The sequence below is a fragment of the Medicago sativa genome, chromosome 6 (genome assembly GCF_051527215.1).
Source record: "Medicago sativa cultivar Bolivia chromosome 6, Bolivia_mono, whole genome shotgun sequence".
NCBI lineage: Eukaryota > Viridiplantae > Streptophyta > Magnoliopsida > Fabales > Fabaceae > Medicago > Medicago sativa.
The window spans coordinates 16,764,559-16,836,647 of NC_140754.1; the positions used below are offsets into that span (position 1 = coordinate 16,764,559).

The 72,089-nt window shown below is 35.6% G+C and overlaps 2 protein-coding genes and 2 pseudogenes across 2 annotated transcripts; 2 read left to right on the plus strand and 2 right to left on the minus strand.

Annotated features, from left to right (window-relative positions):
• Positions 1–17,668: 17,668 nt before the first annotated feature.
• On the plus strand, positions 17,669–18,924 carry LOC146913265 (putative F-box/LRR-repeat protein At4g00320; annotated as a pseudogene).
• A 17,283-nt stretch (positions 18,925–36,207) lies between these two features.
• LOC146913266 (FBD-associated F-box protein At5g60610-like) lies at positions 36,208–37,117 on the minus strand. Its single transcript, XM_085720902.1, has 2 exons — positions 37,040–37,117; positions 36,208–36,933 (listed from the first exon to the last, which is right to left on the minus strand). Exons 1-2 carry the CDS (start codon positions 37,115–37,117, stop codon positions 36,208–36,210), a joined length of 804 nt encoding a protein of 267 aa, XP_085577028.1.
• Positions 37,118–41,390: 4,273 nt separating this feature from the next.
• Positions 41,391–42,914, minus strand: LOC146913267 (putative FBD-associated F-box protein At5g56820; annotated as a pseudogene).
• Positions 42,915–54,462: 11,548 nt separating this feature from the next.
• On the plus strand, positions 54,463–56,106 carry LOC146913268 (uncharacterized). Its single transcript, XM_085720903.1, has one exon. The coding sequence runs from the start codon at positions 54,463–54,465 to the stop codon at positions 56,104–56,106; it is 1,644 nt and encodes a 547-aa protein (XP_085577029.1).
• The last annotated feature ends 15,983 nt before the right edge of the window (positions 56,107–72,089 follow it).

Below are 72,089 nucleotides of genomic sequence, written 5' to 3' on the forward strand. Positions count from 1 at the left end.
AAGACATAGTTTCTCACTAGGATGATATCTTGTTTCAACATCACTTAAAACTCTACTAAGATAATAAATGGCTCTTTCTATACCATTTTCATCCTCTTGTGCTAACATACTCCCTATAGTTCTTTCAGATGATGCTATATATAACTTCATCTTTTTGTTTTTCAACAAAGGTGAAAGAATAGGAGGATTAGATAAATATGACTTTATGTCTTCAAATGCCTTTTGATGTTCAGGCTCCCATCTAAAAGTTTCCTCTTTCTTTAATCGAAGTAATGACGAGAATGCTTGCGCTCTGCCACTGAGATTAGAGATAAATCTTCTGAGGAAATTTATTTTGCCTAATAAAGACTGCAACTCTTTTTTGGTAGAGGGTGCTTTAGCCTCCATTATAGCTTTAGTCTTATTTTGATTGATTTCGATGCCCTTTTTATGGACAACAAATCCTAAAAAATCACCTGCACAAACACCAAACGCACATTTTAATGGATTCATTTTTAATCCATATTGTCTCATCCTTTCGAATGATAACCGTAAATGTTCTAAGTGTTTGTTTTCAGAAGATGATTTCACAACAATATCATCAATGTAAATTTGCATAAAATCTTCAATAAAATCATGAAACATTGAATTCATTGCTCTTTGATATATAGCACCAGCATTTTTAAGACCAAATGGCATTACTATCCACTCATAACATCCTAATGCCCCTGGGCATCGAAATGCTGTTTTAGAAACATCTTCTTCAGCAATAAATATTTGATTATAACCTGAATAACCATCAAGCATACTCAAATATTCGAAACCTGCTGCAGAATCTACCAACATTTCTGCTACTGGCATAGGATATTCATCTTTGGGAGTAGCGAGATTTAAATCTCTAAAATCAATACAAACTCTTATACTACCATTTTTCTTTTTAACAGGAACTACATTAGCTAACCAATCAACATACCTTGCAGGTCTGATGAAGCCACATTTGAGGAGTCTTTCGATTTCTTCTTTTATTTTTGGTAGAATCTCTGGTGCAAACCTTCTTGGAATTTGCTTCACTGGTTTCTTGTCTGTCCTGATTGGCAATTGCAACTCTACTACCTTTCTACTCAAACCAGGCATCTCATGATAATCCCAAGCAAAGCAATCCTTGTAATTTTTCAAAAGCGCCACAATTCGATCTTTGAAGCTCTTAGGAATCTTTGAACTTATGTATGTTGGTCTTTTTACAGAACCATCTCCTATATCCACTTCTTCAAGAGGATCTTGGGCCTTCATTTTTATTGTAGATCCCATTGGATCTTCTTCAAAACCCAAAGGTTCATCATCATAAATACAATCTAATTTTTTATCATCAATGAGGTCATCAAAATTATTTTCCACTGAAGCATCGAAGACCTCTTCTTCTTTGGCTGTTTCAGCCAAATCGAAGTTTTTCTCGGCTACATAAGCCGTAATCTTTTCCCATATGCTGGGCTCAACCATTGATCACTTATTGATATCCCACCTAGTTGGTGAGATTCCATTTGCTGAACATCCTTGGTCATCAGTGACCCTCTTGTACGAAGTACTTCTTGTCTTCAGCAAATCTTTTTCCTTTACAGGTATCTTCTCATGGCAATCTTCGTTGTTCACCACTACGAAGTCATCGTCGAATGCAGTTTTCCAACGAAAACCCCATTCTGGTGCAAGTTTTACAAAGAATTTTTCTTCTTTAGTCATAGAACTTGATGCATCATTTTCCATGAATGGTGCAATAAATTGAAGCTGTTTGTCAAAGTTCTTTTTGTTGATATCTTGATTATCAACTTCAGCTTTAAAATAATAACTCTGATCAGCCTCAATATTCTCTACCAAACCATCTTTCCTCCAAATCACAATCCTTTGATGCATTGTAGAAGGAACTGCACCTACAGCATGGATCCATTCCCTTCCTAATAATGCATTGAAATTGGCTTTAGAAGGAACTACCAAAAACACAGTTGCTCTGGTTATGCTTCCTACTACCAATTCTAGTTCGATAGCACCAAGAGATTGTCCAGTAGATCCCTCATAATTAGTGAGCACTACATTATGTGGTTTCAAATCACATTCAGAAATACCAAGTTTCCTTAGAAAAGATTGTGGTAAGAGATTAACAGTAGCACCACCATCTACCAACACTTTGTTAATTCCAACACCATTTAATTTAGCTTGAATAAACAAAGGCTTTAAATGAAGCTTCATGCTATCATCAGGTTTCTCGAACACTGCATGTTGATCTTCGATGCAGCCATTATTCATAACATAATAACATAGAGGTCTATGACGAGCCATTTCCTCAGTGAAATCACATTCATCATCATGATTGGCCTTCGAAGATACATCATGTGCATATTCAATTGGTAGTACAGAAACCACACATATAATATCAAGACTTGGTTCAGAATTTGAAAAAGTAGAAGTTAGAATATCATCATCCCCTTTAGGGATGTTTAAAGCAGAAGATAATGGAGGGAAAATTCTTTCAGTAGCTGGTTTTTTAACCATTTCGAAAACTATTGGTTGTTTTCCCTTACTTTTGTCACCATTAGTGACATCTTTTAAAACTCCTTCCTTTTTCTGGCGTTGAAAACGGCGCCATTGAGTTCTAGTCATAGGATTCTTACCTTTATAGTTATTTTTGTAAGCATACTTGTTAGGATTAGAACTCTCTGGTTGGTCTGGAACTTTGACAGCTCTTTTTACCCATTTTGTTGGTAGTGCTGGAGGCGCAGAATGACCAGTTTTCTTGCCTCCAGAGAAAACCCAAGTATCAATAGGAGACTTCGATGAAGGAACGAACGTCTTCTTATGGTTCTTCACTTGATACTTCTCTGAAGTTTTCATCTTGTAAGGAACACCTCTTTTGTTAAAGCCAAACTTAGAACGGTTCTCGAACCACCCTCCTTTACGTTTTGTTTGAGGTTGATATCCTTCAACTGATTTCGCAGCTTCTTTATCGAACACTGCACTACATCGAGGACAAAGCATAGCATGGGTGTTAGATATTTTACATCGGTTTAAAAAATCAACCAAATCTTCTTCAGCCTTTGGATATGCTTTCTCCATTTCCTTGGCCAATTGATCTTCAGTAACCACTGGCTCTTCAATTCGATGGTCCTCAGTAACCATTTCTACATCAATATTATCTGAAATTTCCACCATATTGATAGAAATACCAGCAAACATGGATTCTACCACATTGGTAGACACATCAGCAAACATGGACTCTGCCTTTTTCATAGGATCTCCATCCACTTGTTGTTTTGGTTTTTCTCCGAATTTTAGCCTCCCTTCATCAAGAGCTTTTTGTACAGAATCCCTGAAACGAGTACATCGAGATAGGTTATGACCTAAAAAACCATGGAATTTACAAAATCCTCTTTTCTTCCTTTGTTCCAAAGGAGGTAACTTCATATTAGGTGGCACCAATATTATGCCATCATTAACTAATAGATCAAAAATTTCTTCACTTTTAGTAATATCAAAAGTATAAGTTTTAGAAGGATATTTGTCACTCTTGGGATCTTCAGGATTTTTTCCATTGGATGGCCTCAACATTTTACAAGCATATGGAGGTCCGTCTTTTAATTCTGCCAGGTTTATATCATTGTCTTCAACGATATCTAAACCCCAATCGAATTCGGGTTCACTATCTCCTGTTTCTATATAGGCAATTTTTTCTTTTTTAGAAAATTTGTTATGAGTTCTAGTTTTTTCAGCTTTAAGTCTTTCAACTTGTCGAACTCTGTCTGCCAATTGGGCCATGTCTCTTAAGTACTGGGTATCTAATTTCTTTCGAACAGAATAATCGAGGCCACCAGCAGCCATTTCGACTAATTCATATTCTGGAACAGAAGTAAAACATCTAGCCTTAAGGAGACGAAACCTATTGAGATAATCATCGATTGACTCATGACTTTTACGTCGAACACTGGCCAATTCTTTCAAACTAATCTTAGACTGACCCATGTAAAATTGTTCATGAAAAGCTTTTTCTAATTGGTTCCAACTATAAATTGAATGAGGAGGTAAAGTTGTAAACCAAGTAAAAGCATTTTTTGTCAAAGAACTTGGGAAATATTTCATTCTCAAATTTTCATTTTCTGCAATATTTCCTGCTTCCATGAGAAACCTAGCAATGTGTTCGACAGTAGATTCATCAGTTTCTCCAGCAAATTTGGTAAACTTTGGAATTTTCCAATTTCTAGGCAATTCAGCATCTAAAACATACTCAGACAAAGGAGACGCAAAATTTGGTCGACGTAAACCCATATTAAAACCACTTTGGGCTAACAAGGCCTCGACAATACCCGCTATATTATTCTGACCATCGAAATTGTTCCGACGGGCTTGTAAAACTACTTGATCGGCATCCTGGTTTCTATTAACCAAAATGGGTTGCCTTTCAGGTTCTGCCTGAACTTGTGGTCGTACTACTTGTGGTTGGACAATATTTTCATGATTTCGAACCATTGGTTCATCAGCAATTATTTCAATTGCCCTCACATTTCGATTTTGAGGCAATTGGGTATTTTGGATTGGTGGAGCGCCAAAGAAATTGGCAATTCTTTCCATTTGATCAGACAACCGTTGATAACTAGTGTTGGTGTCTCGAATTAAAGGATTTATGACAGTACCAATTTGTTGGGTCATCATATTAATCATATCATGATTAGTTTCTTCCATAGTTTGCCTAATAGCAGCCATAGAAGCGTTGGTTAAATTTTGTTGGGGACTTCTATATGTTGTAGATATCCCAGGACCAAAAAGTTGTGGTAATGAAACATTTAAATTCTCTGAAAACATATTACCACTAGTTTGTAAGCCTTGCATTAATGATGATGGCATACCATATGGCATTGATCTATGATCCCAAACTCCTTGAATAGAAGTATTATTTGGATAATCATGTGAAGTTTGGGTAACCATCGAAGGCATGGCTTGAGAAATTACTGTGGCCATCGAAGGCATGGCCTGAGACGATGTTTGAATGACTGTATTACTAGTTGGAATAGCCTGGGATGTTCTAACATTCCCTGGGGATGAAACATCATCTTCAACCGTCACTTGATCCACATCTTCATTTGAAGATGTTGGATTTGTTTTCTTTTGGTTGTTAGCGCGTGTCATATTAAGAAGCAATTTCTTGTTTCTTAATTGCATACACAACAAAACAAACCAGAATTAAAAGAAACTCTAACAAAAACTATAAACAAAAACACAAACGGTCCCACTGGGCGTGCCAATTTGTTTACGTTGGATTTTCGTAAACAACCGCTGGTTTACAAATGGTAACTTGCAAGATCAACCAGTAAATCTTAGGACATATTGTGTTTGTTCTTGTTGTTAGAAATTCTGCGTTTTTGATGTCAAAAATATAAGAAATATGATAAAAACAATCGAATTCAATCCACTTGAACTCAATCGAACTTAATAAAGTAAAGTGCAAGAACACTTAAAGAACAAAGGGTAAATTGCATTGATTAAACAAAGGTTGGTACACAGATTCATACATTGCAACTTGTGACTCGTTTCTCGCTTCCATACGGATACTTTGAGTGTAAGTTTGTATGACGGAATTGTGACCCGTTTTTCCTATGAAAAACTACTATTTATACTAAGTCTAGAAATAACTACACTTCTTTGAAATTCAAACTACAACTGCCACAAGTCGACAGTTTTACTTATTTGAAAACAAACTTAAAATAAAAACTGACTTAAAGAATAACTGTTGATAACCACCTTCGAAAACTGCTTTATCGAAGTCTTCTAGCATCTTCGAACCCATATTTGCTTTCAACACAACACTCTGTTCGAATCTTCTTTAAATCTAGGTCAACTATACTTTGACCACATTTATTACAGCTAGTAAAATATATTGGCTAACATGACCATAGCTTTCGACTTAGACCTAATTGAATTGTTCTAATAAACATGGTTAGTCTAGGAATGGATAATCGTTTGTTAGTGATATTAGGTTAACGTTCATAAAACCTTCAAGGATTATTAGACCACCTAAGGAATTAGGGGCTGTAGTTTAAGAAGAGGGTCCTAACTCAAGGGATTGATTAGGGCTAATTTGTTAACTATCGTGAAACTAGAAAATCATTAGTAACAATAGGTGCAGTAACCAATTAGGGGAAACATAGAGGATTCGAAGACCTGATCTCATCTCTCTCCATATTTTCTTAATCTAATCTTATTCTTTTAATTGATTTCTTAAAATCAAACCAAATCTACTGCCTAGTGGCAAAACAAAATAAACTTTTATATATCCTATTTTTATAACGCAATTGAATTATTGAAGTTAAACACAGTCCTCGTGGGATCGATATTTTTACTACTTCGATAGTATTTGGTGCACTTGCCAGAGATCTATCAAGTTTTTGGCGCCGTTGCCGGGGACTGTTGAGTCATTTCAATAAGTCAATTACGTTATTATTTAGGATTTCTGTCTTTTATATTTTTGTATATATTTATAAAAAAAAAAATATTATGCTTTTTGTTTTCTTCTCATTGTACTGTGCTACTGAAAATTTTATCCAAGTTTTGCAGCTATGATAGACAGGGTACTCCTCTATGACACAGAAGAGATTGCTAAGTTGCAGTATGAAAAATATATGCTATCTTTTAAGATCAAAATTCTGGACAACAAAATCTCGAGTTGTGGTCATTATGAGGCGAATCAACCAGGTAGTGATGGTGAAGGGAAGAAAGAGGTGATCAACATCGATTACAATACTCAACTTCAGAATATTTTAAATGATTTCTTGGTGTCAAATCAAGTTTTATTTGAGAAGTTTGATGTTCAGTGTGGTGATCTTGTTGAGAAAGCACATGAGTCTCAGAGGAAGCTAGTTCAGATGGAGACTGAATGTCACAAGGTTGTTGTGGAAGAAAATCCCAAAGTAAGGAGTGTTGACATTTTCCCGAAGTCTGAACCAACGGAGGTTGAGGAAATCACTCGTGTGCAAATGGATGCACGTCCTTCTCTACGGTGGGAGAGCTTAAACTCTAAAGGTTTAACAGTGAGAGCATGGGAGCATCTACTTCTTTGCTACAAATTCATGGAATTCCTACCAAACAAGAGGAAGAAGAAGGATGATATATTCTTTCTGACATATTTACCACCCTAACAGTGGTTGAAGCGTCAAGCTCAATGACGTAAAAGAAAGCGCTGGGTGGGAGGCAACCCACTGTTTAATTTTCAGGTATTATTTTATTGCTTTCAAAAATAAAAACACAAAAATATTTTTCTTTTCTTTTTAATATGAGGCAGGAAAGTTTTCGAAAAATTGTTCTAGTACCTCCTATCAAGAAAATCATGCAAGGTACTGATGTCTTGCATGATTCTCTCTTCGAAAGTTTTTCAAAAATTCAATAAAACCCAGGCATTTTTCAAGAAAACAAGTTTTGGCATGAGAGAACTCCCTGTTTCTACAAAATCGCGCCGCGCCTGTATATGGCCGCAGCGCGATTTTTCTCCTCAGCCTATAAAAACCTCACTATTCATCATCATTTTCATTCCATTTTTCCTACTTTTCTCTACCAAAAATTTCCCTAGACTTCCCATTCATGAATTTTTCTCATCTTCATCTCAATATTCACTTCCTAACCATCATCATACCACATTCCTATCACAAATTCACCAAACCAAACCACCATCAAACCACAATCATTCCAAACCTTCCCAAACTTCACAAAACTTTCCTTTCACCATCTTCCTAAACCACAAATAGCCTCCAACCAAAGAAACACTCGCTCAAAGAAAGCCACCAACCCCAAGCCATCCACAAGCAAAGCCAAACACCCTCGTACCGCATCCGAACCACTCGAAAACGCCATCCATTTCATCAAAGACCAAGCCCAAGAGTTCCACAAAGCCATGAAAAGTTTTGAAGTTGTGGGGGAGAGGAAGTTTGAATTCACAAAGCTTGTGAATTATCCGTTCTTTGAGGCTGAGTTACGAAGGAGAGGGTGGACGAAGTTGAATGAGATGATCGATGAAGCGAACAACAAAACCGTGATCGTCGAATTCTTTGCAAATGCACGGGTTTCCGATACACCCTTTCAATCTTTTGTTTGGGGCAAGATCATTGATTTCAGCCCTGAAGTCCTTAATGCATTGCTGAATGTTCAACTGCCGGAGGAGTGTTGGGTTGGGAAACTGAGGAGGGAAATCACTGACGATTTCAATGCCACCAAGCAAGATCAAGGGGATGGCATCTTTGAAGGATTGAGGACACCGGGGACACTCGGATGATGATGTGAACATGGGCTGATCTACTGATGGATTAGCATTTTCTGCTTTGTATTTTAATTTCAGTTATTTTTCTTTTGATGTATTTTCTTTATTTTCTTTTAATGTCGAAGTCCATTGAACTTATTTCCCTATTGTAATTGCTCCTGCACTTGTTTATTATTAATGAATTTGTTTTGTTTCATGTGACCTATTCCAGTTTAGTAACAATTGTTTGATGAAACGGTATTCCAAAAGTTCTAAAGGAGGGGTGACTTGATTCAAAGGCGAAGTGTACGGCGTTGCTAGATAGTCACATACTCCCAGAAATCTCAGCCATAAGTGTAACGCCCGTCTTAATTATTCGATTATTTAAAAATATATTTATATATATGATTTACGTGATTTTCATGACTGATATGTGTGAATTTTATGATTTATGAAGTTGAATGGGTTATATGATTTATAACTGAATTATGAGGGATATTTTGTTGTGGTGAAGTTGTTATGTTGTTATGACTTATTTTATTATTAAATAAAATAAGATTTGATAAATAAAATAAAAATATTAAAAATTGGGCTGTGTTGTGAGATGAGCAATTAGTAGTGATAAGAGTAATTAGGAGAGATAAATAGACAACAAAAGTTAGAAAACATAATACGTACGTTTTTGGAGAAAAAGGGAGAAAAGTCAGAAAAGAGGAGAACCAGAGGGAGAGCTGCGATTTCATCATAACCAGGTAAGGGTGAGACTAATTTTCAATATTATTAAGGGTATAATTCTATAGGATGAATTTAGCATGATTAGGTTAAGTTTTGGTGAGAATTGAGAATTAGGTTTAGGATCAATTTTGATGAATAAATCAAGAACAGATGTTAGATTGATGCAAAATTAGTATACAGACCTTAGATATGACTTAAGATGATAATTAGATGCTATTTGGATGAAGGAATCATGAATATAGGTGAAAAGTGGTGATTTTTAGGTTTCTGGCCGTACTGACATTCATCGCTCGCACCTGCGAGCAAGAACACTCGCATCTGCGAGCTAGAACCCAGAACTCGCAACTGCGAGCAATGCAACTCGCAACTGCGAGTGACCTGTGAGCTCGCAACTGCGAGCAGAATAACTCGCCACTGCGAGTAAATACGTAGGAACCCAGAATGCACACTTTACTCGCCAGTGCGAGTGAAGTTACTCGCCACTGCGAGTTAAGCTGTTAGTTGCCCAAAATTGTCCCGATGCGATCCTTTCGCACGTGTAGTCTTGAGATGACCTTAGAAGTAAGTTAGAGAGCTGTTTAGGATGCTTTCATAAGCTCCAGAAGTCTGTTATGGTGACTGAAAATTAGAAGTGTTGCTGCATGAATGCTATAATGATGTTTTATGATATTTATATTGATGTAATTAATTCCTTATGTGAATGTTAACACATTCAAGCGTTGTTAATTGTTGTATGTTGCTGCTGTTTTCTGTTGTCGACTGTTAGTGTCTTGAGGTTGCGTGAGTCGGTCTATGTTGTTGGAATTTAAGAAGTTGTCCATGATTATGAGTCGTATGAGTTGTACACGTCGTTGTCTAAGTTGTTGGAAGTTGAGTCCATTGCATACTCATATAAGTTGGTTGAGGGCTTGATGCCCTGGAATGCTTAGTCATTCACATGATTGGTGAGGGCTTGATGCCCTGGAGCTTTTGCTCACTATGTTGGGGGCTTGATGCCCTGAAGAGCCTAATTACGCTCATATAAGTTGGTTGGGAGCTTGATGCTCTGTATTGGTACCAAATGCATTTGCATATCAAGAGGTTCATGATGTTTAAGTTGTCAAGATGTTGTCGAGTTGATAGAGTTGCATGGTCAAGGATGAGTTGTGTCGTCAAGTTGAGTGTTAAGTTGATTATGATTTGTGATGAGAATTAGTAATGGTATTGATGATTGTATTTGTTATGTAATGAAAAAAATTATGCTAATTGTTAATTGTTGATATGTTATTAATGTTTAAGTTGTTAAATGCATTTTATTGGATTATATGCTTAATGTATTGATTATGAAATCTCACCCCTTCTGCGTATATGTTGCCTCGACCGTGGGTAATGTGCAGGTAATAAAGATTAGAGGCGTTCATGAGTGGACTCTCAGTTGGTGTCTAGGTGCTCTGATACGTAACGGGATGGGGGCTTGCTTTTACTTCTATTCCTTACGTGTCTCTTTTATGAACTAATTTATGAGATTTTTCAATAAGGCCTGCGTGCCAAGACTTTTAAATGTTGAACTATTTTCCGCTGCAATAGTTTAAGATTTTTCATGATGTTGAATTTGAAGGATAATTATTATTATCCATTTTATGATTTAATTGAAGTATGTGACATTCCGTTGTGATCAAAATACTCTGATTTTAAATGAAATTTTCATGTTGTGAAAACGGGGTGTTACAATAAGGTTCATTGCCAAATTTGTTTTTCAATTTACTTATATTTAGATTAGTTTTCCATGCAACTACATTTCTAGAACTTGCATTGTTTCTCTATTATTGATTGGTCTTTGTCAATTACACACTGAGGCAAAAGTGCTTGGTCCTGTGAGCCTTTTTGAAGCCTACCCTGTTTTAATTTGTTGAATTTATCCTTTCTTAACCAATTGTGAGCCGGTAGGATTAGAACTTTTTGTTCGGTGACAAACTACATTACAAGCCTAGAGACTTTTAGGACTTGTCCCTTAATGTATTTTCTGAGTTAAGGCATTGTAGAATGTTGCTAAAGATTAAGTTTGGGGTTGCTATTGGAATTTGCAACCAACTAAGTTTGGGGTGGGGGTACTAGAGAATAAGAGAACAAAAATGAAAGAAATATGAAATTGTCATGCAAAATACACACAAAAATGGTGTATCAAAAAAAAAAAAATTGAATGATGAAAAAGGGACAAAACATTGAAAATCCGAGTAACTTCAAACTCGAGTGTTCCTAAATGTTGAAAACATTCTCTAGTACCTTTGCATTGATTGTTATTCCACAAGGTGAATGAAGGAAGGATTGAATTTTGTACTTTAACTTTCGTAGGAATGCCTAACTCAAATTTTGTGTAGCCTACTTATCCAAATATATCCCACCTTTCACCTAAGCCCCGTTATAACCCTAAAGACCTCAAAAGTGTGTAATGATATTGACTTTGATTGATATTTAGAAACTTTTCAAGCGTATGGTAATATGTAGACCTGCATGTCGACTGGTAGAACCCTATTTCATATTGATGCGTGGAGTTGTGAATTGGTGGATGCGAACAAGTCAAACTAGCTCATCTTTAGCTAGAAGGAGAATGAACTTTTGGGTACTATCGTTTTGTCAGGTAACTGTTATTTTACTGTCGTTTGTCACTGTTGCAAGCAAATTCCTTGAGGACAAGGAATGGTTTAAGTTTGGGGTTGATTGAAATGACTCAACAGTCCCCGGCAACGGCGCCAAAAACTTGATAGACTTTTAGCAAGTGTACTAAAAATGCATCGAAGTAGTAAAAATATCGATCCCACGAGGACTGTGTTAATCTCAATTCAGCAATAAGGTTAATATTTAGGATATGTAAAATATTTTGTTTGGTTTGCCACTAGGCAGTAGATTTGATTGCATAAAATTAAATAACATAAAATAAAGATTTGGTTAGAAAATAAGAGAGATGAGATCAGATCCTTCGAATCCTCTAAGTTCCCCTAATTGGTCTACTGCACCTATTTGTTATGAATCCTCTTCTAATTTACGATGATTAACAAAATAGCCCTAATCAATCCCTTGAGTTAGGACCCTCTTCTTAAACTACAGCCCCTAATTCCTTAGGTGATCTAATAATTCTTGAAGGTTTTATCGAACGTTAACCTATTATCACTAACAAACGATTATCTATTCCTAGACTAACCCTGTTTATTAGAACAATTCAATTAGGTCTAAGTCGAAAGCCATGGTCAGTGGTCATTCGTTCTCACAAAATCAGGTTATATGTGATCAAGATATAAAAAGCATTAAGAACAATTGAATTGAATAAACTAGAATTGAATTCATAAACAAAATAGAGTTTCACAGCAACATGTGTCAATTAGGGTTACAAAGATTCATCTCGGATCTAATCTCTAAGAGATTTAGCTACTCATAATTGAGTTTACAAATAGCATAATCAATAATGAAATCAAAACATACATGAATTGGTAAAAGGATGATGAAATCGCCCTCCTAGCCGTCTTCAGGTGTTAAAATCGCACTTTAGCTCTCCAAAATCGTCACCCCTTTGTTTGAGACTGACTTCAGCTTAAATAGGCAAGTTCTGATCGCCCAAAATCGTACCACGATTAGAGAAATCGTACCACGATTGCATCTTTGAACCCTATTTTACTTAAAAGCCCTTCTTGAAATCGTATCACGATTGGCTGGATCGTATTACGATCCAGCTTCTTCAAAAACATGCGTTCTGACTTCAAAAATCGTATTACGATGGTGAAAATCGTACTGCGATTACTGGATTCCAAGTCTTCCAATTTTCTTGCTTTTCTTGCTCTTCTTGCTGCTTAAACTTGCTTGTGAACTCAAAAATATCATGAAAAAGACTCTAAAAATAGTGCATGACTGACTGTCATCAAACAACAACAACTGTTCGTAGCATCTCCAGATCGTAATTGATCCAGAGAAGGTACGAATTTCATTTCTCAAAATTTGCCTCTGCCGTGTTCCTCTCCTTTCCTCATGAATAATCGTTTTTGAAAATATGTGTAAAGGATGCAAAGAAATCCTTCCTATTCGTCTCAAATCTGAACCAGTCCTTGTTCCTCTCAAGAAATTATTTTCGAAATTCAAAGTTAGATCTAGACTTTTCCGTAACTTTTTTGTGAAAAATAGCTTCGGATTTGAGACGAGGAAGGAAAAGGATGTTAGAAAACGTAGGTTTTTTTTTAAACGGAGGAGTTTGGAACTCCGACGCGGTGGCGCCACCACCGGCCACCACGCCGGAGTGAGCCACTTCGTCGGAGAAGATGAAGCTGCTTGCAGAGCTTCTCTCTCTTCCTTTCACATGTTAGAGAGAGAAAGATTGGGAGGAAGTGAGGGTTGGACCGGTTCAAACCCTTATATACCGTTAACAAACCGGTTCAACCCGCTCCATGTCCAAACCGACCCATTCCCTGCATTCTTAGGCCCAATTAACTACCTGCATGAATCTTGCTGTACGCACCCCCCTTTTCTGCATGTTCTTGGTAATTGCCTGCTAGTTGCACCCCCTGCCCTGCTTAAAACTTTGGTAAAATTCCTAAATCTTTTTCTATGTGTTCTTGATATTTTTTCTAACATTTTTGTGACATTTTTCTGTGCTAAAGCCTGAGAAAAATATATGAAGCATTTTTTTTTACTATTCTTGTTAAAATTAGTGATTTTCTTGCACTTTTCAAGCCTAAAAATCCTTTTAAAATTCCTAAAAATTTCCTATGTGTTCTTGATCATTTTCTTGATATTTTTGTGATATTGTCATATGTTAAATCTTGATTAAAAAGTATGTGGTATTTTCTTGTCAATTGTTTACTATTTTTGTTAAAAAATTGTGAAGTTCTATATGTTTTTGTGTCTAAAAATTCTTTAAAAGTTCTAAAAATTTTCATACACATTTCTTGATAATTTTGTATTGTTTTGTGATAACTTTTGCATATTAAAAATTGGTAAAAAAATAATGTGGTTAATTTTCTTGCTATTTTGTGATGTTTTGTGCTAAAAATTGATGGAAATTTGCTTGATTCCAATTCCAATTTCTTGATGAATACTTGTGACCTATACCACTTGACTTTATGAAGTTTTAGCTACTGTTTGTGTTTGATATTGCTGCATGAAATGTGGATCTTGGTTAGTTACTTGGCTTACAAGTTACTTGTGTAAATAAATAATGCAAATATGCCTAAGTTTGCTTCCAAAAATGTCAAGTTAATCATGTTGCCTTAATTCCCATTCTAAAATCTGATTCTAAACCTTTAAAAGTGTGTTGGAATGTGAGAATTATAGGTCATGTGGTTCTTACATTTTATGAGCAAATTTTAGTCATGTTTGGCACTCATTTTGCCTTTATTTTGGGTTGTTTTCTATGCTTTGTGTTATAGTGTTTTCCTTGCTTTATTTCTTTTGATATTACCATGTGTTACTAACCATTTCATTTCATGTCTCATATATTTCATAAGCATTCCCATTTCATCCCATATTCATCTCTATTTCTCTTGCAATTTAATTTTCACCAAGGTTTAGAATGTAAACATTTAGGAATTCTTGTACTTTACCTTCATGCAATTTTAAATTTCTTGCAAGACCATAGAATGTATCTAGGCCAATGATGTAATAAGGACAGTGGACTCTAATAATGTACACCGACACAAGCACCGACACATGCACACACACCACATAGATAGCTTTAGATATATAGCTAGAATATGCATGTTTAGATGTATGTTTATGATTGTATGTTTAGATGTATGACTAGGATTTACACTTAGAAAAATCATTTTCCAAAAAATATGAACAATATCACTCAAACCATTTTCTAAATAAACCTTGGGATCAAAATCCCATTGAATTTTCCTTTTCTTTTTCTTAATCAAAATCTTAATGAATCTTAATCATACTTAGACCACATTTTGCAATTGACTAATTCCACCTCACTCTTTTCATAATCTCATGCCCTTGAGGCCTCTCAATCTCCATTCTTCAAAATTCCAATTTTCAAACTTAAAATCAACCAACAAAGGCAAAAACACTTTTTGAAGAGAACTACGGTGGATTTGATCCCTTAAACGGGTACGTAGGCAAGGAACAAAATTCCTTCAATTCAAATTAAATAAAAATCCAAACACATTCTTCTCCCTCCAATTCTTCACTTAGAATACCTTTAGGCTAAATATCATTTTCCAAATAGCATTTAAAAATAAAGCGCGCGCGTAGAATGTAAAGACGGTTCCTATAGGATACTATAGTCGTTATGGGTGCCTAACACCTTCCCGTAGCGAAAACAACTCCCGGACCTCGATTCTCAAGGGTTTTGCTTACTTTTTCCCTTCCCAAGAAAAAATAAGATATCACCGGTTAGAAAGGTTCAAACGTAATCAATGTTTGACACCCGAAAACCAAGATAAAACACTCTCGATCCAACAAAGGCTCAAAATATGTGTCATAACACCTCCATGGCATCAAGGCAATGGTAAATGAGCTTGCTATCATAATTTTCGCTCTTGATGATGATGATTTGGTCATTCACACAATTAATGGCTTAGGAGATGAATACAAAGAGGTTGCAACATCAATTTGCACTAGAGAAAAGTCAGTGTCTTTTGAGGAGTTGCAAGATTTTCTCACTGGCTTTGAAAGCTATCTACATATAGGGATGAAATCACTCATGAATCATATCCTATCACTACTGAAAATAATTAACAATAGTTTGGATAATCAAAAGTCAGCCTTTTATAGCTCACTCAAAAGAGTTGTATGTCAATTTTTTCAAAAAAACTGGACACACAACAAATGTGTGTTACAAAATACATTGATATCCTCCAAAAACTAAGCATGCACCATTTGCACATGATGTTAGAAGCACCTCATCCAACATTGGTAACTCATGGATTATGGACTTGTGAGCTACTCATCACCTGAGTCATGTTCTTGAGAACTTGCATCTCACTAGTCCCTATCAAGGTCCTGGTCAAATTATTGTTGGAGATGGTAATTCAATGCCTATAACTCACAATGGAAAAACAATATTTCATACACAATCCGGTGTGAGAGAAGCAATGAAGTACCCTCGTTGGAGACACACCATATTTGCAGAGTTAGATGTACTAACTGACAATGGTACATGGACACTAGTACAACCTATAAAGGGTCAAAATGTTGTAGAATGCAAATTGCTTTTTATAATCAAAAGGAATCCAAATGGATCAATCTTTCGTTATAAGTTACGTCTAGTTTCCAAAGGATTTACTCAGTGCCAAGGTATTGTTTTTCAGAAAACTTTTGCTCCCATAGTTCGTCCTCAAACTATAAAAATTGATCTAACCCTTGCCTTGGGTCACTCGTGGACAATGCATCAACTTGATGTAAACAATGCATTCATACAAGGATCTCTCATAGAACAAATATTTATGTCTCAACCTCCAACATTTAAAAATACTCAATTTCCAAAACATGTGTGCAAGTTTTTTTTTCCTTTTTTTTTTTTTTTTGTTGACAAAATGTGTGCAAGTTGAACAAAGCAATATATGGTCTACGTCAAGCTCCACGTGCTTGGCATGATTCCTTGAAGTCCTTTATAAACTCATATGTCTTTCTTACAAGCAAAAGTGATCCATCATTGTTCATTTATACATCGGACATAATTAAAATATATTTTTGGCAAAATTACATAATTCAACCCTAACTTAATTTTAAGTAACACTTTCGTCTTTTATCCTTTTTGTCTCAATTTAGTCCTTTATGTTATAAAATGTCAATATCTTGCATTTTAATGAGATTTTTTTAAATGAAATCTGAGTTTTTAGGTTTGTATGACAAAGATTTGGATTTGTTAATAAGTTTGATGATTTTGTTTGGAGTTTTGATGTTTTTTTTTTTTGATAAAAAGGATAATTATATTGACATTTTATAAAATAAAATACTAAATCAGGACAAAAGAAAAAGATAAAATACAAACGTGTTACTTGAAATTGAGAGACAAATCATGTAATTTTACCTATATTTTTTGTTGTATGTAATGACTATGTGTTGATGATCAAATTCATTGAAGCTTTATCTTCTTAGAGGATGCAAAGTTTTTCTAGAGATGACACATCATCACAATGTTTACCTAAGGGTAGCTCATATATATACAACACTATAATGTTATCTTTAACCTTGATGAGCCTGATAACATATCAAACAATTTTTTATTCATGTAAAATTTTAAAGTCGTAACAAAGTGTGACAACTGAGAATCAATTTTATTTTACCTTTTATATGATATTTCTATACACATTGCCTTTATATATTTATCCCGACAAAGTTACAACATAGGTTTGAATCACGCTACCCACATATTGTTTTTGTGCTTACGTTGCATGTGTTGTTTTTTTTTTCCTTTGTTTTTGGTTTTTCTCTTAACTTTATATGTGTTGTTTTTCCTCAATATTGTTTTTGGTTTTTCTCTTAACTTTGCATGTGTTGTTTTTTTGTTTGATCGTTGTTTTCTATGTAATATATGCTTTTGTTAGTTTTAAACCGAGTATTATTATTTCAGAATATGAGTGAAGGTTATTTGCTTTAAATCTGACTATCATTTGTTATCTCTTTACTCTTTCCTCTCCTAATCTCGTATTTGTTTCTTTTTTCCTGTACCAACTAAGCAAGATCTTGCAAACCCTTCCTTCCACCATCTCAACGATAATGGTGGATAGGATCAGCAATTTATCAGATGAGTTGTTGTGTCACATTCTATCCTTTGTTCCAACCAAATTGGCTTTCACTACAACCGTTCTTTCAAAGCGGTGGACCCTACTATGCTATTCACTACCTGTTCTTGACTTTGAGTATGGTTGGGAGGACTCCTGCTATCAATCCACGCTAGACGCCCATCGCACCTTTGACCGCTTCTGTCGTAATGTGGATACCGTCATGCTCTCTCCTCTTTCAACCAACCAACCCCTTCAAACTTTTTACCTGAAGTGTTGTTTTCGAGACCAAGATCATATTAGTCGTATCTTCAACACATAGATAGAGGCCACAAAACGGCGTCATGTTGAGGAAATTATTCTTACTCTTAATTTTCACATCTTGAATCCCACTATTTTCATCTCTCGGACACTTGTTGTTCTCAAACTTAAAAGGATACATGTCACGATTGATACTTTGTGTGTTGATCTTCCATCGCTCCAAACCCTACATTTGAAATATGTTGATTTTAGAAATTGGAATGATTACATAAGTTTTCTTTCTTTTTGTCCTATCTTACTAGATTTACATGCAGAGTGTATCTATATACGTAGCGGGATGAATCTTGAAGAAGAGTTGAGATCCTTGACCATGTCTGCGTTGGTTAGAGCGAGTATTAGTTCAGTGGATGCTTTATTTAATGGTATTGATAATGTCGAGTTTCTACGCATAATCACAAGATTTGGGTCTACAGAGGCTTCTTTGGAAGCCATTCCAATGTTTACAAACTTAATTCATATTGAACTATTGTTTCTCTATAACTCGTTTCATTGTTGGGATGGTGTAGTAGAACTGCTCCGCAATTGTCCCAATCTTCAAATTCTTTTTATTACAAAGGTTTGTGAAGTTAAATGTTTGTTAGTTTACATGTTTTTTTTTTTTCCATATATTTTGATAAATGTTATTTTTTATCCCTTTGACAGTGGACGGATACCAGCTCATCCAAGGAATTGAAATGCCCGATTTCGGCTCTTGAATGTGTTTTGTCTCACCTCATATCATGTACTATTTTAAATTTTGAAGGCTTAGAAAATGATTTTCGATTTGCAACATGTATATTGCAAAATGCGAGTCTTTTACAATATATGAAAATTGGAGTTGGTACTAATGGAATGCATTTGGAAAAAAGTCAGATTATAGAAGAGTTGTCCTCATGTCCAAGGATATCTCTAGGATGTAAACTTTCATTTGAATTTAAGAACAGTTACTAGAATTATGAGTGTTTTGCATTAGTTTCTATTTTAATATGCAACCATTTAGTTTGATAGTTTGGACAACATTTATAGGTTTGGTCATATTGTAAAAAATGCCTTTTGTTTACTTGTCTTGGGACCAATTTGGTGCTGTCTTGGTATTGTTCTGTCTTTATTGAACTTGTACCTCACCGAATTTGATTGAATTTTTGACCGGGTTTGGATCTAAAATTTGACACGGGCTGATGTTATGGTCGGGTATGGATCAAATTAAATAACCCTTTCATTGTACACCCCTAATTGCACCCATTTTAGTTTAATTTTTTTATAAAAAAACACAATGACCTATTGAGTCCTAAAAACTAGTCTATACTAGTTCGTCTACCCGTGCTTCCGCACGGGTCATATATTGTTTAAAACATTATTACTTGAAGAAATAACACGGTCTACTTAATGTGAGTTTGATAAAAGTACGTTGATTACGCCACGGTGTTGGATAAACAACTTTTCAAGATTGCACGTTAAGGATATACAAACACTAAATACGGCACTTAATAATGGTGAGAATTTTGGCCTTTCACAATTTAGCGTAACATAATGCATTAACTATGTCATTATATAGACTTGGAATGCATGTATTGAAGGATTTTTCCTGGAAAAACATTGACATGAACCTGCTCTGATATGCACATAGTAATATTAAACAGATGCAGTTAATATTGAAGCATATCATAATAGATTAATGGTGTCATATATTAGGCTTCCAATACACTTAATTATGTAATACGTAAACCAAAAACAACTTCATGAGATCCACGACCGACGTGAAATTCTTAACAGGTGAAACATCACTTTCAACATCTGAAGCCTCTATGCACATTACATTTTCAAAGCCATGAAACAGATAGCAATTTCATATACTGTGGGATTTGTCTTGTAACAACAGTGGCATAAAAGTCCGGTCATTTAGTTTCCAATTCATCTGCAATACAACAACAACCAAAGGGAAATCCAATTAGAGGTAACGGTGTCTACAGCAACATACCTAATTAAGCACTAACATTAACATGCTTGAATATGCAATCTGCCTATTATCCTTAAAAACAACAATAAGTAATATGTCATTCAATATCTACCATTCGATTTAGCATAAGGTACCTTAGATAATTGATTCTGAATGAAACACAAACAACCAATAACTACCGCTACATACTGAACTTGACCTGGACAAACACATCAGCAACTAAAGTTATCTACTGCAGGTTTTGAGAAAAAAATTAACAATGTCAAATACATATATTAGGCTTCCAATACAGCTAATTATGTAATACGTAAACCAAAAACAACTTCATGAGATCCACGACCGACATGAAATTCTTAACAGATGAAACATACACTTTCAACATCTGAAGCCTCTATGCACATTACATTTTCAAAGCCATGAAACAGATAGCAATTACCTATTTCATTGACAAAGTAGCATAGCAGTCAGACAGCAGGACTCATTACAAATTGCAGAATACTTCTTTGTAAACGACATTTGATGTAGTATTCATAAAATTGCCATCTTCATCTGTCAATAGAATTTTCAATCCATTTCTTGAGGTAGATTAATGTCAGAGGAAATTAATACAACTTATGTGACAAAACGATGCATTTTAACTCAATGTGATTAATTGACTAAAGAACTTCATTATGAATAAGTTCAAATTGACGCAGAAATAACATACATACACAGCCATCAATGGGCATCATATACTACTCCACTTTCATTCTAATTGCATCAGTTCCAAGTAATTTGAGTGACAAATGTGTCTTGTAGCATGGGTATTGACCTAAAAAACATCATGAACAAATCACCTGCCAACATTCAAAAACATATACAGTTGAGTGGTATTAGTGTTTTTACAACAGGTGTATATATCAACTTGCAGGTAATGTTTCAATTAAAAATCTGTCGGTTTCACTTTTTTTTTTAAATCAAAATATATCAACCGGCCCCGACACAAGCAGTACCTAATAGGGCAAGGGAGCAAACCAATACAAAAGGCACGACATCACAAAACAGAAAAAGAAGGCCAAGTAACAGCCGAACAGGAGGGTGATAGAAAAAAGAAACCATGAAAAACCAATTATAATGCAATGTGGCAGAAAATGAAACAACATCAGGACACACACAGCCAAACTGGCTTTCACACCCCTTACAGGCGCTGCACCAAGCCTCAAAACAGCCCCTGCACTCACAGAAGCAGCTGCTAACAGCAGCAACAAACCCAGCCACTCCCAACCAGCCGGTTTCACATTTAAACATACCAAAAAATGTCTATAGACTTCAAAGCATAAACCAAGTGGTCCAGCAACTTTACACAACGCTTTTAGCTTATTTGTGGTCTTGTATTTCTGCACCAATTTAATCTGAACACACACCAGAGCATGGCAACCTAATGCGCACATGTAAATACACAAAAAATGAGATTGCCTGCGTAGAAAGAGTTGCCTTCTAAGCAGTTCTAAAGACTATATGTGTGTCCCTTACCAAATCAAGTAGCTAACCCAAACCAAGTAGCAAACTCATTAGACCATTAAACTGAACAAAAGTTCATTTTATGAAATAAAATAAAAACGAATTTCTAGCTAAATTGATTTTCGCAGCAGAAGACAAACCAAAGGGGAAGAAGAATCACCACAGCAGGAATGAAAAAAACAAACTGATGCGGAGAGATATATCCATTATCTACCCCTATATTTCCTATCCAAAGAGTAGTAGAACTATTACTATATTTGAACATCAATATAGTTTTACTTGCAAAAAATCATACCATAAAAGACTATAGAAATTGCGGTAGAAATAAGCATACCTAGTAAAAGTTTAAAACTATATACACTTGTTAGTTAGCTATGTTGAGTTTACTAATTTGTAGTTCCATATGAAGTCCTTTGCACAGTCACACATTGCCCTAAATGTTTATTGATTTTGCATTATTTTATAGTCATCATTCATACGGACTATTTAACTAAGAAACAAATAAAATAACTAAATTTCTTACCTGCAAAGGGCAATACATAGTTGAAAATGAATGCAAATAGTTTTGAAACTAAAACAACAAATTGACAATTGAAAATGTACTCATAATATCTATAGTTTTCTGAATATAGCGATAGAAAAATAGTAAAATACAATACCTTGGGGACTAATTTAGTTAGTATAATTGAACTTACAAAAGTAGATTAGTTAATATGATAGAATTGAATTTATAGAAAAACATTATCTTTATACTTTATATATTCATATGTCGGATTAGGCCCAATAGTCGTATATATTCACGACAATGATCCCAACAAAAGATTAGACATAAGCTTAGAATAGCAATATGAAAGTGGTGTAGATGGATTCCAATCAAAGCTTCAAATCACCCACCAATGTGAAATGGGAAAATTACATTCTCAAGAACAATGAAACAAAACAACAATTAGAATTTCAATCAAATTTTCATAATATATGATATGTCAATCAAATTAAGCTAATATTTTAAAATAACCAAATCAAATTCCAGCAAAACCTTTGAAAAGTAATTGTCATATTTAAATTCTGAACAATCAAATTTTGATGATATATTGATTTTTTCAAAAACTCAAAAGGCATAAATAGTAATAAAAAAAATTGATTCCTACCATTTTACCAAAGAAATTACCTATCGGGTCCGAGTTGCAGTCAAATATTGAAATAGTGTCAACATAGACTTGAATGAATCTCATGCACGCATAAAATTGTTGAAAAAAACCCTAGCAATCAAATACCCCTAAATAAGAAAACGCATTCTTAATCAACTTGCTGTGTTGCAGTAGCTTCAGTACAAAAAAAAAAGGATTAAATATAAATAAGAAAACTCACCGGGATAAACAAAGCTCCAACAGACCCAAAAGCTTCCTTCATAACACCAGAGAATGTCGTGGTTACACCGGCATGTGTAAAACGCATGAGAAAATCAACAGAAACTTTAGCGAGCACAGCGACGATAAGAATCAAGACGAAAGAAGGAAGCACGCCGAGAACTTTGAGAATCTCCGGAATTGACATGATTCCAGAGCTGATTATGCTGGTGGCGACATTGAATACGGCGCCGGGGATTGAACCAGGAACCGCCGTCGGATTTAATCCGTTCAAGAGAGGGATGTGAACTCCGGAAGATGGTGTCGGTGGCATCCCGGCGGTGAGATTTTTTGGAGAGTTTGAGAAAGGAAATGTTCACTCAAGGACATAGAGGAGATGGTGAAATGGGAAAAGGTTGTGGCTGATATCTGATTCGTGAGAGAGAGAGAGAGAGAGAGAGAGAGAGAGAGAGAGAGAGATAGAGGGGGGCAGAGAGAGCGTGAGGGCAGGCGGTGGTGTACAGAGGGAGAGTAAGCGTGTGGAAGAGAGAAAGCAGTGCTGGAAAAGAAGAGAGGTGAACCAAAAAGAGGCCGATGGGAAATTAGAGGAAATGAGGGAAGAGAGATGAACCAAAAGAAGTTGATAGGTTGTGGGATGCATAGGAAATAAAACATCATTAAATGTGCAAGGAAAATAGAAAGAGATTTCAAATTTGAACTTCAAATGGGGGGCGCCAATTTTATTTAGGCTTAGATATAAAGGATAGATTAATCTAACGGCTGGAATGATTTGGAGCCAAAAAAGTAGGGTTAGGGGTTGGGAATTAGGGTAAGCATGGTAGCTAGGATTAGATATAGAGGATATCTATTTATCTTGAGAAAATTATTTTTTTTTCCAATGCAACGTGATTAAGTTTAATTTACCTCTTTAATTTTTATTTTTTTTTTGGAGATTAGCCCCTTTTAAGTTAAAAAAAGTCGTTTTTCTTATTTTTTTTCTTCTTAATATTAGAATGTTTGAATAGAATCTAATGAGTTTAAAATGTCGGTATGTACGCTACTTGTTACAATTTCATGGCAGGTGCATCCCACTTTATACGTTTAAAAAATCACCTTAAAAAAAATAAACATAAACAATCTGTCAAATATGTAATCATAAAAAAATTTCAAATCTTATATGATATGATTAAAGCTCTTATTTTTTTTAAATAATAAAAAAAAATTAACAAGCAAAAATGGAATATGTTAACACCAACAAGGTGGTCTTTTTAGCACATGGTGTACAAAAACAGACCACTACATTTTACAACAAGTCAATCACAAAAAGAGGCAAAAAATGGAACTTATCTGATGCCAAACAAGTAAAAAGGGCTTGAATGCCAACAATGATAGCCAAAGACAAAATTTGTATTCTTTCCCTTTATCCACCAATAAAAATAATGTTTACTTTCTCCATAAGCTGAGGAATGAAATTCTCTGAATTATTGAATATTCTAGTGTTTCGTTCATTCCACATCACCCAAACACAAAGAAAACAAATAAGTTGTAAAAAAGAACGTTGAGCTTTCAAACTACATGTTGCAAAAATAAATTGAATAAAATGATATGGAAAGTATTGAGGGTTCGCCGTTGAAAAACTAATCCACAACCGAGCTAACGGCCAAAGAGAACCAAAAGAGCTGTAAGAGATAAATAAATGTTGAGCTTATTCAACACCTCCACAACATGTCACACAATACTGATCATTTGAAGGGATAATGTCGCAAGCCACCAAGTTTATTTTTGATGGTAATATGTCACGTAGTAGTCTCCACACAAATATAGAGACCTTCAAAGAAACCTGTCTGTGCCAAATTAGATATGCCGTTGTTTCCAAAGTCATCGAATTCTTGGAAGTTAATGGCTGATAAACTCCATAATCTGAATAACCGCTAACAAGGTCGGGCTTCCACTCCCATTGATATGTTAGATGAGTCTGCAAAACAATGTCAAGGAGTAACGTCCTACACTCCACTAACAACTCCTCCTACCACACCCACAACCGCCTACACAATTTCTACGCCTAAACCGCCTACCCCAACCTAATAAGGAAAACATTCCAGCCACCGTACTCGACTGATTCTCAGCTAAGTCAAATAAACGCCTAACCCGCACGCTCAAAGAAGACCGTCCTAACCACTGGTCATACCAAAAATAAGAATATGGCCCATTTCCCACCTTTTTCAATACACTCTTTAATTTTTTTAACAAATTAGAACAATTTCTAAAAAAATTATTCATTCGTTTAATTTTGACTCATGTTTGATTAGTTGGTCCATAACCTATGTCGGGTTAAAGCAACGATGCTTTCTCTTATACAGTAGAAAAATTTAATATTTCCCTCCACTATATCAATTTAATACTTAATGGTAAATTCCTAAAAAAAAATCAAAATTAGTAGCTAACACTTTTATACAGTGGACAAATTATTCTATTAGTTATTAAAAAAGGGCTGTTAATTTACACTCACCTAAAAACACTAAGGTGCAAGTTACCAACATACACCCACTTGATTATATACACTCATTTTTATAAATTTTATCAAATTATTTACACCCACCTCACTAATTTACACCCACTTTCATCATTCCAAATATTATTTACTTAAAAGTTTGTCTCTATTACCTGTTTTGTACCTTAAACATTTCATTGTCTTTTTTGTTTCTTTTTTTAAGGATCTTCCTTAAGATAGTTATAAAACTGCCCTTCTATTTAAATTTAATTAGAATGGAAACAAAAAGGTGTTTTAGTAAATAATATAAGTGTGTGTAGCTTGCTAATTTACTCTTTAGTGTTTTTAGATGGGTGTAAATTAGCAATCCCTTATTTAAAAGAGCAATGCTATATCTCTAGAAAAAAACATCAAGAATTCTTCAAGAATAAAAAGCAACCAATCACAATGCACTATTTGCCACAATTCAAGGAGGTGTGGCCGAAAAATAGGAAGTGGACAAATAAATCATGCAATTAAAACTTGCCACATGTATCTTGAAAAATTCTTGATGCTATTTTTCTAGATAAATAGCATTTTCCTATTAAAAATGTTAGGTAGTAAATATTCATATAGTCAACATTAATTAATATGCTAAAAATTCATAGCCAACAACGTACGAAGGAAAAATGTCATATATATAATACAATACTTGTTATGGTTTACTTAACAAACAAGCAAGCACATACATTCTGCTAATACAAACGAGCATTCTGTCTCACCCTAACTCAAGGATGGAAGTGATCTCATTTTTCCAAGGTTTTAACAACAAGATAAATGTAGAATGTGACCTTTATTTTTCTCCTTTGTCAACATATTACAAACAGAATATCCGTGCAGTGTAAACAATAATTTTCAGTAAGCTGTAACTTAATGTTTAACTTTTCTGCAAAGAAAAAATGTATGTGCTACCCAATCAACATGAATAATAAGCATTCCCTATAAAAAGGAATAAAAAGATTACCTTCAACAGAACCATGTGAAAAAATGTATACAAATCAACAGTATATGACTGCATCTAAATTTCTGTTCGGTTAACAAGGATACTAACAACGAATACATTTTATTCAAAAATAAAACAGAATGAATTAAACTCACAAGTATATGATAATGATGGAACAACGCATAAAGATTGAATGAAAATAGCAAGAACTATGCGCAGATTTGAAGAAAATTAGGGTTAGGGTTTCTAGGGTTCCTTGTTATAGAAGGAAGAGAGAGAGAGAGATAAACTTGTGAAATTTTTATTGATTGAATGAACTAACTAATATGTACAAAGGCTGTGAAGTATTTATACATCAAGCAATGTAACAAAAACTGAAACAAACTCCTAACAAACTCATTACTTCACATGCAAGTAACTTGAGATAGTTACTTCTAGTGCAAGTTTATTAACAAACTATTTAAAGGAGAAAACTAACTCTAACTAAATGAATTATTAAACCAATACACCTCCTTAATTCCTTTAGTTAGATGCTTCAGCCATTCCCAACTTTTCCTTCAGATGATCAAAGCTGCTTTGCTTCAAAGGCTCTGTGAGCAGGTTTGCAATCTGCTCTTCTGTCTTGCAGTGCTTTACTTCTAGCTTTCCTTTGTTTACCTGGTCTCTTAGGAAATGGAATTTGGTCTCAATATGCTTGCTTCTTCCATGTGCCACTAGATGTCTAGCCAGATCTATAGCAGATTTGCTATCAACTCTGAGCTCCATCTTCTCATCTTTCACCAACTGCAGTTCCATCAGTAACATGTTGATCCATTGAGCTTGACATGCTTTCATGGAGGCTGCAATGTACTCTGCTTCACAGGATGATAGAGCAACCACTGGTTCCTTCTTAGAACTCAAGAGAAAGCTGCATTTCCAATCATGAACACATATGCAGTTGTGCTCTTCTTATCATCTTTGTCTCCACTCCAATCAGAGTCTGAATAGCCAACTAGTTCACCACTCTGATTCTTAGAGTATTGAATGCCATAACTGCTTGTACCCTTCACATATCTTAGAATCCTCTTTGCTGCAACTAAGTGTGAAGTGGTAGGTTTCACCATATACCTGCTGATCAAACCTACACCATATGCAATGTCAGGCCTTGTGTGGCACAAATACCTCAATGATCCCACAATCGGCTTGAACAAAGTGGGATTCACTTCTTTCTCATCAATTTCCAGAGACAATTTCACTCCTGTGTCAACTGGAGTTGAAACTGGTTTACAATTCAGCATATTGAACCTCTTCAAAACATCTTGTGCATATTTTCTTTGATGTATTAGAATTCCTTGTGAATTCATTTCAAACTCAATTCCTAGAAAATATGTGAGATTGCCCAGATCAGACATCTCAAACTCCTTCATCATATTCTTCTTAAAAGCTTCATTTCCTCTTCATTGTTTCCAGTAACAATCATGTCATCCACATATAAGCATACAATGAGCTTATTTGTGGTGTTCCTGCAGTAGATTCCATGTTCAGTCACACATTTCAGGAAGCCTTGCTGAACAAGAAAACTATCTATCTTCTTATTCCAAGCTCTTGGAGCTTGCTTCAAACCATACAGGGCTTTGTCAAGCTTATATACATACTCCTTCTTTCCCTTTATCTCAAATCCTGGTGGTTGACTCACATATACTTCTTCTTCAAGCTCACCATTGAGAAAGGTAGATTTCACATCTAACTGGTACATTGACCAGTTGTTCTTCACTGCTATAGCAACAATCAATCTGGTTGTTTCCATCCTTGCCACTGGAGCATATACTTCATAATAATCTTGACCATACTTCTGCAGGAAACCTCTTGCAACTAGCCTGGCCTTGTACTTTGCAATCTGACCATCTGGCTTCAGTTTTGTCTTGAAAACCCACTTTACATCAATACACTTCTTACCAGTAGGTAATTGAACCAATCTCCAAGTTTCATTCTTTTCTATGGAGTCTAGTTCTTCAATCATTGCTTTCTTCCAATGACTCTGCTTAAGAGCTTCCTCAAATGATACTGGTTCAGATTCAGCAAGCATTGCTGACTGTATCATATCACCCTCATCTGTGATTGCTTGATCTGGAAACCTCTCATAATCTCTCAACCTGGCTGGTGGTTGAGTATTTCTTGTTGGCCTATTGACAACTCCTGCACCTCCTTCATCTGTATCACCAACTATTTCTTCTGTTTCTTCAGTCCCAGCATCTTCTATTTCTGAATCAAACAGATGATGCTGACTATCAATGTTATTTGATGCCTTGTCATTCCAGTTCCAGCCCTTTGATTCATCAAACTTTACATCCTTGCTGAATACAACTTTCTTACTGCTTGGATCATAAAGTTTGTAGGCACCAGTTGAGTGATATCCAACCATGATCATTGCTTGAGACTTATCATCAAGTTTCTTTCTCAGTTGATCAGGTACATGTCTGAAACACAATGAACCAAACACTCTCAGATGTTGAACACTTGGTTTTACTCCACACCATGCTTCCTCTGGTGTTTTGTCTTGCAGCTTTTTTGTGGGGCTTCTATTGATGAGATATGCTGCAGTAGCAGCTGCTTCTCCCCACAGATAATGAGGCATCTGCTTTTGCTTCAGCATGCTCCTTATCATATTCACCAATGTTCTATTCTTCCTCTCTGAGATCCCATTGTGTTGAGGTGTATAGGGTGCAGTTACTTCATGATTTATGCCATTTGATGAGCAAAAATCATTGAACTCAGTGGATGTATACTCACCTCCTCCATCTGTTCTTAATCTGCTTATTACTTCACCACTTTCATTTTGAACAAGCAGTCTGAACTTCTTAAACACACTGAGCACATCACTTTTCTTAACCAACAAGTAAATCCACAACTTTCTGGTAAATTCATCTATGAATGTCACAAAGTACCTATTTCCTCCTACTGAATTCACTTCAAAAGGTCCACAAACATCAGAGTGAATTACCTTAAGTTTTCTTGTTGCATTGAATGGTACTTCTGATTTGTAAGAGTTTCTGGCTTGCTTTCCAGTGCAACATTTCTCACAAACTTCATCAGGCAGCTTTATCTTTGGCAAACCCAGCACCAACTTCTTGTCACTTAGCATATTCAAGTCACTGAAGTTTATATGCCCATACCTTTGATGCCATAGCCAATTTTCACCTTTGATTTTTGACAGCAGACACTTATCTTCAATAACACTAATGTTAATTTTGAAAGTCCTTTGTTTTGATAGAGGAGCTTTCAAAATCAACCTGTTCTTGCTATCAAGTACCTTCATGGTTTGTGCCTCCATCTTCATAGAGTAACCTTTCTCCAATACCTGACCAATAATTATGAGATTGCTTCTCATGTTTGGTACATACAACACATCAGTGATGCAAGCTCTCTTGCCATCCTTTCTATGAATCAGTACTTTCCCAATACCAGCTGCACAAACTATGCTATTATCTGCAAATCTTATCTTCCTGTTTACTGAATCATCTAATTCAGTGAACCAAGATTTTATGCCTGTCATGTGATTTGAACACCCAGTGACCAGGTACCATTCATTACTTCTTTCTTCATCCTCTTTGACTGTTGCCATCAATAGTACTTCATCAGAATCTGAATCCTCATCCTGAGCAAACTGTGCTTCATCCTTGTTCCTTGGAACTCTCTTTGATCTGCATTCAGATGCATAATGTCCCCACTTCTGACAATTATAGCATTGAATCTCTTTCTTATCTTTCTTCTTCTTCTTCTTCTGATCAGACTTTGCATCATCCTTTTCTTGATTCTTTCTAGGACCTTCACCATCCTTATGAGCTTGATTGTTCCAGGATTTCTTCCCTTTCTTGGACTTTCCTCTCTTCTCATACTGGGCTTGCAAAGCTTGATCAGATGATACACTCTTCCGTCTTTCTTTGTTCCTTTCAATCAGCCTCAACTCATGTGCTTCAAAACTAGCTTGTAGTTCCTCTATCTTCATAGAATCTAGATCTTTAGATTCCTCCAGAGCCACTACAATGTGATCAAATCTTGATGTTAGTGTTCTGAGAACCTTCTCCACCTTCATCACATCAGTGAATGTCTCACCATTCCTTGTCATCTGATTTGTGAGATTGATCATCCTATCAAAGTATTGACTCAAAGATTCTTCTTCTTCCATTGTCAATACTTCATACTGTCTCCTCAAAGCTTGAAGCCTCACCTTCTTTAACTTGCCATCACCAGAATACAATTTCTCTAATGCATCCACTACTACAAAATACCCCCTTTAATAGCGTTCATTTTAGCGTTTAATAGCGCTTGTAAAGCGCTAAGAAAGCCCCCGCTATTATAGGTCAGAGCCCTATATTAGCGCTTTTAAAACGCTATTAAATAGCAATGTTTCAATAGCGCTTTCAAAAAAGCGCTAATAAAGCCTTATTTTTGTGTTACTTTTAAACAGATGTTTCTTAGCGTTTTCCGAAAAGTGCTATCTTAATTATCCCCCTTTAATAGCACTTTCAGAAAAGCGCTAAAAAAAGTCATGTTTTATTTTTTTTAAAAATTGCATCCACAACTAAAAGCATCATAATAAGATACTCACCAGACAAAAAATCTATACTTATCAGAAACACTAGTCATCCATTAATAGAAATAAACAATAATGTGTTAATAAGAAACTTAATTACATATGACATCTAATGTACACTTACATAAAAATGCAAAGTCTATGCACAATACGTATACATGAACGATGACAAACCTTAAGTAACTAACAAAACCTTGGCTTTTTTCTCCAATTTTCCATACAAATTGGAACCTCCCAACGAACGATGACTCCAACGTAATTAGCAAAACCTTGTATTTCTTCCCCAACTGGTTGACCTCGAGCATTCTAATGAACCTGAAGTCACTACTACAATTTCATATTGCAGGAACAATTACTCGAGAAAACTGTTAAACAGCCTCGATAACTTGACAAACTACTGCAGCTTAGTTAAAGGTGTGTTTTGAACTAGCTCAAGTAATTAACATTTATATTGTCAAAATAAACTTTTCATTTCTCTCACATCTCAAGATCTTAAATAATATGTCTAAATTATGCGTGTAAACACACATTATTTGAGTTCTTGAATAGATATGGGAGAAATTGAAAGAATAATGCATTATTTTCCAATATATAGCTCTTCATTTATTGGTTTATCAAAAGAAACTTACTAAAAGGTTACGCACTTCATGAAAGGTAACTGCCATTGCATGTTTTCATATACCTGCAGCAAACCACAAAGGCATGTATCAGACATTTTTTCCTTATCTAAATGCTCTTTGAGAACACAAATTTGATATCACTTACCATGGTGAATGTCCTTCCTGACTTCGCGTAACTAGCCCCATAACAACCATATTCGATCGTAGTAAATTCTTTAATCTAAAAAGTAAATAACAGATTGAGATCAGGGAAGAAGCAACGAATTTAGTGAGGAAAGGGTGTTAGAGAGATCATATAATTACAATGATTAAAAACTAAGGTTGATATTAAAAAAAATATGTGCAATTATGAGATGGTAAATTTCAGTATCACCCATGGAGTTATTTGAGGGATAAATAATTTTGTTAGTGGAGGACTGTGATTTAAATTTATCTATGTAACTTACAATGCAGAAGGATTTAACAAAGTTTTCAACTATAAATATACCTATAGTTTTTGCAAAATAAAAATTTGTGCTTTGAACCTTGTATACTCAATGGTCCAATTTACCTACACATTTAATACACAATAAGAAAAAATTGACTTATAGTGAGATAGTAAAGATCCTTTTCAATTGGTATACTATCAATTCAACATAACCATAATATCTTAATGGATATTAGTAAAAAATTGCACTAAGTGCATATGGATATTAGAGACCAACAACATTAGGTGACAAAGTGGACAATTATTTAGTCACTTGATCTATGTACAAAGTACAAAGTGTGAATCAAAAGAGAGTTTTTTTTTTGACAAAAAAAGAAAGAGGTTAAATAAGCAAAATACATGTTCATAAGTTCATGAGCCAATTTAGCTGACAAGAATTCTCCACTTAGCACAGAAATTATCAGAGTTATCATGTCTAATTATCTCACCTAAAACAAAAGCATTAATTGAGAAAACAACAACAGTTGCAACAACGATAAAAAACAAAAAACAACATATACACTATTATGAGCAAACTACCAAAGCATTAGAACTCCAAATCCTATGGACACTAATTTATAGTCACAAAAAAGCTCCATTAACGTTCAATGTAATATATATAGTATCTCAAAGAGGTTGTAGAAAACTGAAATAGATAGGTAACTTCCCCAAGAACTCAACCAACCCCAAAATTTGTTTATAACACGTGAAAAAGGACATGCCCATATTCAATCTTTTTTTGAACAGCATATTATATATATATGAAAAGAGCTTCCACAAAGGTAGTGGGAAGAGCTCAACAGTACACAGGAGAAAAAGAATCCCCACGCCCCAACATAACAGCACCTACCAAAACCACCCTAACAAATCCTGTTACAGGAGGGCCTAGAAATGCAAATTCTGCAGAAAAAAATTCAGCCAGCAAATACAAACAGACCGAACCTCCCTAAAAGAAAAAACACCAACAAAACATTACCGGAGCAAACACTCTAGGATTCTGACACCACTCGTAAAATAAACTAACGCTATTTTGAGTCTATTGATACTCCAATGCCAAGAGATCACTTTGATTTTTTCCACCAATTCATCTGCCCCACAAACCTTACTATTGAATTCAATCTAACTTACACTAAATGCATTTAAACTAACCTATTGAGTCAAAAAGGATATACAATCCAATCTAGGCAACAAAAAGATTTTGTATCTCTTTGGTGGGAATTTATGAACCGTGACAGTGACAACAACTTTAGATGGAGGCCACTGCCAAAACATGGACCTGCCAAAGAAAGATGTAGTTAAAGTTAGGTATCACTGTGGTGTGCACATAACTTCTAAAATTTGAGAGCATGTTTACATAACTAGGAGTTTTGAGAACAACATCAACAAAATAGAGGCCAAAATAAAATTAGTCTTCCACCAAAAGCAATATATTCTCCACTCTCCGTTGAATCCAAAGCTGAAAATTAATGAGAATCTTCTATAATGCACGAAGGGAAAGGCCAATTGATTACTGGCCATACTAAAAGAATATTTTGTCAAATACCTAGCTAGATGGGTTGGTATGCAATCAAACCACTGTTGTCGGCCACAACTTATCACGCATAAATAGCAGTACATATCCTAGATAGATATCAACGTTTGTTTCCAGAACATAAACAATAAAGCAAATATAAGTGAACAAATCAATCTTGTGCATGCCAATATGTAAACAAGATATGTGACAAAACTATGTATCATACAACATCGTTGTCAACATTGAAATTTAATGCTTTTTCAGAGACAAGCATAACAATTTATGATAAATATATTAAAATGAGCGCAATTGCATCGAAGAAACGCATACAATAGTTTCAACCATTACCGTAATGATCTGTTGAAAGAGTAAGTTCTTAGCATACCTCCTATTATGCCAGACAAAGTAATTACTAAAATTATCCTCTATCACTTTCTTTGTGTATACTCATCCTCATCTGATCTTTTCATTAATGCAGTAACAAATATGAAAGTAATACCAAAACAAAAAGTGTCATCATCAGCCTCTCAAATTGCAATTTCCTTTTCTTTTTATCAAAAGGGATAAATATTTAACCTTCGGTAATTCCAAGCGTGAAAATTCCATGCATCAGCCTTCTGAAAACCATTCAAAAGGTGCAATTCGTTATGTATGGGTAAATGTCCCTTGCTAAACACCCATTTTCTATGATGCCATGCACCCTAGGACTTGAAATTCTTCTTCAACGCACTCTCCACCCAAACAATACAAAATCAATACAAAATGACCAATCACAATTCCATATTTTGCAATCACAAAGAACATTGTTCAAATTTTACATTAAATCTACATATATACTATTCAATTCAATTCAATTACTTAAGAAAGTAAATAAAATAAAAATCTCACCACTTTGAGCTACTGATCAAGAGAGATGCAACAGAATTGGAATCGGATTGATAGAGATTGTGTTGAACGGTGAGTTTTCTGTAATTCCAAGCTGTGTAGCATTCTGGATTAATTTCTAGAAGCTTTGCACTAAAATCTAAAGCTTATTTGCTATATTTGTAAACAGATTTATTGAATTATAATCAAAACAAAACAAAAATCTAAGCGAAAGAGAAGAGTTAAAGGAAGAACGTACATGCGATTTTGGTGATTAGCGAGGAATTGAGACTGAAGTGAACGAAGCTTTTCAGCTTTGGCTAATAAAGCTGATTCATCTTCTTCCTTCAACGGTTTACGAGGTCGGTCGTGCATTTTGTTCGAGCGAGGGTTTTTGTGTGGTTCAGTTGGAAATTGCGGTGGAAAAGTTGTGAGGCGAAGTAGCTGAGGGAGGAGGTGGTGTAGAGAACCAGGGGCGGAGGGGGTGGCGGAGTAGAGATAGGTTTTTGGCGGCCAATCAATTCGACGGCGAGTTCGATGACGATAAAAGGGAACGAGGGTGAGATGAAGGGCGAGTCCAAAGATGATGATGGGTTTGATGGTGGTGAGTGAGACGGTGGAGACGATGGTGGTGGGTGGTTGCAGAGACAGTGAAGATGATGATGGGTTTGGTGGTTCGATGTGGTTTTGGTGAGATCGAGAGTGAGATGGTGGTGGTGGGTTTTTGGGTACACGTACGGTGGAGATGAGGGTTAGATGTTGGTGGTGGCCGGTTTCTGGGTTCTGACCGCTAGATCGACGATGAGGTCCGGTGAGGATTCGGTGGTGAGAAGGAAGTTTTGAGATTATGGTTGTGGGTTTGAGATGAACGTGTTCTGGATTTTGGTTATCTAAAGTGTTTTTCTGTGTGTTTATTTATTTAATTTTTTTTTTTAATATGTGGTAATGGTTTTGGTGTGTTCAGTGCCAGAATAACCTTTCACAGAAGCGCTATCTAAGGTGTGTTGGTTAATAGCGTTTCCACGTAAGCGCTATCTAAGTAGTTCATAATAATAGCGTTTTGGCCAAAACGCTAAGTAAGGATATGCAGAAGCAGTGTATAATAGCGCCCGATGTATAAGCGCTATTACTGGTCCGTGTGTTGGCTTTTTAATAGCGTTTATCAGAAAGTGCTATTAAACAGACGCTATTAAAACTCAAAATTGTGGTAGTGATCCCATGTTTCTTTCGCGCTACCATAGTGCATGATCTTCTCAAAGATCTCATCATTTACACTCTGGTGCATCAAGAACTAGCTTTCCCATCTTTCTTCTTCAAATCTCTATGTGCTGTTTGTTGAACATCAGTTGCATTCGCTGCAAGTGGTGCAAAACCTTCATTCACAATTTCCAGAACATCCTGATATTTGAAAATCACCTTCATCTTTACGCTCCATTGATCAAAATTCTTGCCTTCAAAGATTGGTAGATGCGCAGGAATGTTGCTGTTATGAGTTGCCATTCTTCACGAATTCTCTAACAACAACGAACGAACCAGGCTCTGCTATACCAATTTGATGGAAATCGAAGATCATTATCCGAGCCGTCAAAGTTTAAAATAGTACATGATCTGAGGTTAGATGTATGGCAATCAAGAACCGGATATGGGCAGTCCAATTCCCCGTATAAGCTGGTAAACCTATATCTCCACTGTTAAAGGGATAAAAATTAAAATTTATCAAAATATATACAACATCGATCGCACGACGCAATAATGATCTATCAGATAACATTTATCAAAATATAAGGAAAAACAAAAGAACAAGCAAACAAAAATACCATTTTAATGAAAAGAATTTGAAGCTTGGGACAATGGCGGAGCAGTTTTACTACACCATACCAACAAATATATGAATAACTAGGAAACACTAGTTCGATGGAAATTTAGTTTGGAAAAAGTGGAATGGCTTTCAAAGAGACCTCTTTTGTGCATTCCATATCTACGGGTAGAAACTTGACATTATTAATATCATTAAACAGACCATCTATTATCCCTATACTCACTCTAACCAACATAGGCAATGTCAAGGGTTTGAGCCCTTCTTCTGCTACATTGTTTTCATCATATCTCATAAAATAGATAAGTTCAGCATGCAGATCTTCTAGGATAGGACAAGCATGGAGAAAATTTATGTAATCATCCCGATTTTCAAAAGAAACTGATGTCAGATTTAGGGTTTTGAGTGATGGAAGATGAACACTCGAAGTATCCTTTCCAACATATAAACTTTCAAGTTTGAGAACAACGAGGGTTTGCGAGACAAAAATAACAGGCTTCAAGGTGTGGAAAGGCAAAGTGAGATGAATTTCCTCTATATGAGGTTTTTGTGCGGCTTCGAGCCAATTTGTCACATTAAATCTACTATTTTCCTGGCAAAAATTTTTGATGGGTTGGTTGGTTGAAAGAGGAGAGAGGACGACATTATTGACAAAACTCCGGAAGCTCTCAACAACAGGGAGTGAATAGCAGAGTGTGGTCCACCGCTCGGAAAGAATGGACGTAGTAAAAGCCAGTTTGGTTTGTAGAAAAGAGAGAATGTAAAGCAGTAACTCATCTGGTAAATCGCTGATTCTATCGACCAAATTGTTTTCGCAATTATAGAGCGCCTCCTGTGAAAAAATATTTATTAGTTAACCATGGAAAAAAACTACTATTATTTCATAAAACTACTATAATAAATTTTTCAAACAGATACACAAAGTAGTAACAATTAACCTGAACCATAGAAGAAGAAGTTGAATGAACCCTCTCTTCTAATTTTTTCTTCAATTCTCGTTCCCTTCTTTTCTTCATCGCTAATGTAATGAATAAATTCTCCAATTGTATAACTTGGTTGCTATTTATACTAAAAGGCTCACACAACAAGCAGGCCCAAACCAATATTTTGATATTTCATCTAAAAACAATAATTTTGATCTAAAATAATTTTTGCACTTTAATTTTTGCACTTTATTATTTTATGTACGGTTAAATAGTTGTTACCATATAAACGAGTTTTGGAGAGAAACTGCAATTTGGTGAATATGTATCAGAACAACACACGAAACCCTAACATACAACCAGCGATGTAAACCCAAGAAACATGGCAAAAATCGTGGCACACAAAGTACTATGTTAATGATAAATCTGGAAAATTTAATTCTAATAATTTTGATTTCTACATGTTAACGAAGAGAGAGAAACAAGCACAACAAACCTTTCCTTGATTCTTTGAACAAATTCAGTTTCCAGTCATCAACGATAGCGCAAGGATTAAATTGGGAGAAAAAATAATAATCAAAAACTCAAAAAAAAAAAAAAAACTCATAAACAAACCCAAATATTCATTATACAAATCTTTTTTGAAGGAATCATTATACAAATCTTGAAAATTATATTTCATTGAAATTTTTTCATAAAAATGATAAAATATTATCATTTTAGAACGAATTACTCGTTGTCTTCTCTTATTAACTCACCCATATTTTCTACTCCCCCTCCTATTCTTTTCATTCTTTATGTTTTTACTAAACAGTTAGTTCAGTTCGCAAAGTAAATGGTACATGAAAGGGGCTCCCAGGAAAGAGAGGTGTGTTACTTGAACCTCTTAAATATCAAGACTTTCCTCACCAGAATCCCTCATATGCGACCTTTTAACAATACTACACTTTACTTCTACCACGAGTACCTAGAGTAGTCTTTCTTCTATCTACTTGATATTCTCTCGTGTTCTACTTATCTTTCTTTTTCTATTGAATTTTCATTGATTTATATATTGAACAAAATAATTTTCTTCAAGTCAAAAAGCGAAAATATATTGTCTCAAAATATATTGAACAAAAAATTTTCTTCAAATCAAAAAGTGGAAATATATTGTGTCAAAAAATATTGAACAACAAAATTTCTTCAAATCAAAAAAATATATTGAAGCAAAAAAATTCTCCATATTAAAAACTAGAAATATATTGTTACAAAATATATTGAGCAAAAAACTTTTCTTCAAATCAAAAGGTGTAAATATTCATCCTATTTCAATTATAAGTACAAGTATAGATGCCTAAAAATATTATACTGATATATATTTTACACCTTTATATTGTACCAAACTATGCATATCTTTTTCTTATTAAAAAAACTACACATATTTTTTCAATGACACCAACAATGTAACAAATATAATATCATATAATATAAATTCTTATACCAAAAATATGGTATTCTTATAACGAAATTTGTTATAGAATATAATTGAAAAAAACAACTATTTTGATATTATTTATGTTATTATTTGAAAAAGTCATAATATAGATTTTTTTTTTGAGGGAAAAAGAAAAAGTCATAATATAGATAAATAGTCATAAATCGAAATAAAAGAGGTTTTTCAACAAAAGTACAATTTGAAATATAACCTACTAATAGTGTGCTAAATAAAATTATGAGGTAAATGACCTTTCTGAGACCACTTTGCGGTGAATGTTCGAATAATATCAACATCATCAAGTGACTTGTTGTGCATGTGTGAAAAATATTTGAGTTTGCACAATTTTAATTTTTTCTAAGTGGGTTAATGGGCTATTGGGTTTGACCTAGTATAAAGAAAGTATCGACTGAGCCCATGCGAGTGCCCAGGCTAGCTGGGTGGTGTCTCCGCCTATCATTATGGCCGTTAGATTTTGCACTGGATTGAATGCATGGGTGGGTCATGGTAGAAACAGGGTCCCACAACAAACACACTTCTATGTGTCGTGATGCCTCGTGATGGAGATTCTCGCGACATGAAGCATTACCCTATTCTTATTTGTTAGGCAACCTAATATATATTTACTATAATAATGACTATATCAGCATAATTATGAGACCAATAATCGTCGAAGGGGGGCGACATGCTTAGAAAACAAAGCACAATAAGAAATACAGTGAAGCTTTTATATTCATCGGTATGTAACATAGCATGATGAAAACCTCGTAAAATTATATGCAGCTGCCCATTACGAGCTGTCACCGATCCTAACAGTATGGCAAGGATTCAGCACTTGATGATATGAGTCTTTTATTCAGGAGGTTTTGTTACAAGTAAAGTGAAGCAAAAGAAACATCTACCGTAATCCATCGTGACAATTGACAATCTTGTTATAGAATATTATTCAAGGGGGTGCAAAGAAGATTTGTTGGGTAAAGTGGAGGAAAGTGTTTCAATGTATAGAAATCAAGGGGGGCTAGGTGTGAGAGACAATAAATTGGCGAATGTTAGTCTTTTAGAAAAATGGAGATGGAGTCTTCTAGATGTTGAACCGACTTTGTGGAAGGAGGTTTTGGTTGATAAATATGGGCCGATGTCGATTCATAGTGGTCGTGTGGTGGGGTATGTTTTGCCTAGCAATGTTTCACGTTGGTGGAAAGATATAATGTTGTTGGAGGAGGAAGGAGGAGTTGGGTGGTTTAATATGAATTGGTTAGGAATGTGGGCAATGGTATGGGAACCCTTTTTTTTTTTTTGGAAGGATGCTTGGGTCTAATTTGCCGCTTATGGAAATCTTTTCCCGCCTTTTTTCAATATCAAGTTGTCAAGAAGCGAAGGTGGGGGATATGTGGGGAATGAACCTTGAAGGAGAGAGGTGGAGCTTTACTTGGCGTAGAGAGTTGTTTGTGTGGGAAAGAGACCTTCTACTTTCTCTTGGTGCCCGGTTGGAAGGGGTAGTGGTACGGGAGGGTGCGTATTGTTGGACTTGGAAGCCGGAGAAGGAGGGGATTTTTTTTACCGTAAAGTCTTGTTATACTTTACTTCATAACCTATGGTATGTTGACGAGGCTTTGAATAGGGGGGAGGAGATGGTGTTTCAGGAAGTTTGGAAAAGTAAGGCGAATGAGATGGTGGATCACATTAAGGTGATTTCGTGGCAATGAAGCTTAAATAGACTCAAAATTGCGACATGTTTGTATTACGAGTGGTGTTGGAATCCCCGTTTTTGCATGCGTGGCTGAGGTAGCAGTTTGGTGAGGGTGCCTTTTGAGGGCGGTTGTATTTTGAAGCCTTGCTTCCTGCGGGCTGCGAGTTTATTTCTTGTATGTTCAGTGCCTGTTGTTGTTGTGTTGTTTCGCCCTTTCCTTCTCTTCTTGAAAGGTTTTTGTTGGCTTTAATAATATTTTGGCTGTTCAAAAAAATAATAATGCAATAAAGCAAAATAAAATTAAAAGCATGCAAACAAAATCTACCATAGAATTCATAAATACTGAAGATCACCATCCCTGTTAATTTGTGCAATAGGTCCAAGCCTATATATGTTGTCAAAACTATCAAACCAAATCGTCGCATATTATAAAAGAAAGAAATGAACAACACTAATGATTCTAGTATTCGTACATTAATTCAATTGAAAGTGAACATCCTGGAGATATCCTAGGATAGGAGGACAGTTCTTCCATAATTTCACTTTTTTGCAAAACCATCATTCCTTTAGTAGAAAAGCCAATTGTCATGTCTTGTAAAAGACTCGCATTCTGTAACATATACTAACAAATTTTCGAGAAATAAAACAAACAGAATTGCAATATTACCTAAAACTTTAATAGAAAAGAGTTGATAGCCACTGGTAAATCTATGTTCTTCAAGAAAATGTCTATGATCTAAGTTTAACTACACAATACTAAACCTAAAAAGATCTGAAAAGGCAAAGAAGAAGAAAGTTCAGGCGATAAAAAACCAATTCACGTCTATTGCGATTCTACAGCGCTATTTGTTCGACTTGGCCATAAAGAAAAATTATAGAACAAACATTATGACCCAAAAATATCAAAGAAAATAGACTAGTGGCAGTCATTGAGTCATGGATTTATCAGAATCAAACCACAATCTCTCTAACAGTGCCAACATATTCCAAACACAAGCACACTGACACAACTCTAACAATAAAAAGGACTTTGGCACAATTCTCACTTTCAATGTAATAGAGCAAAATAATATTAAAAGCATCCAAACATAATCATTAATTGAGTCACAATGGTAATCAAGCCTGTATATGTTGTCTAAACTATCAAATTAAATGGTTGCAACATATTAGAATAGAAACTAATGAAAAAACCAATAATTCTAGTAACTATACTCAAATGAAAGTTTACATCCTAAAGATATCCTTGGACATGAGGTCAATTCTTCGAGAATCTGACTTCTTTCCAGAAGCATTCCATGAGTAATAATGCGGATTTTCATGTCTTGTAAGAGGCTCGAATTCTGCAAAATATATTTTGTAAATAGAAGATCATTTTCCACCCCTTGAAAGTTTGAAATAATACATGATCTGAGGTGAGACGAAACACATTCATGAACGGATGTTGGACATTTCCATTCTTTTGATGAGCTGTTATTCCCCCACTGTCAAAGAGATCATAAATAACATATTTATCAAAATACATAAAAAAAAAAAAAAAGAACAAGCAAACAAACAAAATACAACTCAACAAACCTTTCTAATATTAAGAATTTGAAGCTTGGGAGAATAGCGGAGCAGTTCTGCTACATCATCCCATCCATGAAATGAGCCATCCAGGCGTAGATTAATATAAATCAAGTTTGGAAACACTAGAATTGCTTTGAAAGAAGCCGTTTGATATGTGGCTCGTGTGATTATGTTTAAACACTCGACATCATCAATACCATTAAACATAGCATCCATTGAACTAATACTTGCTCTAACCAATTTAGACATGGTCAAGGAAATCAACCCTGCTTCTGGTACATTGTTTTCATCATGGTTTATCTTACTAAGTGCACAGATAGGTTCAACGTGTAAATCTTCTAGGTTAGGACAAGCAGAAAGAAAAGTAATGTAATCATTCCGATTTACAAAATGAACATATTTCAAATGTAGGGTTTTCAGTGATGGAAGATCACCACAAGAAGTATCGTTTGCAATATGTAATGTGTCGAGTTTGAGAACAACAAGGGTTCGGGAGACGAAAATAATGGGATTCAAGGTGTGGTAATACAAAAAGAGATGGAATTCCTCTACACCGCGCTGTAATGCGTGTTAAGATTCATAGAATTTAGTATGTTAATTAGGATTAGTTAATAGTTAGTTACAAGTGAGAAGATAACTTGGAGAGCAAGTTACCTAGATAGCTTGGAGAGCAAGCAAGTTAGTTAGGAGTTAGCTCTATAAATAAGTCTCAACTATTGTACTCTTAACATCTTTTTGATCAAAATGTTTCTCTGATAATATTTTCTCAATCAAAGCCTTATGGCTCTTTTTCATTCCAATTCTCCAAATTCTCATAAACTCAACAATGCGGCTTCAAGCAATGAGGCTAAACGTTTGTTGAAGATGCCACGTTGATCGAGGTTTCCGTACCAGAACTTGATGCAAAACGTTTTGAGGGGTGTGTTGGTTGAATATCGAGGAGAGAGCATGAGATTATCGAGAAACCGACACAAGCGATCACTGGTTCCAAAGTCGTTGAAGGCTTCATCGTCGAAGTTGAGAACGGGGAGTGAATGGCAGAGTGAGGTCCACCGTTTCGAAAGAAGGGGGGTTGTAGTGAAAACTTGTGTGATTGGGAGAAAAGAGAGTATGAGAGACAACAAATCGTCAGGTAAATCGCTGATTCTATCAGCCATCGTTTGAGTAACGACCAAGGAAGGTTTTGCGTTAGGGTTTGTTTCTATTTATTTATACGATAGACAACGAAGTCTCCTGAATCAAATAAGATCGTGGAACTAGTATTAATTAAAAAAAGAAATCAAAGCCTACGTTTATTTTTTTTTTTGACAAGCCTACGTCTGATACATTACTTTTTTTTTTAAATAGATTTTCATAGGGTAAAATCTTTTTGTTAAATTTTTTAAAGAAAGCTTTTAAATTAAAAATTCTGTGAAGCCCGGATACAAGATACGATACAGATACGATACTGCACCGATATGGAAAAATTTCAAATATCATGATACGATACGGCTGGGATACGCTAATAAAAAAATTATATAATTAAATGTACAATATAATTATAACCATTTTAAAATATGCAAATATATTAACAAACAAAAGAAACCAGTCATAGGCTCGTAGCACATCAACATAAATATAAATAATATTAACGATTAAGAGAGTGATGATTAGTCAATTACATACACAATATATCCCAAAAAGAGCACTATGAGTGTTATACTATATCCAAAAGGAACATTGTTAGTGCTATACTATATCGATCCAAAAAGAAAACACTATATCCAAAAACGAACACATCAGTACTCAAGAGTTAAGTTATTTTAGTTAACATTAATTGGGAACTATCGGGGCAGGTAGCGGTGCAGGATAATTATCGGATACTCTCCTGATACGTATCCGGAAGTATCAGATAATTATTTTTTAAAAGAATAAAATTTAATCTTTGGATACTCTTCTGATACGTATCGAGAAGTATCAGGCAGGTATCGGTGCAGGATACACAGAGGATACGGTACGCCATCCATTTTGAAGTATCGGAGCTTCACAGTAAAAATTTGTTTCGGCTCTAGTGGCAATGAGCTCCTTCCAAGGGCGTATCTCGGGAATACCGGGTTCGATTCCCAGGGGGAACAACGCTTGGCCAGTGCGCATGCCTCTACGCACGAGCCAGATTAGTCGCTCACCTTTGGTGAGGCCGAAACCTGTGCGAAAGGCAAAAAAAAAATTTGTTTGAATAACTTATCTTAAAAAATGTGAATCTAAATATCTCATAATTTTGTTATAATATTTTTGGATAATAAAATTTTCAAAAACCTATAATACAAAAAAAAAACTATTTCAAAGGATATTTTTTTTATTTAAATAAAGAAGTGGTAATGACACGGGAGATGCCTGTTACGGCTCTGCTGGGTTTTGATCCTAGGCTTGCTTCATCTTCTCCCTTCCTTCCTCCCTTTCCTGTTGTGATTCCAAGCCTCACTGGAAGAGTCGAAATTTCTTTTTCTTTCTATATCCATTCTTCTGTAGGGATCGCAGCTGCCATGGCATTGGATTGGCAGGATGTGCTCTCTGCAGTACAGGCTCCTCCAAAACCATCTCATATCACAAACAATATTTCACCATCATATGTGGATACTGGCGTTCACTCTTTCGCAAAAGTTCTCGCACCAACATCCATTGCCGTAACCGAACCACTTCCCAAACCGGTCTTGAAGGGTAACTCTTTGTCCATTAAAATTACGGAGGAAGTATATGCCAAGGGTATTGCCACATGTTTGACTGATTTTCACGGAAGGCTTGTCCTAAACAAGGGTGATAAACCTTATAATGCCAAGGAAATCTCAGTTATCGAAACAGTGGGAAACTGCCGCACCATGGAAACTGATTTCCCTTGGGAAAGGATTTTTTGAGTTCTCCTTTGCCTCTGCTACTGATATATGACTGGTATGGGCTATGGGCAAGTTCAACTTGAAACTGGGGCTGCTGCGGGGCTATGGGCAAGTTCAACTTGAAACTGGGGCTGCTGCGTTCGTCTCATTGGACAAAGGATTTCAACAAACACACTCAACGACAAACACATGCTCATGTGTGGGTCCGGTTAATGGAGTTGTCACAAGAGTATTGGTTGGAGCGCACACTCTTATGAAACAATAATTCATCTGGTGAATCGATGATTCTATCCACCATCGTTGTTAAGGCGATGGAAGGAAGCAAAGGAAGGGTTCGGAAGAGCGATTAGGCAAACAAGGTGAAAAAAGGGTTTGCGACAACATGTGAATTAGGGTAACTTCTATTTATAAGATTATAGATTACGGAAGCAAATAATATTGGGGAGCAAGTAAACATAAAAAATCACCTTTAAGAAAAAAAGTAAACATAAAATATCCGTAAAAAAAGTCATAGTAACAAAATTTTCAAATCTTGTAAGATTTTTTTTTGTTGAAGAAATCAAAATGATATATTAACACGAAACAACAAACTATCTAGACGGTACAAGATGTACCATCTAAGACATCCGAAAAGTACAACAAGTGTTCATCCAAAAGTCAAATAAACTAGCCAATACCCACACATAAGAATGGGTTTTGACACCAATAATGAAAACTATAATAAAAGTTTACATATTTAGCTTTAAACCACCAGAAGGAAAGAAGTTTCACATTCTCCAGGATCTGAATCAAAGAGTTTCTACATTTTGAAACAACCTGTCATTTCTTTCCTTCCATAACACCCACGAACAAGCGAACCAAATCAGATGCATAAGCGAACATCGAGATTTGCCAAAGCCGGAAGAAGCACCAAAATGGTAGAAATGATCCACATTATTAGATGGATCAGCCGAGTAAACACCAAGCCAATTCCTAACCAACTGCCATAACTGGCCAAAAAAAATTACAAGACAAAAATAAGTGAGTCTCTGATTCCTATTTCCTACATCCATAAACACAGTTGAGCCTCGGTAGTAATAATTCCTCTTCGAAACCCATTTGGGGTTGGCCTAGTGGTTGGCTTGGGATCTTGGAGTTTGCTCCTCCAAAGGTCTCAGGTTCGATTCCCTCTGGTGCCAATTTCGGTGGGCTTAGTCCATACATAGCTTGCTCTGGCTTTAAACGAGGCCCCCGCAAGTGGGCGGTGAGATTGGTCCCCTCAGATTAGTCAATTCTTGGATCGGATACCGAGTTTTCAAAAAAAAAAATCCTCTTCGAAATAGGTTTGTCTTAGACGGAAACCAATTCCAAAAAAGACGTCAAGCAAACACAAAAATCTTCAATGGAACATCCGTCCTCCAAAGTAAAGCTGCTGGGACATGCATATTGGTGGGCGGCCCTGATTTGAGCAGTTAATAAGCACCACTGATAGTATATCCCACGACCGGATCAGGTGTCCATCTTCAAGAATCCTCAATATCAACCTACAACACAACATTTAGCAAAATAATCATACATTCCTCTACCAAGGCCTCCTCCCACGGCCACAACCTCCTACACCATTTCGAAGCCTCTTCTCCCTCATCCCATCCCCAAGCATACATTTATGCAACACTCGCCATTTTGTTTTCTTATAAGTCAAACAAACGACTAGAGCTGTCAAAATGGGCCGGGCCGAACGGGCCGACCCATTTAACCCGACTAATTATAAGGCTTGGGCCTTAAATATTGAGCCCGAATTTTAATAGGGATTTTCAGCCCGGCCCTAAAAAGCTCGGTACCCGTTAGGGCTAGCCCGAACGGGCTGCGGGTAGCCCGTTAGCCCGCATAACGAAAAAAACCTATATATTATATATATTTTTCAAATAATTATTTACTTAGTTGATTATCAAAGTAAAAAATAAAAGTGAAATTCAATGAATTACCACATATAAATGTAATATAAAATTATATTTACTCGTTTCGTTATTTATAATTTTAAAGGTCGAATATATAAATATCTATAACCATAACGTATCTAATTTATTTAAAATTGTTTTCCTCGCCATTTTAGTTTACGACTAGTGTACGAAAATGTTTACAATTTATTTTTGTGCTATAAATTATTTAAACATATTAAAAATACTATTTATAAAAAAAATTATAGGAGTATTTTATAGTACTTTTTTTATATAAAAAAATGTAATTTTTAATATGGGCCGGCCCGTTAGCCAGCGGCCCGTGTAGGGCTGGGCTCGGGTAGTATATTTCAAGCCCATTTTCCAACCGGGATTTTTGGCCCGGCCCGTTTAGGACCAGGCCACCCGTTTTGACAGCTCTACAAACGACAGAACCTAACAAAAAGAGGGACCCCACGTACTCAACTATCCAACCAAGAAAGAGAGCTAACACCGTTTTCGACAATGAGACATAAATTGTCAGGAAACCAACTACCCGATACGGCACCATCACCATCTCGGATGCTAGCTATCGTCCTTCACCACACTGACCCCTCCCGACCACAAGCCTTCAACAAACCCCCTACTAAGCCGTATATGGCGGGTAGAATTCTGAACCAAAGGCCCTCTCTATCCTCCAACGGTCTCCAACACCACTTCCCTTACAGAGATAAATTAAATTCCCTAATTCTCTCTACCCCCCAAACCACCAACCTCCTTAGCCAAACAAATGGACCCCCAATCAATCCAAGTAATTTTCATGTTATCCTCACCTCCACCCCAAAAAAAATGAATTAAAAGAGATTCAATAGAGGCGCAATGATACTTGAGGGAGCTTTGAAGAAGGAAAGAGCATAAACAGGAGCGAAGTCGGGACAAACTTTAGGAGAACAAGGCGACCACCAAAAGAAAGATGTATGTTTCTTCAAATCTTATAAGATACGATTAAAGCTCTGATTTTACACACACATATATGTGTGTGTGTGTATATATATATATATATATATATATATATATATATATATATATATATATGGGTTTGCTACAATAGACCCACCTTTTTTTATGAAAGTCTATGTTAGCAACTTGCACGTTTTCCTTTGGACTAATAGACCCCTGTTTTTTATTTCTGAAAAGGTTAAAACTAAAGAACAAAATAGTAATTGAAATATTGTTTATTGGCCACGAATTGATACAAATTTTAGATGGGCTATTACAGGGAAACAAAAACAAATTATTTGAAAGAAATTTAGAAAAGCAAATTCGAGGGATTGCTTCTAGTTGTAGATCTAGGGATTTTTTGTTAAAAAAAAAAAAGAAAGAAAAGAAGCCATATGAATTAAGCAATAGAAGCTTGGATTCGATTTCTTTGAAGCTGTTGTGAATTGGGGATTTTTTTGTTCCAATGATAAACAAAAAAAGAGGACTCACATGCACCTTTTAGGAAACATTTGTGAACCATCCGATTAATTTGATTTGATGGTTAAGATTTGGTGCAAGTCTTTTGACTTACGGATCCTGCCTCTCACACACACACACACACACACACACACACACACACACACACACACACACACACACACACACATATATATATATATATATATATATATATATATATATATATATATATATTGAAATGAGAACTCGCATGTGTATTATTTTTTCTTCAATGCTCCATCAAAAGCACATTCCCTAAACCCTAACATAGTTTAAATGAATATAGGATATTTACTTGTTCATGTCAGGTCAGTCAGGTAAATTTTTATTATTTTGTCTACACATGTATTGTCGTTCTGTTAACATAGTTTATTTATTATTTGAAAATTGTCTGCTTTTTAGTGTTGGCTGCTTATTTTTATTCTTAGAATTTGAGTGTGAGCTTAACCTCATAGAGTGATATATAGAATGAAGGTTAATAATAAGAGAAGAGAAGAATAGTAGGTAGGTGAGAAAAGGATTAAATATTCTTATTCGCATTCGATAATAGTATTCAATTGAATTTTGTTGTCTGAAAGTGTTTTTGATATTTTAGTATATTCGGTGGATCCACATATGTCATGCCGTGTGCTTAACATATTGTCATGATCCATGGTATATTTTCAAAAATATGTTTGCTTTTTATGGATGATTCAGTGTATATTTTCAAATTGTAGATAGAACTGACTTCTTGTTTATTGATGTTCCTTAAATTGTTTGGTTTGACTGAACTGACTTCTTGTTTATCGACGTTCCTCAAATTGTAGATAGAAACAATTCTCAAACTTGTAGGATCAGCTGCTCTAGTTCAGTTTGCTAGCAAGAAGCTTCTATATAAGGTAAGACTGTTTCTCCATGCAAGATTGATTAGTGTTATTTATTATACCATCAGTTTTCATGCATTAATTTCATAAGCAGAGAATCAAAATTTCTTTGTTATTATGATTTTTCACCCTTTGATAGATTTTGAGATTCTGATCCCATTCCAACTAACCTAAACATCAATAATATTTTACAATTTTTTCTTTTGTTTTTCTAATAGTGTTTGTTTCTATACTTTCTATGATAAATCTTAATATATAAAAGGTTCTTTTCTTGAGAGAATTAGATAGATATATGTTTAACTAGTTTGGTATAGCTTTGTGATCAGTACTAGTAATTTAATGCTAGCACATTGTTCAGGATAGTTATTTTTTGGAGGCCTTATTTGGTCAAGGCTGGGCATAGGATTGTGGATTTTGATATTGTATTAATATTCTGGTGAAGAATTGCCTCTTTGAATATGTATGACTTTAGTATTTTGAAATTAGTGATATCATATCATGCTCAAAACTGATAATCGGAGGCCTAATTTAGTTAAGGTTGGTTTATGGTTGTGGAATTTGAAGTTACATTAAAAATGGGCATGGTTTTAGAATTAACGTATATGATAGCATTAGTAACAACAATCTAGGTCTCTTTATGGTCATGAAATTGTCCTGTGTAGATTAAAGGTGTCATTTTGTTTATATGAACCTCGGCATTTAATGTTGAAGGGGTCCTATGTTTAAGATCCAACTCCAATATTCTTATCATATGCACACTACAAAAGTAATTGAAGAGAAAAAGTAAAATGAGAAGACATGAATAATTTAAAGGAAATAAATGATAAGCTCTAGATGAGTCAATCTAAGCTTTAATTAATAGGTTTTCAAATTCTGGTTTAGTTTTATACTGATGAGCTTGTGTTATTTGGCTCTGAGTTAAATCTAATTGAGTGTAATTGGCGAAAACTTTGATGCTTTTTGATCTGTTATTTCGATCTACCTTGTGCTTGAGAGTCCTAAGTATATAAAGTAATCTCTTTGCTTTTCTTAAAAAAAAATGCTAAACTCATGCTATAGTTAATAGTTAATTGCCAACCATAAGAGACTTTAATAACTTTCACTAAAACTAGTATACATCAATAGAAATTTCTATCTCAAATCAAATAAAGTGAGGTGATTATTACATTACAATGCAAGAAGCATTCACAAGCAGACTGTTTGTTGTCTCCATAATATCAAATTACAAGTAATTATTGGAGATGGGTTTCTTGACCCTCCAAGGATGCCTTTTTGGGTGACTGCATAATAACAATGCCACTTATACATTTGAGATGAATTATTTAAGCCTCCAAGATGCTTTATTTGAAAGTTGCTTGACTGTGGCCACTATGTTGGAATCTGTTAGATCATTCAACGTTGAAATTCTTTCCACTTCAAATTTATTAATCTATTTAATACCAAGCCTGTTACACTCTGTTAGATCATTCAATGTTAGTGCCAAGTTTGTGAGCTTATAGTTGTATCGAACTGTAGTATTGTTGACTGATAAACTTATAGTTTTTACCTTATAGCTTTTCTGATAAGGTTTTCATCCATAGTATAAAACAGAACCGTCAGCTTTGTTTTGTAAGCATAGCTGACTTCACAATAGGCTTTTCCCCGGGTCATTCTCTGCTTCAATAACAAATTGTCTTTGTAGTTTGATTATTCTGGGTACATTGGATATACTTAAATTTTTTGTTCAATTTTGTCCTAACTAATTACAAGGTGCATAAGACCATCTACAATGGGGAGTTCTTCCCCTATTTAGCACCATGCTAAATAGGCACCCCCATTGTGACATCAATTAATATGGTGTTTATAGAGATGAGTGCTTATATAGGCACCCTCTCTCTCCTATTATTCATGGGTCCCACATGTGCAATTAATTCTATTTTTTTTCTTTATTCAATTGTTGTATTATTTTAATATTAAAAAGTAAATTATATATTAGTTGCAAGAGTAATATTTAATTGATCAACATTAAAATTTCAACCAAAACTTTTTTAAAACAACAAATAATTTACCCATCTGAATGAGAGAAAAAAAAAAACAAACAAACATACAGTGATTGGATTTAAGCAAAACAACAAATAATTTACTATCATTTTTATATTGTTTTTTCAAGTTTTAACTTTTTTAATAATTTATAATTAAATTATTTCAATATTTTAAAATTATATAATTATGAATGAATTTATAAATTATTGTTAAAATTTAATGATATAGAATTATTGCAGGGACCCAATTAATAATTATTTTGAGGTGCTGGGTTGGAAAGATTGGGTGTTTATCAAGTATTAATTATAAAATGAATGACGTGTACAGTCGGGACCCGTTTAAGCACCCAAATGGAGTGCTGCATTGTGGATGGTCTAAGGGAGTTTGCCCTTATTGTGCCTGATTGTGTACATTGTAATGGAATTGACTATAAGTATCTTATAACAGTCCCTACAAACCCTCCTTAGACCAACCCTCCCTACAATACATCACTTCATTGTTGTAAAATTAGGAATAAATTATCTCTATAAATAATAATCATCATATAAATAAGAGCATAAATTAAATATTAAAGAGAATAACAAGAGGGATAACAAATAAACTTATCTTTCTTTAAATTGCGGTGATTTGACGTCGGCGAAATCGAAGTAAACAAACATGAAACCATGAAAGGTTATAACCTTCTAAACAGTAATTCGTTATATAACATGAGGCGTGACAAAGTCACTGTCCTTAAGGATTTATCCGCCTCATAAGCGCATATCCTCCCAGGATACAACATGTTCTTCCCTGACATGAATCACATCAGAGGTAACAGAACAGTATGAATCTGATAAAACACAGGAATGATGTAACCAGGATTGTATATATATTCGTTAAAATTGTTTTTCTATAGTTCATTATATGACTCTATGAATATATATAAGGGGCATTTGGGTATTGTTCGTATATATAAAACAGTGCTTGATCATCAGTAAAAACACTATTAATGCCAATTAAAACTGACGGTTACTGTTCAACCAAGTCAACAAAAATTGCGGAATGCAACGTTATGCTACTACACGTGCATATCCCTTTTGACTTGGTAAATTCAAGGAATAAAAGGTGTGCTACAAGAAATTATTTGGCAAAATATGTTTAGCCTATGTCCTATACATGATCAAAGGAATTGGACCATGTCTAATAAAATAATGATAATATTAATAACTTTCTATTAGAAATATTTTTCTATATTTCACTTAATTAAAAATATGGGACACAAAATATTTAAAACTTTTGAAATATACTCAATTTACAACAATCCCCCACATATTTCAAAAGTTAAACTAAAAGGTTAAAAAAAGTTTTCCTGGGTAAACATCGTAGATGTAATGCATCGGAACGGTGTAGCAAGCTATGAAACCCGTCCTAGAATAATGAGACTTAACACACAGTGAATTGGTTTAGCAAGCTATGGAACCCAAGACACTTGTTGTATGCAAGAGGTCTCACAATCACATTACACCCCCACAATTCTTGCTGTTACGCGGTTGTGCGCTAATAGGCCGTGCGCGTGCCTGGTATTCATGAGTGCTCTAGAGACCCGTCACGGTCTCATACAAGCGGCCCCACTTGACACTCATATAGGTGATTCCATCTAGTGTATGCTACAACCATACACCACCCATAAAGGCTTATGGTAATCATTAAAAGCTTTTAAAGCTTACCCATCAATTTTATATTATTTAGCACATCTCATCCATTATCATACACTATAGGAAAGAGACAACATTATTTTAGTGCTAACAGAACTAACAAGTAACTTGTTTTTACCCATTGAACCTTCTTCATGGGATCTCCAATCACAAAGGTTGGGTTCCCATTACTTGTCGTATTCGAGTGGCAAAGTCTCATTTCCCTAAATTTCTTCCCAAAGGGTTTTATATAAGGATCCGCTTAATTCACAAATATTGACTAAGACGTCTCTAAGTCAATTAATCCCATATTTCATCAAGTTTATAAATATAAACTCGGATTAAACAATAAATTTATACACATCGTTGTCTACTAAGCGACAACATGTTCATCAATAAAATAAATCTACTTATAGATTTATTCAAATTGGATTCATATCTATTTGACATCTTTGTATTATTTTAATACAAAGGTTTATCCATTCTGTAAACAATATCTCATATATTATAATATACTTCATCAGGTCTACTTAGATAAATTCTAAGCGACAAACCCCCACATTGGGTAAATATAAATCAATGCGTGAATTTTTACTTAAGTCTACTTGAATTATTTTTCAAGTGACGACACCCCCCACATTGGGGAAAATAAATCCACACAAATATATATTTTCACTTCAAAACATCATAGTATTATTTTAATACAATGGATAATGCACAATATATCACCAATAATTTAAGGTGAATCTCAATATATTTATATCTCATGAGTTTAACGAGTGCCACAAAATATATTCAGGTCTGCTTAAATTAATTTTAAGCGACAACATACCATCTCTATTGCAATCGTTTCATTCATGTATATCATATATGTATCATCATAAATTTCTCAAATTTTGCTGTCAATAATATAATTAAAAAGGTAGCGACTGAGAGAGAGCGTCTGTGAGATGAGAGTGACCGACAGAGTGCTCAAGAGAGGTGGTTCCTCATGGCACCGCCATGATCAACCACACCGGCGTTCCTTATCGCCGGAAGTGAGGACAAATTGGGAGGGACGGGATTCAGATAAGGGTGATTGGCAGGACGTGAGACGGCGACGAGGGAAAGCACAGAGACAGGAATTCAGCGACATGGACGTGCAGCAGGAGGACAGGAAGCATGGAGGAAGGATCGGCTATGGCAACAAGCAATCTAGGGTTAGGGTTTCAACAGGTTGGCATGGTAATAACAGGCCTGGACTGAGTGGAGGAGCAGCGCTGCACATCAACAGACAACCACCACGCAAGGAGCACGTTCAACGACGATCAGAGGCTGGTGTAGGTCTCAATTGGCAGCGTGATGGAGCAGGAGATAAGCAGGAGGTGGCACGCGGTACTGATGGGAGAATGGAAAAGCATGATGTCTCTCAACTTAAAAGGTTTGTCACATTTTATTTTACCAATTTTCCGCCTCAATTGTCAAATTTTTATTTGCGTAAAGGATTTGAGGTTTGTGGAATACTTGAGGAGGTGGTGGTTCCGAGTAGAAGGAATGTGAACGGGGAAATGTATGGCTTTGTCCGTTTTTCTAAAGTTAGGGATGTTGGTAAATTAATGAAGGTTGTGAATGCTGTTTATTTTGGAAATTATCGTGTTAGGGCGACTTTAGCTCGTTTTGACCGAAGTGCTGTTGTAGTGGGGGAAAATAGGAAGGAAAATGTTAGTGTGCCTCAGACGTGTGTCAGAGACGGGGACAAAGGAAATAAGCAACCGGATGTTGAGGGAGACAAAACTGTAAGGGGGGGGACGTGATTGTTGAAGTGAGGGATGGGAAGGGGAAGAGCAGGCAAGATCGGAGAACTGAAAACGATGCTGGTAAGATGGTGAATGAGATTAAAGGAACAGGGGTGGCTGGGGAGCTTAACGTCGACAAGCAGCAACCTGTTCAGAAGTTGATACGTATGTATAGGTCTAATAGGGATGACTTACAGTGGGCGCGGTCAGGTGTGATAGCGAATGTGGTGAATGGGGAGGCGATCACAGTGGTTCAAAATCGTGTTGAAGATGCTGGTTTCGTGGATTTGGATATTATTCCTATGGGAGCAGATAGAGTTTTCCTGCGAAGTAAATCAGACAAGCAAACGCTGACCATGCTAGGGGAAGCAAAAGATTTCTTTAATCATTTTTTTATTAATGTTGTCCGCTGGAAAGAAGAAGTCGTTCCCTTTCGAAGGGGTGCGTGGTTGAGACTTTATGGTATTCCTCTTCACGCGTGGAATGAGGATTTTTTTAAATTATGTGTGATGGACAGTGGGTCTTTCCTTCATTCGGATGACATGTCTTTGGACAAAGGAAGATTTGATTATGCCAGAGTTCTGATATCAACACCTTATTTAGAAATTGTTTCACGAGAGGAATGTCTGCCGGTAGATGGACAAATGGTGGACATAAAAATTATTGAGGAGTGGGGATTTAACATTGGTGAAGATGCGTGCCTTTTTGAAGATGGGGAAGATCAGCTGTCCCAGTCGGATAATGAGGATGTTCAGGGCAACCCGGAAGTTTGTAAAAATGCGGATACTATTGTTGATAATATTGTTAAGGAGCTAGAGGAGGAAAATATGCATATAGCGTTAGACTCAAGGGATGTCGTCAGAGAGGATGTTGTTAAGGATATTGCGGTTCCTGAGGCATTGTCTGACTTGGGGTCGCATAGTATAGCAAATGAAGGTGTTGAGTTGGTGACGACGCAATGCAATTCATCATCTGCGGTATTACGACTTGAGCATGGTGATGTGGAAGCGAGGCAATCTGGTGGGGAAATGATGCAGGATAACAGGGTTTCTAAACCGGTGCAGCAAGTTAAAGGGGATTCCATTGAGGTTGCCGAGCAAGGTAAGGAAACAAAGATACGTAAAGAAGGCAATGGATTAGGCTCGACAGTGTCTGGTCCTCCCTTTGCAGGTAAGTCGGTGATGTCGGGACCATGGAGTTCGGAATGGTTGAAGGATCATCATGGAGATGCTGGGGTTATTTTTTCTGCTAAAAGGAAGTTTCTAAAGGTGGGGAAGCGGAAAGTTAAAAACGTGCCAGAGGGAGATGTTGGTTTAAAACGGAGGAAAATTGGAGGTGAATTGCGTCATTCAGTCCACACTCTGAAAAAAGTTGCGCGTTTATCTAGTAAAGACAGAAGGGCAGTTTTAAATACTTTGAAGAGAAGAGCGCGTAAGAGGAGGGACTCAGATAATTCTAAAAATGTGAGAGAAGAGGGTCCTCAATATTCTTCTGACACAATTTCATCTTCAGCTTCGGTGAATAAAGATTGGAATCACTGGGTGGTTCTACATGGGAAGGAGAAGGAGGCGGCAGAAGATGTGTGGGGAATAGGGAAGGCTATAGGGTTACAGTTTGAAGGGGACACCCATAACATGTTCAGTGTGCTTTCTAGAGGAGGGATTAGGAAGAGGGAGGCAGATAAGTGCAATGTTGGAGGGAGAGGGAGCTCGGCTGGTGGTGAGTGTTAGGTTTGAGGGGTTGAGGGTGGTGGGGTGAGAGTGTGTGCGATGAGGATTGTGTCGTGGAATGTGCGGGGGTTAAATGGATTGGAAAAGAGAAAGGAAGTCAAGGAGTTGGTGCGGGAAAAGGTGTCATTCGTGTTGTGTATTCAAGAAACAAAGTTGCAGTTGATAGATGATTTTTTATGTACTTCGATCTGGGGACCTACGAGTCATGAGTACTCTTTTAGTCCATCGACGGGGGCGTCAGGAGGGTTGATTACGATTTGGGATACTTCTGAGGTCGAGGTTTGGATGTCTTGTCGAGGTGACCATTTTTTGATGATTCATGGAAGATTTATTAAGTCCAATGAAGAGTTTTATCTTTTCAATGTGTATGCGCCGTGTGATAGAAATGCGAAACAGGCCCTGTGGACCTCTCTGTCGTCGAGGTTGTTATCCTTGGGTAGTCGTAATGTGTGTTTGTGTGGGGATTTCAACTCTATTCGAAGCGCGGACGAAAGGCGCTCAGTTAGGGGCACTCAGACGTTAGACGAGTTTGCCCCTTTCAACGACTTTATAGATGAATGTGTGCTGATTGATTTACCGTTGTGTGGTCGGAAGTTTACCTGGTTTAAAGGGGATGGTCGTTCAATGAGTAGGTTGGACAGGTTTTTGCTGTCAGAAGATTGGTGTTTATTGTGGCCTAATTGTATTCAAGTTGCTCACTTGAGAGGCCTATCAGATCATTGTCCTATAATGTTGTCGGTAGATGAAGAGAATTGGGGTCCGAGACCGTTGCGTCTGCTGAAATGTTGGCAAGATATGCCTGGTTACAATAATTTTGTTCGTGAAAAATGGTGTTCGTTTGATGTTACCGGGTGGGGTGGCTATGTTCTTAAAGAAAAATTGAAATTAATTAAAGTGGCGCTCAAGGATTGGCATGCTTCAAATACTCAGAATTTGCCGGCAAAGATTGATTCCTTAAAAAACAGACAGGCGACCTTAGATAGTAAGGGGGAGGAGACGGAATTGGCTGAGGATGAGCTTGGTGAATTGAACGGTATAGCGACGGATATTCATGCTTTGTCCCGTCTTAACACTAGTATCCGTTGGCAACAGTCGAGATTAAATTGGCTTCGCGATGGTGACGCTAATTCTAAATTCTTTCATTCTGTTTTGGCCGATAGAAGACGCCGCAATTCTTTGTCTTCGATCATGGTGAATGGGACAGTGGTGGAAGGTGTTTAGCCTGTCCGTCAAGCTGTGTTTACGCATTTCAGAAATCATTTCATTTCTACAAGAGTGGTGCGGCCCAGCGTGGGTAAACTTCAGTTTAAAAAACTTTCGGGTGTGGAAATGGGTAACTTGACCAGACCTTTTTCGGTGGATGAAATTAAGTCGGTGGTGTGGGACTGTGATAGCTTTAAGAGCCCGGGTCCTGATGGTATCAATTTTGGATTTATCAAGAATTTTTGGAACGAGATGAAGGATGATATTGTACGATTTATTACTGAGTTTCATAGGAATGGGAAGTAGTCGAAAGGTATAAATTCTACATTCATTGCTCTTATTCCTAAAGTTGAGAGCCCTCAATCCTTGAACGAGTTCAGACCTATTTCGCTGGTGGGGAGTCTTTATAAAATTTTGGCAAAAGTTCTAGCAAATAGGCTGAGACAGGTTATTGGGAGTGTTGTGTCCGAGGCTCAATCTGCGTTTGTTAAAAATAGGCAAATTCTTGATGGTATCCTGATAGCCAATGAGGTGGTAGATGAGGCTCGTAAATCCAAGAAAGATCTTTTGTTATTCAAAGTAGACTTTGAAAAGGCGTATGACCCTGTTGATTGGGGGTACCTTGAGGAGGTAATGGTTAGCATGTCGTTTCCGACGTTGTGGAGAAAGTGGATTAAAGAATGTGTTTGTACTGCCACAGCTTCAGTTTTAGTGAATGGCAGCCCTACAGATGAGTTTCCTCTTGAATGGGGTTTACGTCAAGGTGACCCTCTATCTACCTTCTTATTTTTGTTAGCTGCAGAACGTTTGAATGTGTTGATGAAATCTTTGGTTGAAGCGAATGTCTTTACGGGTTACAGAGTGGGGGGCGCTAATCCAGTAGTAGTGTCCCACCTTCAATTTGCTGATGACACGCTCTTGATAGGGAATAAAAGTTGGGCTAATGTTCGTGCACTGAGGGCTGGACTGGTTTTGTTTGAGGCAATGTCTGGGTTAAAAGTCAATTTCCATAAAAGCTCTTTGGTTGGGGTCAATATTAATGCCTCTTGGTTGTCCGAAGCGGCTTCTGTGTTGGATTGCAAAGTGGGTAAAGTTCTGTTTCTCTATTTGGGCCTTCCGATTGGGGGCGATCCGCGCCGGTTATTATTTTGGGAGCCTGTTGTTAATCGTATTAAATCTAGATTTTCTGGTTGGCATAGTCGATTCCTTTCATTTGGTGGTCGCCTGATTCTACTCAAATCCGTCCTGACTGCGCTTCCTGTCTATGCACTTTCCTTTTTCAAAGCTCCGTCAGGTATAATCACTTCCATTGAATCTTTGTTTAATAAATTTTTTTGGGGGGGTGGTGAGGAAAAAAGAAGAATTTCTTGGATTGGTTGGAATTCTGTGTGTTTGAGGAAGGAGTATGGAGGGTTGGGTGTTAGGAGGTTGAGAGAGTTTAACATTGCGTTGTTAGGGAAATGGTGTTGGCGGTTGTTAGTTGATAGGGATGGGTTGTGGCGTAGGGTGTTGGTGGCTAGGTATGGTGTGGCGGATGGTGGTTTGGAGGATGGGGGCCGGAGTTGTTCTTCGTGGTGGAGGGAGATAGTCAGGATTAGAGACGGGATAGGTGAGGGTGGGAATGGTTGGTTTGCGGATTGTGTTAGGAGGAGGGTGGGGGATGGAGCCGATACCGATTTTTGGCGAGATTGTTGGTGTGGTAGTGTTCTGTTGTGTGAGCGCTTTAGGCGGCTATATGACTTAGCTGTCAATAAAGTTATCACGGTGAGGAACATGTTTTTGTTGGGGGTGGAGGATGGTGGGGGGGCGTGGCAGTGGCGTCGTCGTTTATGGGTGTGGGAGGAGGGCTTGGTAGCGGAGTGTAGGGATTTATTACTAACAGTCTCTTTGCAGGAAACAGAAACTGACAGGTGGTTGTGATTACCGGATCAGATTGGAGGTTATATTGTTCGTGGTGTTTATGACATGCTGACATGACAGGAACAACCTCATGTTCATCAAAATATGGAGTTAATCTGGCATAAACAGGTTCCTTTAAAAGTTTCAATCCTTGCTTGGCGGCTGTTGAGGGATCGTTTACCTACAAAATCAAATTTGGCAGATCGCGGTATTATATCTGTGGAGGCCCGGTTTTGTGTCACGGAGTGTGGGCATGTTGAAGATGTGAATCATATGTTTTTGTCCTGTCCAATTTTCGGTGCATTGTGGCCTTTGGTGCGGGCATGGCTTGGTGTCGAAGGGGTAGATTCTCTTGCTATTTCAGATCATTTTTTGCAATTCATTGAATATGCAGGTGCCTTGAAATCCCGCCGATCCTTATTTCATTTGATTTGGCTTCAGTGTGTGTGGGCATTATGGAATGAACGGAATGACAGGTTATTTAGGAACCGTCAAAGTTCTATACCACTTTTGTTAGATAAAGTAAAATCATATACTTTGTGGTGGTTGAAAGCATGTAATGTGGTCTTTCAGTTTGGTACACATAGTTGGTGGTCGAGCCCGCTTGTATGTATGGGCATCGATTGAATTTGATGTAATTTTGACAGGATGTTGATTTTTTCGTGATTGTTATGGCACACCTTGTGCTTCAACAATTACGTGGTTCTTGGTAATATAATTTATTTTTGATTCTTCAAAAAAAAATAAATATAATTAAATAATATTTCACAATAAAATAAAAACACTCAAACCATGAAGTAATATATACACACAACAAAACAGATTCTCACAATATGAATATTTTATGCCCAAAACAAATTTATTCCCTTGATGACACTAAGCTAAGATAGCCTACTTTTCAATCACTAGTTCAACATTGGCCAACAAATTAAACCTGCCAATTCTACAATCTGCAAGCGCATGCTTATTATCAATCTAGTTAAGCATAAAAATGATAATAATAACCAATCGTTATTTTCTCTTCCTAGCATCAATTTTCGAAATTATTCTTTCATCAAAATAAGACTATATTCCAAATCAAATAAGACATTAATTTTCAAGAATATGTCCAACTAAAACATGCACATTCAAACTATGAGATTTTAAATTATAAAACTTATCACATGATGCTAGTCATAAGTTAACTATATCAAATGGAATCCTCATTTTAAAAGCAAGACACTACAAAAATAAAAAAATCATATATGATATCGCTAAGACTTTTTGAAACTAGCTGTCATAAAAATATTCTCAATTTAAATTACAGTCTCATATTCCAAATCTCTTTTAGATTAAAACCTCAAAGAACAACACTGTAATGTATATCATAAAAAGTCATACATCAAGCCATTAATATGAAAATAAGTACTCATTAGTTAGCAGAAACTACCTACTCACTTGTACATTTATAACATATGATATACCACCGATTGATATCCACAAGATCCATATAATTCATAATTCAATGATAAAACAAAATTCCCACATAAATTTCATCTATATTATAATCCAAGATATACCCATCAATTAAAGGAAAACAAGATGTGTACCTTAATACAAAAATGCCACACTTGAGCATGCTATCAGATTCCCAAGCAGCGGTAATGTTTTCTCTTAACCATAACTTGTGCAATATCCCAATAATTCATCATGCTTAATTCCTACTTGAATGATCCCTTCATTACTCTCATATAAGTAACTCGACACTTCAAAATTGACTCTGGATTGATCTGAAAATTAGGGCACATCATATACGATAAATTCCTTAAGATTGTTGTAAAATTAGAATAAATTATCTCTATAAATAATAATCATGATATAAATAAGAGCATAAATTAAATATTAAAGAGAATAACAAGAGGGATAACAAATAAACTTATCTTTCTTTAAATTGCGGTGCAACGTTATGCTACTACACGTGCATATCCCTTTTGACTTGGTAAATTCAAGGAATAAAAGGTGTGCTACAAGAAATTATTTGGCAAAATATGTTTAGCCTATGTCCTATACATGATCAAAGGAATTGGACCATGTCTAATAAAATAATGATAATATTAATAACTTTCTATTAGAAATGTTTTTCTATATTTCTCTTAATTAAAAATATGGGACACAAAATATTTAAAACTTTTGAAATATACTTAATTTACAACATTCATTAGCTTCATAAGTTAGACTCTAAAACATTTGAATAATCTTTGTTTTGTTTAGATTAGAATTAGAATTAGTTAGCGAATCTCAAAATTTGACATTTGTAGAGAGAGTAGAATTTTGAACGGACTTGTAGATGTCGTAATGTGTGGTGGTTTTGGTGTGTGAAGTGCGTTTCTGCAATTGAGATAACTTTTTCAATTGATTGTTTTTTGCAGCTGAAAATTGATTATGATGTGGCTGAGATGAGATATTGTCAGTGCTTATGACTGAGATGAGATGAGATGCTTTTTGCAGCTGAAGCTTAGCATATTTACAATGATGATTTTGCTGTGGATTTTTTTTTTGTTTGAAATTTGTGCCCAAAGATGTTTTATTGGAATATTCCTAGCTATTGGAATATTGACGAGCAAACATTGATTATGTAATATCCAATTTGATAATATCACTTCTTTTTTGGCATTAAAATTATCCATAATTTGTTTTCATTTTATTAATAAAAAAGAAAAGAGCAGGTGTCAAGCTTATTTAAAAAGCCATTTAAAAAAAATATAGTTTACAAAAAAAAAATTATTTCACCACAGTGGTTTTTAAAACTGATGTGAAATATATATTTTTAACTTCAGCGTCTTTCGTATAACTGATGTGAAAACTCTAGTGTAAAATTTCAAAGTGCGTCTTTTACAACAGTGGAGGCGGACCAGATGTAGAAATTCAAGATTTCACATCAGTCGCAGCCTGATGTGAAAATATGTGGACTTACCACATCATGACACCTTACATCGGTTGCAAGCTGATGTGAAAAATCATTTCCAACTGATGTAAAAAATATTTCTGTAGTAGTGTATGTTAATTGGTAAGCAAATATATATAACTTATATATGTATGGTATTTAATATATCTAAAGTACCTGATACAAAATTAACAACTGAACTAACTTATATCGAAGTAATAATTTAATTCGTATCCATGGGGACTGTTTAATCTATATTTAGCAATTTCATTGACACTTAGGATTATGTGTAAATGAGGGTTGCCTTAGGTAAATTGGTTATGATTTCAATTATAGTAAATAATTGAAATTAAACTTGGTTTTAAAATATGAGGTGAGAAGGGATTAGGTGTTTCAAATAATTTGTTTATCACTCATTGGTAACCTGCTTCTAAATCCTAAGAATGTTATTTAGTTTAAGACAATTAACAAAATAGCTCAGGTCGATCCCTTGACCAGAACCCTCTTTTCCAATTATAATTATCTAATTTCTAGGTGAACCTATAATCATCAAAGGTTTTTACTACGCGTTAATTTTAAATTCACAACCTAACAACTTTCCATCCATAGATTGTCTGTTAAGCTGGACAGTATAAATAGGTCAGAATCATAAAATCATTACGAACAATTTATACTGAATAAACTAGAATGTCATTCATAAAAGTTCAGAGTTACATATGACATTGTCATGAGCTAGAACATAATCATATAGTGATCTAATCTCAAAGAACTTAGTTACTCATGGCTAAAGCACAAATAACGACTGTTGTTTTTTTCTTATGGTTTTGAAATTTTTCACGTTAATTATTGTGTTATAATAAACTATCCTAAACAACTACTCCATATTCCTTCCTATCATCGTCTTTCACTTCTTTAACTTATTCATGTTCTATAGGTTTAACATTGCTTTAAGGAATCTCTTTCAAGACACTTAAACACACTCCACTCACCTAGGTACATTGGTTAGGAACGCTGTCTTACACTTTAGTGACTCATTTGAGGCATAAACGTAAGGTTTTCTAGGTCTAAGAAGGGTGCACAACCGTGCTCACCATGGAAATCACCACGCTCCCCCAAAACAACACAAAAGTGAAACATAGGCAGAAATTTGAGCACATGTTATGCTCCCTGAGGGAATGGTCGTGATCAATGTAGATAATGTGCGGAAATCTCATATTTTGTGATATTTCGACATGGGAGGTTCCCCAACTCCAATTTTGACCCTAAACACACACAAATTGTTCATAAGCATCTCCCCAAAGGTTACCCTAACATCCAAACACTAATTTCCACATAATCCACCTAATTAATTACAATCATCTTTTACATGGCAAAATTCTTAATTTAATTACCCTAGTTTTGTTTTCTCACTTTTAAACTCTCAAGAAAAACAACAGCCCTAATCATCATCAATTCATCTATGATTTCTCACCCTGATTCTCATCACAACATGACAAAAAGTTAAAGCATTTAAAACAGCCGTTCAATTAATAATATTAATACCCTAAGATGAAAGGATTCTTTCCGTTCAATTTAGAAAATATTTATTAGGGAATTTTTGAAAAAACATAATCTATTTTTTGTTTGTTTATCGTAATAACAGTCACTTCTTTAAAAAAAAATACTTGTTTGCATACAAGTATATAAAATAGATTTTTTGTTACAAAATTATTTTCATCTTTTGATACTTATTTTCTTCCTCTTTATATTTTTTTAAAAGTTTCTATAATCTCATATCATTAAAAGATGCTTTCAGATTTTTTTTGTTGAACCTGGTTTTATAAAAAATTACAACAAACAAGTACAATGCTTTTAAAAATTATTTTTTAAAGTTATTAAAAACCTCGTAGAACTGTTTGTTATGATTTAAAATAAAAATAATTTTGACATTCAATATTTAGAGATTTGTTTTTTTATTTTTGAAAAAAAATCATAATCTACTTTGTGTTTGTTTAATGAAATTATTTTTATAAAAAAGAAATTTTTGTTACAAAATAACATCAATCTTTTGAAAGTTACTCTCTCTCTCATCTAAATAGTGTTCTTTTGTTACAAAATACACAAAAGGAAAAATATTAAGATGGGGAAATATTGTCTTTTCGCTAGACATTTTAAGTTTGACAATTAGAGGATATATATATAGGGTTTTGCGAGAAGACACATTTTATGAAGGTGTCTTTTAGCAAGTTATTCTATGAGAATTTATTAAAAGACACCAACTAATTTTTATGAAGGTGTGTATTTTAGCAAAGTTATAACTAAAAAGTGGAAATCACACCTTGAGGTGTGAGTTGCTAAATGACACCTTCATGGGTGGCTTCTAGCAAACCCCATATATATATATATATATATATATATATATATATATATATATATATATATATATATATATATATAGAGACAGGATCCGTTGACACCAGGTGTAAGTCTAGAGACTTACACCAAATCTCAACCGTTAAATTAAATTAATCTAATGGCTCTCATATGTCAAATTAAGTGAAACATGTGCACACTCATCTCTTTTTTTCTTTCGATTCTCTTTATTTGATTTGGTGTCGATGAAACCTAATCGTCAAAGTGCATATCTATACAACCTTACCACATGTACGAGAGGATTATTGAAATTGATCCAATTGAGATGCTGTAGCCACAAATTTGATAGCTTTACTCATCAATTTCCTCCAATTAACTAATACAATCTCATTTTTTTCACCGATTGTCTAATTCAATATCATTGATTAAAGGGTAAACAAACCAGAATTAATTTAATTTGACTCCAATATATGCATCGCAAAAGCTCATATGATGTCTAATGGTAGCACTTGGATAAAGAAAGATTTCAAGAAACAATACAATTTGATGGTTACGGTCCATTTGTTTTGGTAAGATATAAAACGAGATTTGTTTAATTTTGGCTTACAAGAGCAATTGACGGGAAGATTACTGAAATCTGCAATTACAGGAGAAGAAAGGAAACGATCAGACAAAGTTTATGCAAATTTGAAGCTTTGAGAGAAGAGAAGAACATGGTCGGAGGCGTAATCACATGTAGCTCACTTTTGATTTTCTTTAATTTGACATATGAGAGCCATTAGATTAAGTTAATTTAACGGTTGAGATTTGGTGTTAGTCATTAGACTTACACCTGGTGTCAACGGATCCTGCCTCATATATATATATATATATATATGTATGTATGTATGTATGTATATGTATATGTATGTGTGTGTACGTATTTCCATTACGCTGACTTTGGTCGTGGTCTTTGGGCCACAGTCTCTTTTTCTTCTCCTTGAACATATAAACCGGTTTGCTCAATAAACCTCTTGAATTGCTCACATTTTCACTAAAATCTCTCTCTAAAATTATATGACACGATCGGTTGGATAATTTGAATGACTTATTGAACAATCATCTTGTACTATTATTTGAACATGAGTCAATTCGACATGTATCCGTACATTTAATTTTGAATATATAGTTAATTGATTATTCTTGAATATAACATGTTCTATCATAGTCTCTTAAAAAAAAACTTGTTCTATCATTTAAAAAATTGTAATAATTAAATCATATTTACCAATTGTGTCAGCAAATGTGAAAAGAATATTATAATAGTATAAACAATGAAATGATATTTTTTTTTCTTATGAAATGATTAAAATACAAAAGTCAATAGATAGTTTTTTTTTATTCATAAAAGTGATTATTAATTTATCGATTTTTTGAGCAATTGTACCAAAACACTTCAATTTGTGAATGTACAATTGAGAAGAATGCATTTTAATATTGCACAACAAGTTTGGGTAGATTTTATTAGATGTTTCTCTGGTCATTCTTCACTTAGAAATACTTTTTGTGATTATAACAAACTTTCAATAAAATTATTGATTTTAGAAAATTATATATAGTTATAAGTTTTTCATGGATATTTGATATAATGTGATGCAAATTCTCACGTTTGGACCCACAATTTTTCATGTCTCAACACTTTTGGGTGCGAATTCTTCTTTTTTGTCATACTCTTTGAAACTAAAAAAAAAAAAAAAAAGACACACATATATGAGGAATCAAATATACTCTGAATGTGTTCATGAGGAGAAGAAAATTTTATACGAGGGATGGATACAAATTAAGGAGGTGAAATGCCACTCACAGTACTTGGGAATACCAACTTTAGTTGGGCAGTCCAGGCAACAAGTTTTCAATTTTGTTCAGAATAGAGTTTGGAAGAAGTTTAAGGGATGGAAAGGAAATCACATGTCTTTTGCAACGAGAGAGATTTTATTTAAAGTGGTGGTGCAATCAATTGGATCGGTTGGATCAGTCATTTATAAATAGAATAGGGAAGGCGGTTTGGGATTCAGATCTCTGAAGGAATTTGATCTGGCTTTGTTAGCTAAATGGGATGGTGAATCCGTCATTACGATGAAAGCTTACTCAATAGGTGCTTGAAAGGTAGATATTTTCCTAGATCTTGTTTTCTTGATGCAAAAATTGGATTTAATTCCTGCTACACTTGGACGAGTATTATCCAAGCTTGCTTAGAAGTTTTAGATCATGGTGGTTACTGGAAAATTGGTAATGATCTTAAGCATCAATTAAATTGGGAGGATGGTTAGATTATCTTGCCAAGAATAACATAAAATTTGGTGTCCAATGCCCTTAAATTTGGGGGCGAGTGAATGCTGCTTGTTGCTCCTATTCTTCAATGGACCAATGTGTAGAATATAATTTTTACATTTCAAATGCTCAAGTGATGTTTTTCCAAGTGTTCCTCATATTCAATTTCGTGTTGATGCATTTGAAAAACTTGAACAGTGTAGTGTAAGGCTCACAATCAAAGAAACTCTTTTATACAAATTTACAGGTGACATTGAACATTTTTCTTTGTACATAATCAAATTCTGGAACTCCTTTTCGCTAGTGGAAATTTATTTCAATATGCTAATCTCATCAATTGTTTTGTATTTACAAAGAAAAATCACAAAGTTGATCAATAAAATTCCTTTAGCTAAAGATTCGTCAACATTCTATCATCACCCTGCAGCAATTTTATAACATTGTTACGGTATAGTTAAGACAAACAGAACAAACTTGTTAGCATGTATCAACCACGCTAACCTTTTGGAGGAGTCTTTGTTTCTGTTTTTCCTGTTATCATCTGAACTTATTATTACTGAAACCTCCTTTTCTGTAGCAGCGGCATCTCTTTTCATTTTCTTCCACTCTACTTCCATGGACTTGGTCAGTGCATCAACTTTCTTCATGAACATCTGAAATTATATATGTAGTTCAATCTGATATATGGAGAGGATCATAGTATAATTAGTGTATAATTATGTCACAAGTTTATGAAATATGTGTTTTATGCACCTAAAACTACAGCAACGAACTCATCTATTCCTTTTTTAAAATGGAGAGATCCTACTTATAGACTGTGAAACATTAACGCAGATACATATACAGACACCAAACACGACACTGACACTGACACTAACCTGAAGACACTGGTAATAATTTAAGAAAATTAAAGTAAGTGAAGTAACCATGTGTCGGTACTGTGATGGTTTCTGATACTGACACATGTCAGACATTGACACCAGACATGCCATCTATCTAAAGTGTCGGCGATACATAGCTAGTGAAAGTGGGGCACATGTCAGACATTGACACCAGACATGCCGTCTATCTAAAGTGTCGGCGATACATAGCTAGTGAAAGTGGGGAACACAAGTTACTATTACCTTAATTTCTTCATCTTTAGCTTGCAAAGTACTGTCTTTGGTTTCGCAAGACTTCCTCAATTTAATGACCTCTCTTTGCAGTCTATCATACAAAAAACCTGACACCAAATCGTCACTGCACGAGTCATTTGGTTTCTTGCTTTGGAAGTCTTCATTCACATCAACAATGGTTTTGATTTCTTCTGCTTCACTTTAAGCATTGAACTGGTTTAAATTCATGTCTGTGTTCACCTGTATCTCATTTTCCTTTTCACCACTATCAGAAACTTTACTTCTTGAAGTCCATATCCTTTTTTTCAACATGTTTTCTGCAGAAGTATATTTCATTTTAATAGTACTTTTCAGTTTTAAATTTCCCACAACAGTGTTTGTGTTGTTTTTTATATTTGTCTATTGAAATAAAGGGCTTCCAATTGCAGATGCTCTTGGTTGTGATGTGGATCTCTTTTTTGGACCACCATTTGCTGTTGGGGAACTTATGATGTTAGACTTTTCTGCTTTTGAACTTGAAGAATGTTTTAAACCTTCCTCCAGGTACTTGAAAGCATTGAATTAGTACTTATCCCCAGGTACTAGGTTCGATTCCCATGGAAGGCAAAAACACTACAAGGGGGGTAGTGATTAAGCTTGTGAGTAACAGTGAGCCAGCTCCTTCGCCGGGGGGTATTGTGTCGAGCTGGGACCCACCCGGGCTGTTACAATAAAAATTTGGACCATTACCCGGAACCCAATGGTCCCACTACCTTGTTGTAACTTAATGACCCAAGGCACGGTTTGAATCGACCTGCTCTGATACCAAATGTAACACCCATACTAGATGTATCTAGAAAGTCTAGCATGTGAGTTATTTTAGTACTGGGTGCATTAAAATTTACAACATAAAAACCACGAATGAATATCGTATACAACAAATGTGTTCGTACAATAAGATTACAACTCAACTTTTCTAAAATATGATAAAGGCACCCTTGAATATCCATAACATGTTGCAGCTGGTACAAACGAACACTTTGTCGAAACATCCATCCGGCTACTAGCTTGCTAATCCATCCTGATATATGAAACAAATAAGGATTGGGATGAGACATAATTTCTCAGTGAGTTCCACCTAATCCTAGGCTATAGGCAACCACGGGGGAAACCTACGGTCACCACGTGTCTACAATACAACCTGCCGGTTGATTATACGTGTGTGTGGACTTGCTTTCTTAGACGGCTATGCTTGCTAGGGCCGTCACAATATACTTAAACTTGTTATAGGCTTCTCTACTTATATGTGTCATGGCGGTTAAGGGGAAACTAAAACCGCAATGCCAAGAATACACTCTATGTATCGAGGCCTAAGCTTATCATGACACAAATCTAAACCGGACGATTAGGGGAAACCTAAGATCGTCTTCGGTATATCTTTATTTACTTGTTTCTACTTACTTAATATGTTGTATCTACAACATATCATTTCTTATCACAAAAGTGATTCTTGCTATATTACTACTTCTTGACGATCTACGCCAAGTCTCTACTTATTCTTGACGATCTACGTCAAGGCTCTATGACATAACATATAAATGTATGTACAATATGCATAGTCAGCTTCATTGATTATGTTAGCGTGTAACAAACAATATTATCTGAGTTCATTTTACGGATTAGTCCCGGGTGGAGTAACCCCGAAAGTTAATCCCTTACTACGGGTAAAATGCCTAGCAAGGGCGTACCGGTCTCCCTTAGTGATGTGCGGGTCCCTTGCGGCTTACCCCGTTCCCCCTTGGAGAACCTTTTATATCCAACCTTGGATGGAATACAAAAGACACGGCACCTTAACTTAGTGAAATGCGGCTCCCTTTCGGCTTAACCATTCCCCCTTGGGGAACCCCTTGAATCCAACCTTAGAAGGAATTCAAGAGACATAACACTCTTCTTAAATCTTGGTCTTATGCATGTATGAAGGTTATACCTAAACATACTAACTCTTTTACCTCGGATCCTTAGACGATCCCACTAGAGGTAAACTTATATGCTTGCTTAACTTACTTTATGAATGGATATGAAATTGATTCACGTCTTGCCACACTCGTATGGCACATGCTTCTATGCGAAGATAATACTCTTCATTACCTCGCGTCTTATCAAACATATAACTAATGCAAAGCATTCTATTTCTTTCTAACTATTCTAGTTCTCGATAACAATACCGAGGCTCTAGTTCTTCCCTTTCCTTAAGGAATATCTTGCTACCTGATTCATAACATAATTCTCTCATTCACCATGCTTTACCATACTTGTCAAACACTTGATTCATACATATGAGGAAGTTTCCTTTCAAAGATTAACTTTTAGGATCTTGCTTTGAGGGGTTTACTTTTCTTAAAAAGACTACACAAGAAAAACCGCTCGCGAAACGCCGAAACGACCAAAGGCGAACAAAACAATGGGTTTCCCCACTGTGCTGCTCGCCTAGGCGAGCTCACTTACTTGCCGTGGCGAGTGATTGCTTGCTTATGCGAGTTAGAAGGCGAGCAGACCTCCAGGGCTGCCATTTTGCTCGCCTAGGCAGCTAGTTGCTCGCCTGGGCGAGTTATGACAGTCCAGCAACCTCAAAATTGATATTTTTGACTTAAAATCCTCAAACCAAGCATCTCCAAGTGCTATATGACCCTTAGGATCTTTAGGAACCTGTAAAACAGTCATGGAACAAGTATACACAAGTATAGCAAGCATGACAAGAAAAGGGGCAACTAACTTATCTTAATATATAATACGAAGGTTCACAATGCATGCTCCATGTGAAAACCCTAAACCTAATTTAGGTCTCACAATTACCTTTGTGTCCTCCTGCCTTTTTTGAGGGTTTTGAAAAATATTTATGAAAAAAATTCTCTTCAAAGATTCGAACCCATGGCATGTTGGTTACTTCAAAGCATTTGACCACCAAGCCACTTACTGTTTTTGTGATATCATTTGGCTTCCACTACATGATATCCAACATTAAACTCCCTTTTCTAATAATATTGCCGGAATTCTGTTTCTCTAATCCATTTAATGCTAAATTTGAGTGGATAGTTATGATTGCAATGCAGACAGCCACAATATTTTGGACTTCCAATCTGCAATCAATTGCTTGCCGTTCCCCATAACTAGGATGTATCAGATGAAGAGTTTTCATCTTCTATATAAACAACCTCTTTCTTTACGTGGCCTGCACCATCTCCAATCACTCCTGCACAAGCATGGCTTTCCACCATAACATCCAGGCGATGCTCTCTTCGTGATTTCTACAAAGTGCAGTTTGGTTCGTTGGTTACAATCGTGTTCATGGGAAACGGAAGGTTTGATATCAGAATCAGGAACAAGTTTGGTAAGAGAATTCGATACCCAACCTGTACTCCACCAATGATTTTTAGGGTGGAACACAATGTTGTTCCAGTCACTCCTGACTGGTTTGTTCCAAGGCCATTCATGCATGACGAGTTGAACTTTCAACTCACTTATGAGAAGAAATTTGCTGCTGCTGATATAGAAACTGGATTTTTGGTACATGTTTTCCATCATCACGTTAAACTAATTACCCTTATTTGTCATGGTAAGGCTGAAACTGTAGTTTGTTTTTTCAGGAACTTGCTCAGGTTGGTTTGCTCAGATGGCTTTGGACAGCAAGTTTGGTGGACGAAAATGGCAACATTTGGAACCGCACTCTCCAATTTTCATTGAATCCTAATCCAAACTTCAAGATTGGTGGAGGTTGGGAGCAAATGGTCAAGGCTCGAAGGATCTCGGAGGGAGCACGTGTGGTGGTTGGTGCACCTTCAGTTGGAATGAATTTGACCCTCTACTTCTGTGTGATTCGTCGTTGAAATTAAGTTTTATGTTCGATCTAAGAGATTTAGTAATCAGTTCTGATGTAATTTTCAATGGTTGTTAATTATGTTCTTTCTGTTTTCTGTTTTGATGAACAATTAAGTATATCCTTATATGGATAAGTTTATTCCAGTACAACAAGCTGTTTTATTCAGCTCTTTTCCGTTTTCTTTGTACTATGATGCTCTTTATAAATAAAATTATAATCTTTGTTATCAATTCTTATGAGTTTCTTTCCTTAATGATAAAACCATAACTGTATATGAACATGAATTGTAAACATACAATACAAGTTTCAGGAAAAAATAATCAAC

Coding starts and splice junctions, on each gene's coding strand:
- LOC146913266 (XM_085720902.1), bottom strand. CDS start 37,117: ATGAAGAAAAGAAGGGAACGAGAATTGAAGAAAAAATTAGAAGAGAGG. Junction 36,934..37,039: donor CTTCTTCTTCTATGGTTCAG/GTTAATTGTTAC, acceptor ATTTTTTCACAG/GAGGCGCTCTATAATTGCGA.
- LOC146913268 (XM_085720903.1), top strand. CDS start 54,463: ATGGTGAATGAGATTAAAGGAACAGGGGTGGCTGGGGAGCTTAACGTC.